Consider the following 60,948-nt stretch of genomic DNA (forward strand, 5'->3'; position numbering starts at 1 on the left):
CTTGAGGTACTGCTCAGGAAGAGGAAAGATTTTTCCAGAACTGCCAAAGAAACTTTTACAGAGTGGCAGCAAATTTTCCTCTTGCATAGTTTTTAACACACTTGGAACTGCTGTGAGCAGCGCTGAGTCTTCTGCATCTCATCTGAGCTCTCATTCACATCAGAAATCCCTGCAAAGAAATGCAAGCTCCCCTCTTCCCAAAGGAAGAAGTTCAAATCTAACAGCAGCACCTTAAGCTGAAGAGGAAGTTTTAAAAGGCCAAGGTCCTGTACAGACTATGCAAAGTTGACAGCCAGGGTCTGGGTTCTGGGACAGTGCTTGAGCTGTGCTCCTGAGCTCTGGTGCCAAAATGTAAGGTCTGAAGCAGCTCAGCCTGAGTAACAGCTCTCCCAACACTGTTCTGAGAATCAAATCCATATTGCTGTAAAGCCCTAAAGCCCTTAAGGCCGTCGTACAGAAATCTCTTTGAAACAGCAGATAATTATTAAAATAGTGCAAAAGGCAATCGTTACTTTTTTGCAGCTCACTTCTCCCTTTATAGATGATAGGCAAAAAAAAAAAAAAAAAAAAAGCAACTAAAATACCTGACTGATTAATTTCACGTATTTGCAAAGGTATGTGTGTCTGTGCACATACATGAGCACTGCTGCCTGCCTTGCCTTTCAATTCCCAGGCAATTCCACAAGTTGTTAAATCTCCTTTGGCTAATCAGTTCAGACTATATATGGGCAGCCCATTTCTGGAGTAACAGATGCTCCTAATTTAACCTTCAACATCACGCCTAGAAATTGTCCCATTTGGATGCCAGAGTCCCTAATTTGGAGCGGTGCCTGTCAGGACAGGGATGGTCACAGAGCGAGCTTCAGAGCTGCTCTGCCATTCAGAACAATGTGAACTATTAAAAAGGAAAAATAAAATAATCATGCCAGAATCAGTGCTCGGTAACACATGCTGCAGAGAGAGGGCAAAGCTGCAACAACTCAGCAAGAGTTCAAATTCAGGCAGGGGAGAAGAATCAAAAATAGTTTATTAGTGAATCAGACATAGTGAGCAATGGAACAGCACGTGGAGGAGGAGCTCTGCTGGAAAATAAATGCACACATTATCACAGACAGAAAATAGAAGAAGTCTGAAATAGACCTAGTCCAAAACAAATATTTCTGTAAATAGAAATGTTTTAAAATAATTTTCTTCCCACTGAGTCCACAGGGTTCTTTTGTATTTGCAATATGTGACAATTCTAGCAAATAATGTTGTAAGTAGGAATGTTGTAAACAAGAGCATATTAATCATATGTTGGCATATACGCAAAGAATTCACACACAAAAGCATTTTCACTGAAATCCGAGAGTTACTCTCATCCAATCCAAACAGAGAAATAAAATCACACATGTAAAGTGAAACAGCAGATTATTTGAATTTAAAATACAGCATTGGCAGCTCCAGCCATTCAGATGTCATCAATGAAAACCTCTTCTTCCTAGTTTTCTCATGGAAGCTGATATTGATGAATTGAAAGAGCAAACTCACTAAACAGTGAGGCACAGACAAACGTGGTAAAAAACTTGTGTGTCTTTTTCCAGCAATTATGCCAGTAAGTTTCTACCCAACAAAATCATCTGCCAACCCAGTGAGGTAGGTGGAGAAAAGAAGAATGAACTTGTCTAAAAATATATGCTAGAAATATAATTTACAAATCACAGATGAGTTTAGCAACAGCTGGAGCCCAGTAACTGGAAAGCAAATTAAGATCTTGGATGAGATATTCCTTGAGACAGTTTGAATCACTTTCCCAGTATCTGATCCCAGTGGTCTTCAGAAAATGTGGGATTGATATCACATTGTCTTTAATGTAAGTCAGTGGCAGCCAGGCAGTTAAAATTAGAGACATATTAATTAGAGACGTAAAATTAGAGATGTAGGGGACACCATGTGTCCCCTAATGAATATGAAGAAAACATTTTTTAAGCAATTTGCAGATTATTCTAGGTGGGAATTGAAATTAAAACATTGATTTGCTTTACGAGGAATCACTGAATCATGCACTAGTCTCAAGATATCAAGGTGCAGTAATTAAAGATTTTACACCTGCAGTAATTCCATCTTGGAAAGGCTCACTTTAACTGAGAGCAGGTGTGTTTCTCAGCGTATTCTAAAACAAAGAGTTGATCCAGAGGTAGGGAAAATACAGGCCTTTTTTGGAACAAAGTCTGTTTAAAAAAGAAATAAAAACCAGCAATGTTCAGTCTAAACCTTTACTCAGATCTGGCTCTTTTTGGAGTTCTCTGTCACTCGGGTCCAGTCCCAGCTGAGGCTCTTTGGACAGTCACTCTCATCTCTTTGGGGTACATAAGCTAACAGGAGCTGAATGCAGCTGAACTCCTCCTGTGCACTTTGCCAGTGAAACCCCTTGAAAAGGGGAAGAATGTGTTTATTAATTTGTTGATTAAGTTTGTTTTGATTTCCTCAGATTATTTCTTTCACATTTAATAGGAGTGGTGGAGACTTGAAAATATTAAGTGAGTCATATACTGCAGGTTTTATTTGCTTCTACATTTTTATATATAAATAGTAAAAAAAGCAATTTTTAGTATTTATTTCTCAACACAGATAAGGGGGTTACCATGGCTACCAGTCTCCAGTAACATGGTTTAAAAGGACAAAAAAAGGAAACCAGACTGGAGCTTGAAATAATCAGGTTGTTCTGCCCAAAACGTACACCATGCATGTTATGGTAGGAACAGGGGACTAAAATCAAACAGGCTGGAAAAATACAACACTGAAAACAAAAACAAGGAAAAGGAGTCAAAAAGGTATGTGAGCCATGCACGCAACTTCAGATTCAATATATTTTCAAGTACACAGAACACCTCAGCAGGACGTAAGCAACTCTGACTTTGAGGCAAACACAATAAAGTCCCTGAAAAAAAATTAGCGAAAACTGCTTCCTAAGGAGGTTAATGCAGCTCCACACACACAGGACAGCCCAGTCCCTGGGATGAAGGTCCATCTAATGAATGTCTATTTTAATGCCCAGCTATAGAGAGAAAACACTGCCCAGCTCCTGACCTGTCATGAGTGACATGGAAAATTCCTCATCATGCCCTTCTTCCTCCCACCTCGCAAGGAAAAACACAGATAAAACCCATTTCCCAATGCCCTAAACACAGGCTGGAAGTTCTTGGTACTGCTCTGCCCAGATACCCTGTCGAAGAAGACAACAAGCATGACTTGCTCCTTCCAGAGTTTTTTCAGCCTTCTGTTTTTATTACAGAGAAGAGCTTAATGGTCTTCAAATATGGAAATCTGATGCTTCAACACTTGCGTTTCTGATCTACTGAAGGCTTTATACAGATGTTTGAACTATTTTATTGATACAGTACAAAGGATTCTTTACATACCAGACTTTCACCAAGAACAGGCAGATATATTCTTATATTTCAAAAGCTGAGCAAAGGATGCATTAAATAAAGGCCTGAGAAGAATGTGTGAGGGTGATTCATTTTATATCGATACACACACTGTTCGCAAAACTGTAAACTCATCTAAACAGTGTAATATATTTAGAGGAGGAAAAAAATTCTTGGCTGCACAGGATGACGTACTTTCCAATTCATTCTCATATGAACAAGCTGAGTGTAGTGATAATTTATTGAGAAAAAGTAATTTATGCATATACAACTGTGACTTTAAATCATAAATATGGCTGTGGCACTCAGATTTTTTCAAAATTATCTTTTTTCCTCCCCCCCTCCCCAATAGTTCCATTAATATCATCCTTATATTCCCTTACTACTGATACCAAGTGTTTGGAACACATTGGCCCATCCAGCAACAGGCCCCTTTGTGTACACTTTGTCTGAACACTGCTCAGTGGCAGTGGGGAAGGCCTGGTCCTTTCACAAGATCTGTCTCCTAATTTGTCTCATTCTGAATTTTCTCATTACTTTAAATCACATGAACAAAAAACAAGATGCCCCCTAGGCAATGCCAGCAGCATCAGCAACTTTTAACAATAGTTTGTTTGTGAGTTTTTCAACCTCATCATGGCCTCTTGAGTGTTTAACTCAAGAGCTTCATATTCATTGGAAATTCTGTAGTGCCAGAAGCATATTCTTTGTTGAACGCTTTGTGGAAGAGTTAGAAGTACGAGTTGTTTGCAAAAGTAACACAAAAACATCTCTCCGAAGATGAGGGAACAGGGGTTTTTGTATATTTAAATTTTAAAAGGTCCTAATTATACAAGTAAAATATATTTTTCTGCCCCTCTTTAATTTATCCCCGCATGCCCCTCAGGCACAGCCCAATGAACTGCAGCAGCATTGAAGCAATTTTTCCTCCTGCTCCAGAAGCAGTGCATTGTGCAGAGATGTGACAGTTCGAAGTGTGCATGTTATTTTAATGAAATATCATGATAGCTCATTAAAGAGGATGGCAACAGAATTGTGGATTCTCTTCTGTTCCCAAGTTATATATACAAATGAGTGTTCACTTTCCTTCACAAGGTGCAGGCAGAGTTCAGCTGAGACAGACGTCTGCTGCATCAATTGTGCTAACAACCCCCTCTGACAGGCAGCCCCAGGATAAAGCTCTGATTACCACAGCTAGACTTAGCTTATGGGTCACTGAGGAATTATGATTAGACCATATACATTTTTCTTAGAAGGCAGAAAAACAGGATAGGATGAGTAAGTTCTGGCTCACTAGAAGCTTTTTTTTTCCTCAGGATGGAGATGCTCAAGCTTGTAATGAATAATACTTTGTGAATGGCTTAACATGGATGGAAGAAGGGGGAGGGACAAAAAACAGCAAACAAGAAAAGCAGGTAATGCAGACTTGTAGACTGCATTCTGCAAAGCTTTCAGGAAAACAACATGGGGATTTGCTTTAGAATGAGATGGACAGACAAAGCACCTGAACAACCCACAAGTCAACCTGAAAAGATGCAGAGATGTGCAAACACTCCACAGGAAAGTTTTCAGAATACAAGTCCTGGTAGTTGGCAACTCAGTTCTTGCAGTTCCTTGTGCTGCTCTGGAGAGCTTCTCCAGGAAGGGTGCTTGCAGGAACAAGAAGTTGGACTGCCAGGGCTGAAAGACTGAGCTCACAGGGAACTACCCTCCTGCACTGCTGTTCCTCTGCAGATTTGCAGCAAGGCTAATGCCAAATGCCCAGTGAGGACACAGTGCTCCTCTGCACTGTGTCACTGAGCCCCTGGGTGCTTTGGCCTCACTCCTGATGAGCCACCCAACCTCAGGATTAAAATCCAAAATCAGGAATGACAGATCAAGCCCTTCACTTCTTGAAGTGAAAAAAAAGGGGAAAACAATCTCTGCTGCAGCTCTGTGAGGCATTTCTCTGCCTAGAAAGGTCTATGAGACTTTCCTTAGCTGAAAAAACTGCAGATTTCAATAATTATTTTGTAAGCATCACAGTGGGCCAGAGAGGACAAACATGTGCATTGGTTTATTCTTTGCTATATTACTAACTTCATGTGGGATCTTAGCACCTCATCAGCCTCTCCTGGACCTCATTGCTCAACTCACATTTTAAAAGGTCTGTGATATCTATAGACAGGCAAAATCAAATGACAGAACTTTACCATTTTGAAGTTCCTCAACTCTCTTTCACATCAGCAATTAATTTGGTTCAGCATTTCTGCTGGAATAAATAGTTCACTGTTGTTTCAAACAAAATAGTGGTAAAAGAGAGAGAAGTTAAGAGACTAAGACCTTTAATTTAATGAGACCTTTAAATATGAGATGTTCAAATGCTAAGACATGGTTTAACTTTTTTGCTCAAGGAGGTACCTAGGAAAAGCCTCCACAACCTAAAGGAAATGGCCTGACAGGAGAAAATACCAGCAAAAGTGCCTAAGGTCAGTTGTGTCTTTTAGAAGTGCCTCGGTCATCTATTTTTCCATCCCCAACAGAGCAAAGGAAAAGCTTGAAGAGGAAAGATCACAGTTGTTCACCAGATTTACTGTAAGAGACGTAACCGAGCTGAAGATAAATCACCACTGTCCTTATCACACAGATCAAGACATTTGACAGCCTGCAGCAGGTTGATTCTGGAATACCTTGAAGCTCTCTGCCCTGCCAAAGAGAACCAGGAATGTCCTCCAGGTTTCCTGTGGAGATGCAGCATGTGCAGTTCTGCAGCAGAGGCTGGAGCAGTGGGGTGATCTCCTGCCAGCCTGGCACTGCCCTGTGGCTCCCCAAGGAAGCAGAGCAGAGACAAACACAGCTGGCACCACACACCTGCCCTGCTCTGCTGGAGCTTTGTCAGAGGTGCTGTCCTGCCCTCAGGGTCAATTTGAAGTGTCCCCTCTGTCTCCTCTGGGATTTAAGGGCTCTCCTCACCTGTAGCATGAGGAGCAAACCTGCCTGTACACCCATTCATTCCTTACAACTGGAGCCTTCCCATGTATGAATCCAGCACTTGGTGTGCTTGTTCACCATGGTGAGTTTGTGCTAACCTTGCCATTGATGCTGTAGGACTAAACACAGATTTAATACAGTGGCATTATTATTAAAAAAAAAAAAAAAAAAAAAGTAGAATAACATTTTATACCCATTCAGTTTTATACCCATTTCAGTTTTTGTAAAGTTTCTCTTTAAATCAACCAAATGAGTCAATTAAATTAATAATAAAGAGTAAAGGAGAGCTTGATATACAACACTACTCTGCAGGTTACATTTAGCTGCAAACAAAATAGAAACCATTATAGAAAATGCAGAGACCATGCAGGAAGGGAAAGAGCAAAGGAAGGGATGAGAGGAGTAAATTTTCAGGATTTTGGTTTTTGTAACCTGCCATTTTCCAGTCAGGCCAACTATGATGGAGAGTGCACCAATCACCCAATTGGGTGCAATCCAGTCATTTGTGGAACAATCTTTTTCTGGCTTTATTTGGACATATCCTTCCACTTTCCTGCTGAGTCTCTGCCCTCCTCTGAGTTTCTTCTTTGGCTAGTAGAAGCTAGTTGGCTTCTACAGCCTACATCAGAAAATAGAAAAAACCCCAAACTTTTCTACAATACTGGATGAATACTAGAAAAAGTGTTTGCTTCACTAAATTCTCAAAAGTTGTCAACATTTTGCTTAGAAATTACATGTTTTAAAATATAGCTAATTGTTTTTCTGGGGAAAAATAAAAATAAAAATTGGATTGCTAAAATAAAGCACTTTATTAATTTGTTTATTTCAGTAGAAAAAATAGGGAGGGGAGCTGAATCCCAGATTTCTTTGCTTGTTTGAGCACTAATACACATCAACCTCCACCAGTACATTATTGTGCTGGCTGAATAAAATTGGCCTTCAGATGAGTCTCAAGAAAAGCTCCTGCTCACCACTCTGCTAAAATATATCAAATTATTCCTCACTGCACCTGTGGCTCTCCAATTTCTTCAGCTTCTTTGCACTGCAGAGCTACAAAACCCAGATGTCTCTAGCCCATGTTACAGACGTGAGGCACAGAAAGATTCAGGACTCACCTACAGTCACATGAAAGTTGTGACACAGAACAAGAACCCAAACACAGATTCCCTGTGCCAAGGCTCATATTTAGAAAGGGGCTGAGCTCCAAATTTACACAGGCACTTAATAAAATACAGAAAGTGTTTTTGAGAGGAGTGCCTTGGAGATAACATGGTACTGGGGTTATTACCTAGGCCTGACAGACATTTTTATATTTACTCAGGTGATCAAATTAACAGCCCTGCCTAATTTCCCATGTACAGCATCTCTAATACAGCTCACCTTCCGAGCTGAATTTAAGGCTAAAAATAAATGGGTCTTTTGGAATATCCTGAATAAAGTTCTGGCAGTTACTTCTACAGTAGGAGTTTTCTGTATGAAATATGAATAACAATATGGATAACCAATTAAAAAAAAAAAAGAAAAGCCACTGAAAAGATTTTATTATTAGGATGTATGGCTCTCCCAATTATAATACTAATTATTGTAGAATCTCATATTCATATTGGGAGTTTATTACAAAATCTTATCAAATTCAGAAATATATTCCCAGTTAAAATCTGTACTTCAATACAGTCTCACAAAAAGCCACCAGCATAATGAGAAGAAACACTGCCAACATTAACAATCTTCTCTTCCAAATCATTAATTTCCAGTGTTACTGAGAATGAATTTCTGAGAGCATCCTTCTGGGTCAAGGTATACAGATCATTGATTTATATATAAACTAATTTAAAAGAAATTTAATCTACCTACATAAATAAAGGTTACAAAATAGCGATTCCCAAAGACTTTTTATTCTGTTAATCCAATAATGCATTTTCCTTTTATTTTTTTGCTTTACTTGATGTTTCTTCCACCCATATTTTAAGGCAATTTCATGACAAGCAAATCCAGGCAATAAATATTTTTGCTGGGTCTGATCTGCGAATTATCAAACTGGCACAGCGCGTTCTTCCTGCCATGAAAAATTTATCACATGCAACTCGAGCACCTCCAAGCAGGAAGAGTCCACCACTCCTGATTTATGCTGCCCGAAAGGAAACGGACACGTTTTAAAGTTGCAAAGCTGCAATCCCATTTTTTTCCTTCTGCTGGGTGTGTTTGATCAAATCAGAGCTTGCAAACCAAGCTCTCTGCTGCGGTCTACATCTGAGAAGGGAGAGAGTTGTTTTTGTGGGAATGATCTAGCTCAGGAAAAATGCCGAGGTTAGCACACCCTTGTGTAAAACACATTGCCGGCATTACTTGGCACTGCTATCTGCAGGTCAAGCTTCTGCTCATGTCAGCAGTCTTGGCTCTTTTGGAGGAAGCTTGGCAGGATGATGGAAAAAAAAAATCATACATCCCTCCTCAATGAATCCTCCCCTCTTTTCCTCACCCTTTGGACACCGGCAGCAGCACCAGTGAAGTTGGATGGTTCTACTCACCTCGGCTAGGACATCATCTAGTACTAATTTCAATCATGGTTTTCCTCCCAGGAATAAAAGATTTATTCCAAGTTTCCTTAACCTCTCTCAAAAAGTTGCAAGGAATGGGAGAGAAGTAAAGAAATAAAGCAAGTCCTACTCACCCCAGAAAAAGCAAGGGCAGAAGGAGACAGGTTAAAATTACTTGGTTAAGTGACTGATTAGAATTGAAAATAAATCCTATTAATATGCTGTGATCACACACAAGTGTACACTGGAAAACTGGTACATATCACTGCAAATTCAGCACACCTGAACAGTGACACATCCACAGGTTTCAACATCACCTCTTCTAAACAATGTTCAGTATCCCACCAGCTCTGAGAAATTGCTTCTCAGAAGGAAAGGCTGGCTAGGTGTGACCATGTCCCCCTTCAGGGGACATGGGAAAGGAAAAAAAAAAAGGAAATAGGACCAAGACTCAGGAAAGGAACAGGCTCCAGCAAACCACAGTGGTTGTCCTGAGTTTTCATGCTGCAGTGAAGAAGTGCTTAACATCAGAGAAAAACAGCATTCAGATTCTTCTGCCTCATAAAGCAGACTCTTGACTGAAAACATTCCTGGCATCATCAGAGCTGGGACTGTGCATGCAGCTGAGTTCTCCTTCTACCCACAGGAGGGCAGGGCTGCTCTCACACATATGACACAAGCACATTTTTACATAATATTAAGATGTCTGTAACTTCAGTACCAAATACCCCTTACACAGTTTCAGACAGCTCTGGTTAGAGGAAACAAAGCTTGTCTCTTTACATAGATGTCAGACAGCTGGAGAAACAAATACACAATGTGGTTCTTAGGGAAGAACTGTAAAAGAGAATTCAACTGAGCTCTATAAACTGCAGCTGCAGTCCCATAGCCAGGACTAGGAAATTCCAAAACCAGATGACTGAGGTGGCAATGAGATGGCAGGAAGAGCATTTACCCAGGAGGGGAAGAAAAAACTATTTAAACAATGGTGTTAGGATTCTTCTTAAGTACAATCATAAAGGTTTTAATAAAAAGAAAGGACAAGTACAGAGCTCCCCCAAATAGGATTTCAGAAAATGCAATTTATCATCTTTGCTTTAATAGAAATGGAGTGACTGATACTTGTCTGCATAACAATGGAACTAAGTATCAATCTGCAGCTTCAGAATAATGATCTAGCATAGCTGAAGTATTTATTTTAAGTCTTTACTAAAATTATTTATTCTAATTCTTTATTATCTGCTACTTTAAAGCAATCAGAGGCTAAATGGAGGTCTCAGTAACCACAGTGATTTCAGCTCGTATTACACCTGTCAGTGATGGAATGGAGAAGACTCAAACTACAAACCATATGTACACTGCTTCTCATCCTTACAAATAACATATCATATCTCTTTTGACTTAAAGATTTTACCATCTTTTACTCCATATGGAATAAAAATTTTAACCTATTTATTCACATTATCAAATCCAGCAATTCCAACTCAGACAAGAAAATAAAATGAAAGACATCACACAGGCCACTGCACAAATACAAAGCATGAATCTTCCTCCAGCCAAAAGAGAAGAATGTCCTTTTTATAGGGCCGTTACATTTGTTTATAGTATTTTCATAAAGCAGATCCAAGTTCTGCATTTGGCACACATTACTCAGCAGCCAACAGAAGAATTAAATCAATCAATATAGCTGGCAGTGTGCAGGCCCAAACAGCTGGCCAGAGCAGTTGTGTATGCAAACATGCACTGCATGCTCTGCTAATCCATGCACACATGCAAATGCACAGCAGAAAAGTTTAAATTAAGCCATGTCTGTTTAGAATACCTCAGGTATAAGAACCTAATACTCCAGCATGGAGCATTTCAAGGAGGCAAAGTATTTATTTGGCAGCTCCAGTTTTTGTTCTTTGGGACTTGACACCTGCCAGGCCATTTTATCTGAACTGAGATTTCTCTTCTACTTGAAAGGCAGCTGCCCAGGAATCAGCACCTCACAGAGCTAGGGTTGGCAAATGAGATGAGGTAAGCCTTCCCAGTCTTTGCTATAGAGAAAACAGAAGTAAAATACAGCACATGAAAGGATCTCCAGACTTCCTGAAGGTCCTTGTCCTGTGTCATGCAAGGACAGGTGGAAGAAGAGCCCTCCTTTGCTCACACACTCCCCTCAAAGGGCCAATGTCCACTGTGCTCCAAAGGCTCTTTGCCTTTCTTTAACATGCCCACATGATGGCCATTCACTGGTCCTCTCCCCATTGTGCCTTCATGACTGAGACCATCTGTGCTGAACACCTGTGATCCTGCATGCGCTGGTGAGATGTGGGTGCACAAAGTGGCAGTCTCCAGGCTGAACACATTCCTGTTCAGTGGCTGCAGGAATAGACGACTGAAGAGAGAGTGAAAGAGTGCACAGAATTCAAGTGACCACAGGGGAGTTACCCTATCACCTCCTGAAATACAGAAACTACAGCAGGAAAGCACCTGTAGCTCTGAGTGCTGCAGAGAAACCACCTACATGCTCTATGGGAATGGATGGGAAGTTGCTCACCTCACATCTCTGCCACTGTTTTGGAAAAGCAGACCAGACCTGCCAACTGTTATGCTGGGAATTAAAGAGAAATAGGGAAGGGTGGAGGAAATGAAGAACCAGTTTGCACTGACACTGAGGTACAGTGCTCTGGGATCAGTGTGATAATCCCAGACAGGTTTTCCTCAGGTCCCTGATGCTGCTGAGATGGTCACCGCTAACCTCAGGCCAACAGTCAGCATGATGGTTCAGGACACCATAAAAAAGAATTAACAATGTTTAAGCAAGCCCCTCTGTGGTGGTCTTTTATTCTACAGTTTGTTCTTCTGCAGCATGTTTTAATATTCCTTGTTATAAGTTGTAATGGCTCATTCTATGCACCCCATTTGGCTTCCCTAATGGTTCAGTCTTGAGTTGTTTACCACAGTTTTCCCCACCAAAATGTATGTCAATCCACTTGTCAGTCTCCCTGTATACCTCCCTTCTTTCCTTGTCTTACCCCTGTCTGTCAAAGATAGCACACTCCTTTGCTTCTGGAGTGCTCCCTGTCTTTCATCCCTTCCTGGTAGCAGCCACAGTGGGACAGGTGGCCAGTGAACCTCCATCCTGTGGCCACTGAGAACCACACTCACCCCTCTCCCCTCCAAGCCCACCATGTCCCAGCCAATGGACAAGCTACCACCCAGAGACAGATGAAGTCAAGTGACAGGCAATGCTAAACTACTCCTAAAAAAATCTGAGCTTGAGCCAATATCCACAGAAGACACTGTGAAACGTTCTTCTTCAGTAGGTGTTGGACAGGAGTTATCACTCATCACTCATTACTACATTAAATGGAGAGGAATAAAAATTCCAAAACTAGGACCCTTGGGGATACAACACTTTATGTGGAGACAGAAGGTTTAGCATTAGAGTCCTGATTTAACATTCACAGACAAGTGTTAACCAGGAGCAAAGCCATTGAAGTCAGTGGACTTATTCCAGTAAAACCTGCACAACTGAGAGAAGAGACAGAGTCAGCATCAAATGGGGATAGCAGAGGCAGAGATTTTGAGAACCGCCTGTGGAAAAATGTTCGCACATACTTTGCACACATCATTGCTATGATTAATTTCTTGTGCATGCATGAAGTACTCAAAATGTGGGCTTGAATTTGCTAACTCCAGCAGTAGAATAGACTCACAGAGCAGACCCTCAGCTGGAGTAAATCAACATAACCCTATCAAAACCAAGAGAACTACATTGATTTATAGTACCAAAAGATCTGGTCTAGAGGCATTAAAAAACTGTATATGGAAAATAAACCCATCAAAAAACAAAACCAAGAGGAAAAACACTGCTCCTCTGTCTTACAAGGCAACTTTGGTTTTCTTTCCCTTACTCATCACACTCCTCTGGGAGTTGCTCACAACGCTTTCTTACATTGCTATCCATGCAGTGTCAGGTTTCACTCTCACCAGCCTTTCAGTTTAGGGGCTCCCTTGCTGATTAAGTGACCTAGAGTGTCTTGGTTTGAAAAGACAGGTGTCTGCTAACGAAGGCAGGAGCTTCTCTTGAAATGGAAAATGTAAACTCCATGCCTCTGAATTATTATAATTTTGAAACTAAGGGGCTCTTAGGCAAAGGTACAGTAGTAGGAATAACAGCTTTTTATTAGGAATAATAAAAATAAAAATGCAGTAATAGAAAACAACACTGACAGAGTCAGACTACAACTTGACACCCTGTTGGCTGGGTGTTGGTAGCAGTCCCACCAAATGATGGCTGCAGTCCTTCTGCAGTGACAGCTCTGGTTCTGTTGAAAATATGATCCTGTAGAAGGATGTAGATGAGTTTGGTCTTCTTCTGGGAATCTAGTGGAAAAAAGGCTGATACTTTGGGAATGCAGTGGGAAAAGACTGCTGTGGTGCTCCAAATCTCAGATTATATCCAGGTAGGAATGCTTGGCTCCTCCCCTTGGGCAGAGTATTTCCCAATGGGATGATAGAATTTTATCAGCCATGCAGTGAGACCCAATGGCCCATTAACAGATCTCCCTGGAGGAAGAATGGGTTGTGGGAGAAATAAAGAAAATTTCCCCACCTGGTTTTAACAGATGGCAATAGAATATAAACCCCTGGCCACATCTTGCATTTGCAACCTAAGACATAGTGTAATTCAGTAATAGTCCAGATGCTAGACTCCACCTCTCTAGGTAGTTATTTGAAGCCTGGTAATTTTAAATCTTTTCTTTAAATCCCCATCATCTACCAAAACACAAGTTTTGAGATCTAACTTACTGTACTTTCAAAGTACCACAAGCAGCAGGTGGGCTCTAAGGAAGCAATTAATTATAAACATCATGCTGTTTAAATAATGGTAGCTGTTTAATCCTATGGTGGTTAATGGCCAGCATGCTGGAGAAGAGCACAGGACAATTTATAAATTCCAAATATGGTTTTTCAAACAGAATTCTAGCCTCCAAGAAGAGTAATGTGACATATGGAGCAGATGACCCTGATTACGCCTCAACTCTTCTTGTAGAGCCTGAAGGAAAGATTTGAGGCTATTCATAACCCAGGACTGTTTAGCAGCCTAATCTTCAGATTGGAAACACCTTGAATCCCTGGGGTCAGTTTAGCTTTTCATCCTTTCAATGTACAGTAAAGGCATTGAAACTGGGATGCATTGCTGAGGATGAAAGCTCTGCAAACAGCACAGGAAGCACATCTTGGACCAGGGGATACAAATCAAGAAACTTTATGTTGCTTACAGATACCACAGCCTGGGGACACATGTGGGTGCTGCCCCAAACCCAGACACAAGTCCTCCTAAAAAGCTCCGAGAACTGTTTCTGTTAACGTATTTGAACTTTCAGCTTCCTTCCTGCTGGGCAGTCTCTCTCTGTACTGCTCCTCTCCAAACTGAAGATGATTTTCAGATGACACTGGTGATTCTGAGAGTCCCTTGGAATACTCCCATCCTAGCAAGCACTCTGGGGGGACTGACTAGCAATCACTAAAAGGAAGAACTGTGACGCATTTGAGAAGTTTCAGGCCACAATGAACATTTCTAACTGCCTTCTTACATTATTATAATAATGCTAAATGCAACATGCAGTAGCCAAAAACTCACAAACACACTTCCATCCCTAACACCTTAGACAGGTATGAAAAGAAAACAGACCATGTCTTTGGGTCTCTGTGCTGCAACTGAAAATGGAAGAGCAACTAAACAAAGAGCAGTGGATGTTGACTCATACAGCAAATCCAACTGAAAAATAGCATTAGCAGCTGACACTGGGGGGTTTGTTCTGTTTTGGGGGGTTTCAGTAAACATCTGAGAAAGGAGTCTGAACTGTACTGATGGTGCCCAGGGGACAGCAGAGGCTCTGTTTAAGAATCCTGGATCCAGGACTAATCCAATATACTTCCTAGTGTGCATAGCAAAAAATCCAATGTGCACAAGAGGAAATAACCCCACAAAGAGAACAAGGGAAAGCTTGAAAGTGATGTCCCTTCTAAATGAACTGGAAATAAAATGCACTTACCACTTTGACAGCAAATCACCAGGTAATTGTTTCTTGCCACAGATATTATTGTAACATAGACAAAAATTGGTCACCATTAAACAAAGTTTACTCAGTGGCATTTTTACTGTTCTGCTGATGGGCCAGTTAAGAAAACACTGAATAAATTATGAAACAATAGAAGGAAGATAGCTCTTTATAAGCTGTGTTCAATATAACAATTTTAAAAGGCTATAACACAAGCTTATTTAATTTGGCAGGGCTTATAAATCCTAACTCCCATTACTGTGCTGCAACTTAAAAGAAGTATTCTTCACTTTGTCATTGGAAATTTCAGGTTTAAGTGGTCCCAGTGCAAAATGATAACTTACTCACGTGCTTGAATGTTTCCATGCACAGACCACAGGTCAAACATCTGGTTAAATGCAGCACTCAGTACTCAATCCTGTCCTGTTCATGCATATGTGAGTATTGGTTTCTACATACCTATCAGGCCAAATTTTTCTCTCATTTGAGATTTCATTGGCAGTGCTGTTTTGGTGGAGTTTTTTAATGGTTTGGGTCGGGTTTTTTTAGGAATTCTGACCCTCTTGAGCAGGTTTCTATGATTTGGTGATGCGAAAGCTCAAAGGAGTATCAGAGCATCTCAGTTAGGATGCCCATGGGCACACACAGTCAGTTTAGTGGCAAACAAGCCACAAGAGAGTGTTTGGAGAACCTTTGATGCTGTTGCAGGAACTGAAGCAGTTGCCTACAGAGCCTTTCTGGCATTGAATGATCTTGTTTTGTGGAGTAATGCTCCCAGTAAATAACCTGGCCTTGACAGATGTTCTCTTCCAAAGATCATGGGATCTTCAGAGCCCTGATCTGCAGCAGGCAACAGCTGAGACCCAAAATGCATTTGGCCACAAGGCCATATTGCAGAAATAAGCCTGTAGAATTTCAAAGGGAAGGAGGGTCTTTCCCCCTTGTCCTACAAAACACGCATGCTAATAGGAAGCTGCTCCAAACAGACAGCTCTTCTAGAATATTCTCTTACAGTTAGATACAAGTCGTTTAGAGCAGAACAGGACTGGATCATTTAACATTGATTTTGAAAGTAATACAATTTTTAAAAATGTTAGAGGCTTAACCAGTGGAAGCTGCTAGAAATGCAGCTGCTCCAAACCTGAAATGTAAAATTGTGACTAGAAATAAATTACTCCAAAATTTGCCAAAAAAAACCTGAAGATTTCTACTTTGCTTTCATTCTCTGGAAGATATACAGCTCTGCACAGACTTCAAATTAAAAGATACAAATATTTTGTAGTAAGAAATTCACATGATCCTACTGTATTTTTCAATTAATTTCTGCTTTGAATTTACAGCTGTGAAACTGAAACAAAAATCCATGTTGCAATGATTGTGAATAAGATCTTTCTATAGAACAATATTAACTTGAAAAGACTTAAACAGAAAAGGACATGAACAAAAGACCTACAGGATGTGATTTAAAAAAAGCTTTATATCTTTAACCATTTCTGAATCAAGTCAATATAACTTTTAATTGCTCCAGTTATGGATATCTATATACATATAGCTTTGTATAACTGCACAAAGGATAAACTGTGTTTTCACTGTGGCTGATAAATGTGGACTTTTACAGGGACTAGGATGAGGCATCTATTTTTAAATCTCAATAAAGCTTTCCAGAGTTCTGTATTCTAGATCTACCTTGAATAAAATGCAGCACCATTCAAAAAGAGGGATTAGAATATCCATAAAACAGTCAAATCTCTTTCTCCAGTGACACAAATAGTTAAACTGGAAACCAGAAGTTCAACACTAGTGCTTGTGTGAAAGCACACTAAGTCAACTGACATTCCAGGTTTACAGCAGAAGATCAGTGATACTGTGATGACTCCTGGGATGGACTGGCTTCTGAACACCAGCCTTCAGTTAAGAGCTTTCTTTCAATACACACAATAATATTTGGACAGCTCCAATAGAGCAGGATTTACTGCTCTGCTCCTACAGCCCCCTCCCTCTCTAGGATGAGTGCTTTCGAAATACTAATGATTTTATAAGCCTCCTTCTTTTGGTGAGGCACAGAGAGAGTAACAGCTTTGCTCAAAGTCAAGTGAAGTGAGAGAAAGTGATATTTTTCCAGGTCACACTGAAAAACCAAGACAGCGAAAGAGCTGCGTTCAGACCATGAATCTCAGCTCTGATCCAGGAGCTGCTGAAGTTGATGCAAGGCTCTCTGCTGACTTTAATGGGCAACAGACCAGGGTCCTCTGGCCTTAACCCATGGGTTAATCCTTGGCACAAGCCTGAAGATAAGTAATTGCAGAGCAGCCACACTTCTTACAAAGCAGCACATCACAACAACAGCCAAATTTGCTTCACATGAACTGCGAACGTGCGGTGCACTGAAAAACACAGTTCTCATTGTTATCACGTCCTTTTAACCCTTAGCAGTTTGACATTGCAGTCTGCTGCTTTGAAAAAACAACCTCCCTGTGGACATGCCCTGTCACACACCCTTTGTTGTTACAGGGTCAGATACTGCCCATGATCCATAAGCTCTGTTGTTGCTCAGGTTTAATAGACAAGTGAAGGACACTCAAGTCCCTGCCACCTTCTTACACAAATATACTGAAACTTTTTAAAATTCAGGTAGACTGACAAGGACTGCAAGTTTTTATATGAAACCAGACTAAATTAAGGTACAAACTTTAAAGAGGGAGATTTTGCTCTAAGCTTTCATTTTGTTTATTTCAAAACTAATATTACCTATAAAGAGTACTGAATTCCTATACATCTGAGAGTCCAGCTGTATTTTCGTTTAAGGTAATCACATTAGCCCAAACACTGACAAGATGCTAACAAAGCATTTTTTTGGAAATGTGCTCTAAATAACACATTTTGAGATGTTGTTAGACTAAATGCAAACAGAACTTGAGCCCTGATGCGCTCCACACATTAAAAAAAAGGATTCCTAGAAGTTGCACTTTATGGGACATATCACACACTGCTGACGTCCTTGGATGCTCTGCCAGAGCCAAGATTAACAGCCCTTTTGAAAGCCTGAAAATGTTTAAGAACTGAAAGGCTCGTGCTGATGGCTGAGCTCCCTCATGTTCCACTGAGATCAATGAATTTGAAAGCATTTGGCATCTTACATGATGGGTGAGCTCTGCTCCAGCTACCAAATCTTGATTAGTCCAAAATAGAAGAACTTTGAACAGTCTTGGAAGAACACAGAGGAAAATGTGAGCTGTCATGGAAGAGAAGTAAATCTCTTCCCTGTCAGCCACAGCAAATATTTCTCTCTCACATCAGCTTTCCCTTCCCCCCATGACCCCAAGGAGGAATAAAAAAAGTAAAAATAATTTTTTTAAAAATCTATTTTAATGGACAAGCTGGGACCACCTGATAGTGTATTTCTGACTAGCTATTCCCACCTCCTGGGAATTTCAACAAACATCATAAACAAAACCAGGTGGGAAACTGGTTTCATTTATTTTCATTTTACAAAGAAGTTCAGATTGAAATTGAATTGTTTACAAAACTACAGGACTTTGAGGGGCCAGAAGAAAAAACTATGTCAATCTGAGATCCACAGTCCACAGCTCACTAAAAGCAGGAGTATATTTATGTAACATGCCCAGAATTAGCAATAAATAAAGGAACTCTGTTAAGATGCAGAGGCAAAAATCCTAGTTTACACAGCTGCACCAAGCCAAAGCATTTTATAAAACTATGCAGTACCTGAAAAAGTTGAATTGCAGCCTCCTACAAAGTTGATTTTCACAGCAGCTTACAGCAGGATGTGAGGATGAACAATACACAGTTGTAAGTGCAAAATCATTTAGAAAGAGGTAGAAGTAAGAAGTAAGAAGTAAGAAGTTAGCCTGAATAGAGGGATAACTTGGAACATGAGTTCAGGTGATTTGAAATAAATGTTTCATCTCCCTGAGGAGATGGAGAGTACCATTTGCATTATGGGAAGCAGGCCTCAGACTGAAAACAGGAACATCAGCTCACTGGTCATCCTAAGTATTCCACAGAAATCTCTCTCCAAAGCCTGTCTCAAAGTATTGAAACTATAGGCAGGAAATACAGAATGAAAAAAACTCACCTCAGAGGTTAAGACCCATCTGTGACAGCTCTGTAGCAGCACCAGCTGGGTCACAGCACACTTGAGCACAAGCAGGAGCACGTGAAGCTCCACAACCTCCCCAAGATCTCTGCTTATGAATGGGTGAATCATAACTGCAGAGCCCTTAACCACAGGGCAGAGACTTCAGTGGGTTTCCATTTTCTTGACATGACAGTAAGTGCATGTCGAAGAGAAAATGGCAACAGTCCTTTAATCAAAGCAAGGAGCAAGTTTTCACCAGCTGAAAACACAGATTAAGACTTAACTCTGATGAAGCTGCTGTCAAACCAGTAAGATTGAAAAAAGATTCACATCCCTGCAGAAATAGCCTAGAAAATGTCATTTGAGAGGAAAAATAGTTTGCCAGCACAAGCTGATCTGTGTGCAGCTCCTCTGCCATTTTTCATGCAGATTCAGAAAATGCAATTTCATAAGAAAAGGAAAAATTACCACTTTGTAAGAGATGCAAAATTCAAAACAACCCCTTTGCATCATTTAGCTGAGCAAAGGAGCCTAAAAAATACATTAAATTTAAATTTACTTTAATATCCTGGCAGATTGCTGGGGTGGTACAGACGGTCTTCCACGCAATTCAGAATCAAATCACACTGCAAGTTGCAGGGTGTCCTGAATACTCTATTTTATTAGCACATAGAAAAGCAACACTCAGTACCAAATAGCTTTCCCTTGAGCTCTTCAGACAGCGATGTGCAGATCCCACCTATGCAGCTGCAAACATTCACCGTCTTTTTGTTATTTCATTTTCAGGAGAAAATGTGCAGACTGGGCAGAAAATGGACAGGCTTCCCACAGTCAAAAACTGACCACTGCCTAAAGAATACGGCTGTTGATGGATGAAGAGTAATGCTGGGCTTTGTGTTGCCCCATATCAGGCAATGCAGGAATGAAAGGGGCAATATTTGTCTGAACAGATCCACCATCACCCTCCCACCACTACTCCCTGCAGAACTCCGGTGTTATTTCTCCTTTTATGGCAATAAATTAATCCCCAAGTTTCAGTCACAGGAAAGGTTCTCCATAAAGACTGTATGAATGTATCAATTCCCAATGTTTGCAGGCATATAACAGAGACAAAAACAGAAAAGAAAGGAAGATTGGAATAAGAATCAAGAGAAAAGTGTAGTGAATGGCTTAAGGTGTCCCCAGCATGTGCCAGCACTCCAGGTCCTCCCCCAGCACTGCTGAGTTCTGGCTGCTTCCTCCAGGGTCAGCCTGGTGGCCATACAGCCAACAGAGCAGGAGGAATTTTAAATTTAAAAGCAGCACTGCATTAAGGAGTGACCTTGGCCAGCTGCCACGGCCCCAGCTTTGCCAGAAGCTGCCTTCCTCAGTCATGCAGCACCTCCCAGCTAGATTACCTAAAGGCAGCTGTGAACAGACACAAGATACAGGAAGCTGACAGAAAATAATAATATGAAAACCTAACCCATTTACACCAATATCACAAGGAACACGTAGCACTGAAAGCACCAGGTAAATTCTTGCATTTCTTAGGCTTTGCAAGATGAGAATGTACAAGATGAGGAGAGGACCAACAGCACTAGATTGAAGGCTGTGTTGGAAGAAAGGCAGATGGACTGTTCTGTCCCAATATGCAAAATATTTCTGATTGATCTGTGCTTTGGTGTGAATATGCTGAAATGAGACATAAAATAAACTTCACAAAGATTACCTGGTTTCCCTGTGCCTCAGTTCTTTGCCTACAGTTCCCTAAGAGCAGCAGGGTATGAGACACATGCTAAATGTAATGGTGCAGTTATATTCAAAAGTATGATCCACACAGGGACTTCATAACCCCCAGAGAAACTATATTCAGCATCTCCTTTCTCTGATATTTTTAAATAGATATGCCAAGGGTTCATGCAGATCCCAGGAAATACTGTAATTTTCAGCAATGAAGATTAGCCAATTATTTCTTGTGAAGTATTCTGGGTATGTGCTCAGATTTTAACTTGAACAGATTTTTCAGCACAATGGGTTGTAACAATTTATGCCAGCTGAAGTTCTAATCCTGGACAGAACTAATCCTGGAGATATTACTTTAAAAAAAAAAAATCAAACAAAATAAAACCCAAATCCTTCCCAACCCCCATAATCTCAAGACAAACAAGTTTAAAGAAGAAACCAGGCAACACCCCAGGTGTGTGTTTAAGGCCTCTGTCTGCAAGTCTTCAATAAATCTGTCCTCAAAGTTCTGGCAGTAAGTTATCTCACACCAGAGGTGTTATAAGGGAAGGAGGGGAAGGAGCATAGCTTCAAAAATAAATAATTAATGAGTTGGGGTGCATTGCTATGCAAATTAAGAGCATATGGTGTACCTGGCATCCACCTTAGAATGAGATGGCAGAGATGTTACTGCACCAAACAAAGCCTCCCTCTGCCATCTTTTCCAATTTCTGGCCTTTTATTTTTTAATATGCTTTGAGTGGGGCATTTCCATGTAGCTATGGTCCAGATGTCACCCATGCAAGCTCCCAGGCAGGTGCAGCACTGACCAACACCTGAGCAGTGCATTCCCTGGAGAGGCAGTGCAGCTGCACTGCTGCTATGCTGCAGCTCCTGCCAGCTCCCCCAGCCTGTCCTGCTCCCTTGACTTCTGCAGGGCAATAAAGAAAAGAAAAATCACATCTTCACAGTGAACATCATCCACACAGGCTGAGGCAACTGTGTCCTATGGATCTCACTTCAGAAGAAGGCAGGGATTCAGGACCAGGAGCTACAGCAAATGTGTTGCCATCACTCCAACACTCCTATTTGATCCTTGGTGTTCATTTATGTCTTCAGAGAACAAGAAGTTAATTCAAAAGCCATTTCAAAGCAACATCTCCTAAGCGCTGCTTATCTTTGTCTGAAGTTTTGACAGTGATCTGAGGATCACTGTCATCAAGCTGGACAATCCCATTAACAGGAACAATCAGTGATTCAAGATCCAAGGATCTCAACGTACTTTACAGAAAATAATAAAATTGAAAACATCCATAGGAGGTTAAGTATCAATATTATAGCATATTTTACAGCAGGGTAGAAATTAACATAGGATAACAGAATTACCAAGAACATCACCAGAGCAAGGCAGGAATAAATCGAAAATTTGATCTTCATTTTCCAGCAGTGTTTGAGCAATGCTGCTTTCCCTGCTGTGCAATTACTGCAGAATCCTCCCCATCTTCACTGTTGCAGAAACTGAGGAGAGCTGCTTAGAAGCACAGCTCATAAGAGATAAACAGGAAGGCATTTCTGGTGAAAATTCAAAATGCCAACAAACAAAAAAATCCCATTTGGCAGAAGAGTTATTTTCATTTGGAAACATTGTGGATCTTAAGGGAGTTGTAGGCTGGGCCCATGGAAGCTGAGCATCTGCTATTGAATGGCTGCATTCTTACCCTGCCACAGCTTTTATTGCTTAAGATTGCAGGACCAGAATCTTCAGAAATGGGAGACAGGACAAAAATAGGCATTCTGGGGAGTCCAGGCACAGAGAATATAACATCTAATATCTCAGAAGCAATTTGACATTTCACAAAGGAAGCACACTCTGTTTCTGAAAGTACTTCAGACCTCAGAAATAAGGATTTTATTTTTAAAAATCTGACAAAATTTTTGCAGAAAGCAAATTTTTGTACCCCCAAAAAATATGATTGCAAGGAAATATAACTTTATTTCCCTGAGAGTATTGTTTTGACCTTTTAAGCATCACTCTGAGCATTTAAGCTAATGCTTAGGAACAAAAATGGAAGTTCAACACCTTTAAAAAGCCATAATTTTTATATAACATGAAAGGATAACAGAGTTCATTGTTTTTCTCATGAATTCTATTCTTTTTTTGTCCCCCAGCCCTTCCAGTAGCCCGAGTCTCTTTGACTGTTGTGTCCATGTCCTGCAGTTTCATGTCTAAACTAAACCCTGGGCACAATGACAGCACAATGAAGCCTTGATCAAGCACTCTGAGCTCTACTGTAAATACAGGAGATGGGAAGATCTCATCCTATGTGCCCTCTATAAGCTCTGGATCAAGTCCAGGACAAAGAGCAGTTTATTAATGCACACACATTCCTACTGGCCTTTAAGCTCTCTGGTAAAAATTGTTTTAAACAGGCCCCTGTAGAGACCAAATGAGCAGTATTCAAATATTTACATCGAACAACAGAGTTAATTACACTTCAAGACATCAGTAAGATTCACTCTGCTGCAACCTCAGCAACATACTCCAGTAAAGCAGCAACATAAACCATTTTCTGCAATCGAGGCGGGCAGCTTTCCATCTGGGTTTCAGCTAAGGCAGGAATGTTTCTGTCGACAATAGAACCTCACTAATCAGCACTTCACTAATCCACACATTTTATTAACTTCGCCAAAAAACTCACACAGCCTCTCCCTGCCCCTCAGCACAGACTTAATAGCAGAGACCTCAAGCAAAGTCTTTCATTCCCCTAACACATTTTTCAGGCAAATGTTACGTGCATTTGAGTCAGACATTACAAAGCAGTTTGATAAATAATTTGAGCAAAACTAGTTATCACAGACAGAGCCAAATCTTACGCATATCTGGAGAAGTAAACCCAAGGCAACTTGAAGTTGAATCTACAAAAGAATATATTATCAAAAAAAATTTAATCCTTAGTATCTCTCAGAATTTGGCCCTCTGTGAACAAAACAATATGCTCAAATGAAATTTACTTCCTTCCAAGTTAACACTGCATTTGCCCACTTACTTACTGGCTCACAAATTCAGTAACTTTCAAAGAAGTCTCCCTCCAGCCACTTTTGACACTTCATTCTTCCTTTCACAGAGCAGTCTGCATCCTATAGATGTAAGCCAACAGGAACAGCAAAGCCAAAACAAACATTAGGCTATGCTCTGGAATGAAAAGCTCTGTCCATGCCAGTGTCTTACCTCTGTGTTTAGAACTTTTCGCACCTCTCTGCCCCAGCCATTAGCACTGAATGTCTGCAGCTATGGCAGCTTCATTTTTCAAGCCCACCAAGATTATCCACATGCTGCCACCTTAAAAATCAAACTAACAGACAGCACAACATTCATTATCCTTCCACTTCCAAGGGCATTTTTAAACAAGTGTGGAGATAACCAAACAGACTAACTTGCTGGGTTTTTTTTCTTCCTCATCAATTATCCTTGCAATTGATAGAGAATATTAATTATACTATGTATAAATTATGCACAGACATTTGTAGAGGAAAATAAGAGAAACTCATCTACGGAAAAACAGTAAATTGGATGGCATTTATACTGATCTATTTCTACATTTTTGTGTGGAATATCTAACAACACATAGATAAGAATATAATTTAAATTCCACAAATGTTATTTCCTTAGTTGTGATTTCTGTTAAGACAAAAGGGAAGATGATGGAGTACTCAGAGGAGCGAAGGAAGCTGTAGTCTCACATGCTCAGTCCAAAAGCTACAGGCATCCCTGCTCCATGGAACAGCCTCTGCATTGCCCCAGCACAGAGGAGCACAGACCTGGCCACTCCTACACAGGCTCACTTAGGGAGCACATCCTTTATTAGCACCTGGTGCTCAAAGAGAACATGCAGGTAGATACAGCCAGAGAATGAACCCTTAGTTTGACCATCCCCATCTGGCTCTGGGCTCCTCAAAATCTTATTTCCTCAGCCTAGCAAAGTTCAGATGGACACATCAAAAGCACGGTTCCTCCAGAGCCCTCAGGCCTGGCAGCACTCCTAGCTGAAGATGCATAGTGCTGAATTTACAGTGAATAGTGCTGCAAACCTCAGGAATATAACAGTTTATGTCTATTAATGACCTAATGAATTTAATACATAGATCTGGACATTTTAAATTAAATCACACTCTTAGAGTAAGGGAGCATAGAAGAAACTCGGATGAATCATAACTCTGAGACCAACAGAAGTAACTCTTGTACCAAGCAGTAACACTGACTGCACATTCCCTCACTATCATCATCTCTACTCCAAGTCAGGATTTCTGTTCAGTCCTTGCAATTAGCTCAGTAGGTCAAAACTAGAAAATACCATGTTGTAGTTGAAGAGCTGAATGTCCTTGAGATTTAAAGTGATGTTAGGATGTTTACAGTTTCTGCCTATACTTGAATAACACTGGAAAGACAGGCTCTGTGCATCACTAGAGGCAAGATCCACACACCCACGTGTATGTGATTCTCAGCTTCCCACTGATGTTTACAGAAGGATATTTTGATTTATTGAAAAAGATGCCCTGCAAAACACCCACCTTACCAGAAGAGACATGATACTGTGGCAGGCACTGACTCTGCATATCTTTATCACTTACCCCCAAACCGTGTGTTGTCTTAATTTTGGAAAACTTCTCTGCTCCTTGACTCTTCATTTGAACTGTATTTAATAATAACCTCCATTTTTACTTTCTGTAGCATATACTGCCTATGAGTGAAAAATCAGAGGTACACAACTCTTCCATACAAGAGGGAGATTTTGTCAGGATTTCAGTGAAATTAATTGTCCCATACACAGAAAGCTACTTGGCATAATAAGGAAGTGAACAGACAACAATTCATTCATCAATTAATCCCATGTATTCCTTTTCAGATGACAAACCTTCTCTCCTCAGTGGTGGACAAGGAACAGAGGTACTTGATAACAGCCCTTCCCAAATTTTTTGACACAGCAAAAAATCCCTTCTTTAAGGTTTGCCTGAATGCCTCCTAAGTTCAGGTATCAGATCTTCTCCTGACATGTTGGGTCCTCTCTTCTCTTCTATCCTCCTTACTGGATAAAACTCCACTTTTCATTACTGAATCTACGATGTCACAAACACACCTCACTAGGTGAACTCTGTTCTAAGAAGCACAGAAACTTTGATCAGACCAGTCTGAGATCAATGAAAGAGGGACTTGTACCATGATCTGCTGGAATCACAGGGCTTTGTCATATTGCAGTCTTAGCTGAGCATAAGAACAGATTTGACAAAACCATCTCTCCTAAGGTAACCTGCTTGGCATCCAAAATAATGGGAAACTTACCCTGAACTGTCATACTATCGGTAATCCTTCTCTAGCATGACTATTTCTGTCAACTTCAGTACACACAGCATGATGCATATGGCAGAGACTTCCTCAATTATAGAGGATCAACAGCCTAGTGTAACTGATATTAGAGAGAAGATTAAAATAAAAATCTATCTGCAGGTGACTTGAAATAGTCAACTAATGGATTTGAGAAATTTGCAAACTCCATCTTGCCTCTGAAAAGTGAATAAAACCACCTCTTCTACTTTATGTATTACACCCCATTTGTTCACACTACTTCAAATTATATTGTAAGTTTTCAGGTAAATTGAGGCAGAGGCAGGATGCCAAGGCCATATTCTGTGTGCAGCCACACATGCTGTGAGCATGTAAACACCCACCTATAAACAGGCACTGGATTTATATAAACATACACATATAAATTCACTTTATAAACAGAGGCAGACCACACCTCAATCTTCCAGTCTGCATAGAACTCCAACTCCCACACCACTGGGAATTTCAAGATACGTTCAAACTTGAAGTCTGTCCTGGGCGTGCTTTGACCTCTGAATTTTTGGGCCTAAAAGAGGTCTGAACTTGAACAGAAAGGTTTCACAGATCAATCTCCAAATCGCCCCTCATATTTGAAAGAGCCAATATATCAACAATAGCCAGAAAAATAATTACAGAATTAATATGAATACAAATTAACAACCTTTAGAAAAAAATTGTTTGATAGTTGTTATTTTTCTAAGAAATTTAATAAACCAAAAATCAGGAAAGCCCAAGCATAGCTAATAAAATCAGTGCATGGAGACATGATAAAATTCATGAGGTCTTTGTCTCCACCTACTGTATGGAGGAATTATAATTGTAACTCCCAGAAGGATACAGAGGAAATTAATTTATACCTTTCTCAATAAAAGAATCCCAGCATCTGCTCCACACAGGACTTCAGCCTTTACCAGTTACAACAGTTGCTGTTACAAACTTGAGAGACGATCACAATGGCTTCCTTTACTGAGAACTGAGGTGCCCATAATTACTGCAAAGTGGCAACTCTTATGGTTTTATGGTTCAATCTTCCTTTACAACAAGAAGTTTTGAAATACAAGAAACTGTTTTAAATAGCTTATGTAAGCATAAGAGGGGATCTGGGAACTTCCTGAGCAGGAATGAAAATTAAAAGCCTTCATAACATTTAGTTCAATCTTTTTAATGACCAACAATTATATTAAAAAAAAAAAAAAACAAAACCTGCAGAATTGCAGTCCAAACCTGCACAGGCCTGTGTACACTCTCAGGTGTAAAGGCAAAACAAATTATACAAAACACTCTTAATTAAAGCTGTCAATCTGTCAAAATCTGGAAAAGATTACAGAGAGTTTGATCTATGGTTGCCCTATACTTTGCACTTCCTAATTTGACAAAATAAAATGTAGGTTATGAATTCTTTCTAAAGACAGCTCTTTCCTGCTATTCTGGCACTCATCCAACCAGTTTATTTCTTTCCTACTGTCACTAAATTTCTGTACAATCAAAAGCTAAAATAAAGCTTTTCATTGCTATGGTCTTGGGGAGACTGGTGACAAATTCTGCTTGAACAGAAACTGGGGGAGCCCCAGGAGTCCATTAAAAACTTGATTGAAAATGTCAGGCTGATGGCAGAGAACCAGCCAGCCTGCACAGCAAGGGGCACAGATGCACCCCAGGCAATTTGGTGTTTTTATTTATACAAACCACATGATGTTTCCAACCCTCAGAATGTGTTCAGGGAGCAGATTCAAAAGTGCCAGAAAATTGAACTTTTGAACACACTGGTATTGGTGAAAAAGCTCTTTCAGAAATATGTCCTGAATGGATGCAAGTATGTTCTTGTAAAGGTGCGTATTATGGGGAGCATTTTGTTTTCACAACAATCTATGTAGAGTGCATGTTGCAGATCTGGGAGGGCTTTTGGCTATTTACAAAATTGTTTGTAGAATTTAAATAAGCGGTTCCCGATTCATTTAATGTGAAAAAGAGGATATGGCTACTGAGTAATTTGAAAATTTGATCCCTTTCCTCTCTTTGTACAAAATTATATGGGTTTTTCTTACTTCAACTCAAAAACACACAACTCCAACTCTTACAGAGCAGATGGACCTAAGGATAGCAAATAACTATCCTTCAGCTTGTAAAAGTATCTTACATTCAACTAATAAACCTTGGGAAGACTGGTACAGTAACCACCCTGAAATAACCAAGTTTGATATAAGGACTAGAAGATTTTATGCACGTGTCAGAGCTGCACCAGCAGTCACAGTTGGTGTTACTTTATCTCTTGGTTCTCACCTTCACTTCAGGCACTCCTCGAGCTTGCTGAAGTCAACAATTAATCAGGCATTAGAGACCCTTACCCTCCTCCTCACCTCTGTGGATGCAGCAGGGTGAAAGGCACTCTCCTCCAGCTGCATCAGCCACATCTGAGAGGGCAGCAAGGAAGGGAATAAGAAACGGTGTCACCAGAAATGCCTTGCCTTGGCCAGATGTGCACGCTCACAGCAGACAGCTGAATGCTTTCATGTCTCCTGACAGATTGTTTTCCTGAGGGACAAAGCCTTGCAGCTCTAAAGCAAAGAGACTTAATTCAGCATGTTGTTCTCCTCTGTTATTTATTTACACAGACACTAATGTACATGTTAAAACCATAAGCAGAAGCTCCACATGGGATAAAAACTGTTTGACAATATATGGCCACAAGAAGAGAGTGAACTTTACATTATAACCATAGAGGGCACAATGGGAAACGCCTCAACACAGGCTCTTTTGTGCTCCAAAAAAGGGAACAATCCCTGACAGAAGTAAGCAGTGTCAGAAGCACTTGGACTTTGACCTTTGCTGGGCAGATGTGCTGGTGGTGAGGGGCAGATTCCAGGACAACAGAGCAAAAATTCCTTGATTTTATTTTCTCTGCTTCACTCTGTATTGTTTTTGCAACCTAGCTAATATTATTTAATAATACCATTTACTGAGTTCTGCAAGGAAAGCTGCACAGGTATTGTCTAACAGGATCTCACCACAGGGCTTATGATCATCTCTCCACATTACAAGTAACAGGTTGTATTTTCCAAAAACTCATGAATTGGCCACAATGACATGGCGGCAGCACCTGCAGCTTCAGAGAAAACAAGCCTTAGTGGAACAAAAATGGCAGAGATTGACCATAAAAGTCATTCCTCTTCAGCCTTTCTCATTTACTACCCAAAGGAGTATGTTACAACAAAAATATTCAAAACTGAAAAACCAATTTGAAGAATAACAGGACATCAGCCACTCATACAAACACACACAGGACACTCAAAATAGCATTTGTTAAGAGTTTTACGCACACTCTTTTTTTTTTATGCTTGCTGAGAGTCTCAGTGTCCTCCTAGCCAAAGGATGGTCACTTCCTCTCTACAGTTCAGAACCAGAGAATACAATTTGATGAGATTTAATTCAAAGATGCTGTGGAATAGAAGTATATGTTTTGGAAACAGCTGTATTTCTGGGGGTTTGATTCTCTGTGGCAACAAGTTTCACTAATTAATGCATGCAAATTGAAAGCACTTCTGAAAGTTCTATTTGATTATACTTAAAGAAGTGGGGTGAAAGGGATTCTTCTTTGAAGTGAAATGCACTGCAGTCTTGGAACCAGGAAAGCTTTGGTAACCATAGCAGCACTGTAGTTTTCAATATACATTTTCATTTAATTTGTCAAATTGCAGACTGGCATTCAAACCATTTTTTCCAGCAGACCCATGCTTTTCAATACATGAAGTTATTCACATTTACTAGCAGTAGACTCTCAGGTGCTTTACAACATCGTTCTCTTCCAAATATAATTATTGTATCAGCCTTGACAAAAAGACTTGCTACATGGTTTCTATTTCTGCTGTCACTGTCCTTGACAATTTCATTTTTTAATAAACCAAGTGAAATGTTTGCCAATGTTCAATTTTTTAGAAGACAGAGCAGGCAATGTTCTGTAGTGACTAAATCATAAGTTGTTAAGAGTAGCTGAAATACTTTGTCTTCCAAATCCTGTTAAATGTCCAAGTTACTTTAAAAGTATGCAACTCTATGGATAGAAAGTTAATGAATAAACCTGGCATTGAACTATGGTTGAATGTTACATCAGAATGAGATCCACCTGCAAAAGGCTTTCTTAAATTCACTGCTGAAGATAAGACTGCTGAGCAAGAAAAACATGCTATGCATTACAAGTTAATTTGATGAAGCATTTAGGTAGTAGAGTAAGTTTCCAGGCCTAAGAATAAACTGCATTCCTCTGTTGTATACTGCTGACTGTGAAAAGCTTGAAAGCAAGCAACTATTTCACAAATCCAGAACTTTTTTAGGATGATTATGATAACTCTTAAACATGACAGACTCCACTGAAAACTGTATCTCTGACAGATCTTAAAATCAGCCCAGAAAACAAGAAGTCATAAGGAATTTGGGATAGGTGCCATTATCACAGTTCTGGTCTCTCAAGATATTCCAACACTGCCATAATTCATAGGATTTTGTCTTCATTTTCTAGTAGAATTCTAGTTCAGGCTACTCTGCTTTGGGAGGGACCATGGAGTTGAGAGGACACTATTGCCAGTAATGCAGGTCCCACATTTTGGCAGATAATATCACTGAGAGACCGCCTGTAAAAGTAGACAGTTGCTATATAGTATCAATTTTGTAATAGGAAACAGGCAACAAAAAGGATGAGAAAAAATATGTAGGAAAAAAAATTCCAAAATAAGAATCAGTAAACAGTACCATTAAAACACAGTTAATAGAAGTGTTAATGAAAAGAGAAATTAGTCTAATTAAATAATCCCTACAGCATCTGATAGCAAAGCAGATTGGTATACTCATTATTTTACCAAAGCAACAAGGCAACAGTTAAAACTACTGAGCTGTTAAAAATATTAGCCCTGCCATCCTAAGTGTAACAACAGAATCTATATAAAATGGATATTAAATCCTTGATCATACTTACTTGTTTAAAGCAGAACCTGCCTATCCAACCACAAGTACCTATTCCTAGACTGCAATCCCCATGAAAAGGTAAAATGAGATCCCTTGGATGGAAATTCAGACTAGCCAAAAATAAAGAAACTTCTTTGTTATTATGTTATGTTAGAACATGGAGGATATTTGATAAGACACGGAGAAAACAGCTGTTGCCTACATCATTAAAATAGCATTGAACCGTCAAGCAGAACCTGCACGGATTAATCATGGGAAGAAGTGCTAAAAATAAATATTCCTCTCACATCAGTGTCATGTCTAAGGTAAAACAGCAAATAGAGAAAAAAGGACACAGAGCACTCTGAACTAGAGAAGGGAAAGCTCTCAGCTCAATTAGGCAAGGCTTCAATTAAAGAGGAAGCAATCAAATGAAACTTGAAGCACACTCCCATTGTACAAATGAGCACAGTAACTGCACCCTCTGTGTTCTCCCGTATTTGCCTCTTTGCTGCCTCCTCCCACACTCACTGCTGATATGGTCCTCGAGTTGTTGCAACATAACAGAAAATATTTTTCTTTCCTTTACCTGGCACCAGTTGCTGGGTCTTTGTACTTCAGGCAGGAACAAAACCTAAAGTTAACCCCAGGCAGAAGCAGACAATAGGTACAAAATTGTGTAAAAAATTTGAAAGAACCCTTCCAAAATGGAAAATTCAAGCAGAAAGTGAAACGTAAACTATAGAGATAAGCCCTGAAACCAGAGAAATCCTATTGGCAAGCCTGGAAGACTGAACTGTGGTGGAAGCTGGCATTAAAGCCTTAGCAATATCCAATACCTAGGTAAGCTGAATGGGAATAAACCAAACTTGTCAGGATATGTAGCAAAAGAGGCCATTTCCCAAATACCTGGAGTCTCAATCATGGAACAGTTAAGTCCATTAGCAGGCACTGAACTTTGCCCTTTTGTTTGGAGGCAGTCAGGATCACAAAGGCTGGGTGTTACCAACTTCCCTGGTCTCTAACACTCATCAGTCATCCAGTTACAGGCTGGACAAATGCTCACATCTACCCCCTTGTTGGAGAGGGGAGAAAAATTACATTAAAGGTACATGACAATAATGTAACCCATGACAAAGACACGGCTCATTTAAGAAGCTAAGACATCCTTTAATCAGAGTTGCATGCTGTGGAGGGATGGAAGGTGCAGCCTAAGAAACCCTTCCTGACAAAAACTTCGCCTTGCTGCAACCACCAGGTGCCAGTTTCAGGCATTTAGTCCCCTACACAACAGAAACCCTGCTGCATTTAATGGGACAGATGATGAAATTCCCCATTCTCTCGTCTGAGAATTCACCTCTGTACATAATTAGAAGCACAATCATTAGAGTTCCAAATTGCTGTCAGGAACTGGCCACACAAAGTATTCCTACAGGGCTACAAGGCACCTTACAGACCACATCACAGAGCCTGTCCTTACACCAAACCCCAGATCTGTCTGGAGAACAGTTTGCCTGCTTCTCTCCAAAGGACCAAATTCAACCTAATCCACTTACTCACACAAGTGCAGATAATAGAACTGAATGTAGTTCTTATCTAGCAGACAGGCAGTCTCAGCCTGAGAAATATTTATCTGTCTTGATATTGTCTGACCAATCCCACTAAAAGGACCAGACGTCTGGCAAGCTGCAGAGCTGGAGGCCCAATCAAACAAATCAAGCCTGAATGATACAGATAAGCTTCAATTAAACAAAACAGAAGGTAAAAGGTGTTTTAGACTGGGAAAATAATGACCTGTTTGAAGAACATGGAACTGAAGGTCCTGATAAAAATAACACTGAGAAAGGGGGGGCAGGGGGGGTCTGGTATTCCAGCAAATCCAGCAGGGACAGTAGACAATTACGATTGCTGACTCAGCATGTACTATTTGCACACTCCACCTTGGTGCATGCATTTCAGATTACTTGTCCTGCTTCAGTTTGTGATTTAAGGAGTTAAATACAGTTGAAACAGAATTTGCAAACTTCCCTTATGTGTTCTTCTCTAAGGATAATGCAGCAATTGAGATTCCTGTACTGAATTATTTTGATTAGTTGCCCATACTTCTGGTGGAACTATCAGTTTCTCCTCTGGCCTTGTTATTCTAATTCTACCATATTATTGTCAGAAACACTGTGAAGACCTGCTCAGCTAGAAGACTTTCCTTGCTATCTGGATCTCCAGTTGCATAGTAAGAGGTACTGTCTGCTGTGGGGTATAAGTCCTGTTTTTAATCTCACTCACAGATATTTACTTCCTCAGAAACATTTGGGCATGTAACATGGGACAGGGAGTTACACAATTCCCAACCAACTGTAGCCAGCCAGAACTATATTACAATATGGCATATTTACTCTGGTGTCTGGATGAAGAATACAAATGAAATTATATTACTTTATCTGAGGTAAAATAATTTTCCTATTTCCCAGAACGTGTGAAGCAAATGAAGAAATTCCACAATGAGAACAGGAATGTTTTGGAGTAGTTCCATAGGTAGACGTAGAAATACTAAATAACTTGTTTAATGTTGGAATAGGAGTCCACAGTAGCTGCACTGATTAAAATTGCAAAGCAGCACAACAAGAACTTGGCATCCTCTGCTACCCCAGATGTCACAGAAAATGTGTTGCTCAATATAAGTCTTACTACGGACCAGTAGCTCAAAGAGGACTGAGCACTATTTCCCTTTGAGGGAAATAAAACAATACACTGAGATCTCAGAATCACAAATACATAAAATTTAAGTATACAGCTCACTCTTAAACCCCTGCATCATACATTGAAAAGCCTTTCAAGGTCCTAAATGCAGAAGTTGCAGGCTGATCAGAAAACATTTGATTAAAATAATTCAGGCCAAACAATCAAGACTTGCTGAATCACAGAAGTAAACTTTCCAAGGCTGATTTCATCTACACGTCCTGAAATTAGCTATTGTCAGTGTGGAAAAAACCCCACCTGATACAACCTGCTAAGAAATAAATGCAGCCATTGAACCACATTCACAGGTTTTGCTCAGTAAAGGTCAATAGAGCTAAAAGTAACATAAAGAAAGCCCACTGTATTAAGAACACAGCAATAGTGAAACACAGCAGTAATGAAACACTGAACATGAGCTTTCTGTGGGAGATGATACAGGCATTGCATAGGGGCACATACAGGTACAGAGGTTCTGCCTGGGTAACGAGCTGCCAAAGTTTGTACCAGCTGAAGAGCTACACTAAATGTTTAAAGAAAGTGGTTTCATCACTAAACCAAATTACTGGGATTGTGTGCTTTGCTGCTTTTTTTAGCAGGTTCCAGTTTCTCCTGCCAAGCTAGGAAGCTATGCTATGAGCAGCTGGTACTCCAGGACTAACAACTCCACCACTAATTTATCCTCTAATACTCAAGCTTCCGATGTCTCTGTAACACAGACCCATAGAGGGTAAAGTATCACAAGTTCCTTCCCCATGCCTACAGATACTTACCCAGCTTCACAAAATGACCTTTGTTACAAAAGGATTTACACTGGTGTCCTTGGAAGCAACAGATGGCCAGGATGAACTGCTGCCATCAGCATTTTTCCTTTCGTCTGAGAAATTATTCATAGTCCCCCCCAAAAGTAGAGGCGTTTTCTCAGTTTAAAAGTGAAAGCAGACCAGTTAAAAGATGGGACAAAACAACAAGTCAAGCAGCAGTGTCTTTAAAAGACACTGAAATGGGCTGGATTTTGTGGTTATATAAAAGCAAGAAGCACTGTCTCAATCTGATGTATGAATTAAGTGCTCAACCTTATCAACAGGAAATATGAACACATTTCCTACAATTATTTCCCCTTGCAAATCATTCCCTGTACGTCTCAAAGGAAACAACAGATGCACCCAAAACAAGTTTTCATTTCTTTGCTGGCTGTTCAAAGAAAATGCAAAACTCTGTTTTGTTTTCATTTCTTAGCACCTCACTGTTTAGACTAAATCACTTCCTCAGCATATTTGAAGTGCTTTACTGGCTGGTGTCATTACCTTTACCTACAAAGTGAGGTAATGAGAAGAAAAGCAAGGGCAGCTTCAAAATTGTCCCCTATTCTCATGAGCCAACATATTATGCCACACTCCTAAGCCACCCCCACAACATAAACCCAGCAAACCTATTAACCTGTAGCAGGGACTCTGTTATTTAAATGGTACCTTACACTGTTGGTATAGAAAGGGGAACTCTTGTTACAGATGTATGAGCATTTAACCGAGTGATCTTTAACAGTTCTAAGTTTTCCAACTGATGTACTGCCAATGTGTTTCTTGTGTTCATCCAAGATTTATGATTTGATCCTGTGACAGGCACTCTGTTCCCTCTAATAATTTGAGCAAGCTGAAGGGTTGACTGTTAATGTGAACTGCTGGCTCATGTGTTACCTTACGTTGTTTTTAATTGCAAGTATTCCTGCCTAGAATGACACGCTTGTGTCAACACAAAACAGGCTTGGTGCAAGACTCACAATGGAATTTGAAACACTCTGCAGTGCAGAAACATTGGAATCCGTGAGCTTGGTTTCAAATCCTTCCAGGCAGATGCTTTCTGAGAAACCTGCATCTGGTTTTCTAATCCCCCGGAAGCCCTGAAGTTTGAGAGCGTTCAGATCAAGCTTTATTTCAAGCCCCTGCCCTAACAAGCAGGGCTAGATTGAACAAAGCTGTATTTGCCAATATATCCCTGAAGAGAACAGTGCACCTCTGCTGCAAAGTCCCGTTTTTCCAAAGCTGGAGGGGGTGGTGTCAGTTTTAACCTTAAATGGAATCGGAAAACAAATCTTTAAAGTTACAGCCATTTAAAATACAAGCAGCTTAGCAAGGCAGCCATTCAGCACAATTTCTCCTCAAATAGAAAGACCTTTGAGACAACAAGACTAATTGCAATTAAAGATAGAGGGTAAAAAACCACCATGATTTATAAAGTGCTTAGAAAATGCCTTGAAGATTCAGGAATGATGGAATTTCAGAACTGTAAAGGAAGAAAAATCATCCTCATCAATGCTATAAAGACTTTTTGGTTATCCTTATAAAACAATTCTACAGAAGATGGGTTTGCTTCCACGGAATTCTATTAGTTTCATCTTTATTGAATACAGTGGGATATCTCCCACAAGCATAGTAAAAAAAAAATATATTAAGCCTGAAGTCAAGCGATGTTCTTCACTCAGCCATGGGAGAAATTTTTCAGTCCAGTAAGTATAACTTCAGAGTGAAATAAAAAAAAATGAGAAACTAATCAGGGCCATGAATCAGTCTCACTGGGGAACAACAGGGCTATGCAGAACTCTGATCTAAATTGCTATCAGCATTAGAAATCCAGCCCGGAGAGCTCACACTGCTGAGCACACACCGAGCAGGGCAGACAATTTTTTGCTGCCCTCTGCAGGGAAACCTTGGGCTTGTCATCCACAGCCGGGCCTGCACAGAATAAACAGGCTCACGAAAGAACCAGGGAGTTTTCAGAGGAATTTTTACAATTTACTGGTGTATAGTTACTTCAACAGTAATCTGCACTCAATTTATCGTTATGAATACTGGACTTATAACTGCAAATAAACTTTTTTCACCTAAAATGATGAGACAGTTATTGGCATAACTGAGGAAGTTTTGATGGAAATATTAATCCCTAGATCACTCCATCATTTGGGAATAAAAGACCAGGCCCTCTTTTTTTGCAATCTCAACAGTATGCTTCCACTCTGCTTTGACTGCTAGGTACCAAAACATAACCAGGAATGGAAAGGTACCCAAAGAAAAGCTCTTGTTCTCCTGTACTCTCTAGGAAGATATTAAGGAAATATCACTGTGTTGTTTACTTCTTCCTCCTAAACTAGTGCATGAATTGTATTGGTCTCATACACTGGATGATTTAAAGAAAAAACAAAGAAACAACAAAAACAAAACAAACAAAAAAAAAACTCACACTGTACAGTGCTTCAGTTCAGTGAGTGTCTAAACACACAGCCATGAAAATGTTTTTGCGATAAAAGTGTTGAATGAAACATGAGCATGTCAAAAGTTATTGTTACTCAGGTGCCCAGCCACTCAATCCACTTATATACTTCATTTGAGAACACTTCCTTTAACTCCAGAGCAAAGGTGACAAGGATATGGCTCTAGTTCCATCTATTTTCTTAGGGACTCTGTGGAGGTATTTTGTGGTCGCATCTCCTCATTTGCCACAACACAAACAGCAGAACAACATCAGGAAGCTTAATTCACTACTGTCTGCAGGACACTGAGTTGATATACTGAAATATATATATATATAGGCAGAGATATTTTCTTTGTCATTGCACATCTGATGTTGCATGAGAATATAATAAAGACAACTGTGGGACTCTAGGGGAATGTGCCCATACACAAGAAGATCTGATGTGGAGAAATCTTTGTTGGGAGGCAGCCTTAAGCACCCAGCATTCCTAGTGGATGGAGTATGCCCCCCTATATACCGGCACATGTATGTGCAAAACATGTATCATGTATTTGTAATTCCTTTCTGATGAAATACATAAACACAAAACAACTTGTTCCGTATTCGCCACAGGCGATTTTGTTAAACACCAGTATAAGAATCACAAATGGACTTTAGAACCATATGGAAATACAACAGATAAGCTTGAAGGAGGGAGAGTTTTTACAGCTATCTAAACCAGTCTGACAGCATCAAATTAAAAGGAAAGAAAACTAAAAGTTGCACAAAACACAGGGATCAGCATGTCAAAACTGACAGAAGCCTGGCAAACAAGCTGAAGTTTAGAAATTAAATACTTCTCCTCAAGCAATTAATTAGCAACATAGATCTACATATATAAACAAAACCTCCAGAAATGCACTGACTCCTTACACCCAGCACCTGCATTCTTGTCTCCAGAGCAAGGGTGGGCAGTTTATGAACAGCTCAGAAACAGCCTAAGCAAAACTCTGGAGATAGTGCTGCATTTCTGGCCTCAGCCAAACTCTGCAAAAAAGTCAAGGGACTTGGCACAGCTCAGTCACTGAAGAACATAATCCAGCACAGAAGCCAAACTTATTTCTGACCAGACTCAGCCTCATTCATCAGCATCATCAAACTGGCCCTTCTCAACTGCTCTAACTCGCGGTGGAAAAACAAAGCACGGTGCGTGGTGACAGCCTGGGTTGTAAAACCAATCCTCCTTCCATACATATGAGCCGAAAAGATTATTTTCCTCAAAGCTTCCACAGGAGAGATCGTCAGCATCTAAAGAAGATAAAATAAAAGGTTTAAACCATGGGAGATACTCAGGAAAGTAGTGGAAATAGTGTAGCAGGTTATTATGGAGGTCTATGGCATCTTCCAGTTCACTATTTTTATTTGATCTGACAGCACTTATGAATTAGACCTTTAAAAAAGCCAAACAGAAAACTGACTTTGGCAATGTCTTCATTTTAAGGAAGGTTCATGCCACACAAAACAGTTTTCCAGAAAGCTCACTGATATTCCTGGGACTTAGAATGTCTGGCACCAGCTCTTACAAGACATACAATTTTTTCCCATCTTCCCTGGGAATAAAAGACTCATGAAACTATCAATTTTATTTGCCTTCCCCCTTCCTGCTGCTTTCATAACACCATCCCAATGAGGAGTCCTCCAAACCCTCTAAGAGCTGGGTTGCTGGACAGAATGGGAGGGTGGGGTCCTGTAAAAGCTGTCTTAGAACAGTATTTCCACTAGGCTAGAATTAAGCCTAATGGGCCTGTATTTAACCAATCTAGCAAAAAATAGGTCGAAGTATTTTAACAGAAGCATAAAGATTTGCCAGCAGACACTGAGCAAAGAAAAAGCCCAGAGCATGGAGGACCCAACACAATATCCCACATGTCAGCCTTCCAGCAGCACTGCCAAACAAGTCATCACAGCAAGAGCTTAAGACACTTAAAAAGCCATGAAGTGACCAACCAAGTACATTTTCCTATTTGTAGCAGTTAACAACTCAGATGCTCGCTCGTATTTAGTATCCTTCAGAAGGACCCGAATCCAATAAACACAGCTGCCTTAGTTTGTGAGGATTTAAAGAGCTACAGGTGGGATGAGCAAGTTAAATAAAGGGGGAAAAAGAGGAACAGTTCCAGTACAAAATTCAAAACATTCCATAAATTTGACCATATAAGTGATTAAAATGAAAGCTCCGAATGGAAGAGAGGGAAAACCTCCAAAAAGGGAACAATCTTTTCCTCAAATTACCCACTGTGCAAAACCAATACTATATTTCCATTTTAAAATCAAGAGTGGTTTCACAGAAAGCATGAAAATCTTTCTCACTTTCTTCCATTACCAAACAATGGTAATGGAAATAGATGGAATTTAAATGGAAATAAATGGAATTAAAATACAAAAGTTTATTCTAATTATGAGATTAAAATGAACATATTTCCTAAGCAAAGAAAATTATCTTAATTACAAAAAGATACACATTAATGAGAAGAAAAAATGGAAATGGTGCTATTCTGCATCAAGAAAGACACAGCAGGTTATCAGCCACTGCTGGCTAAACCCCATCCCACCCGTTCTGTGCTAAGAACCAGCCTGGCCAATGGAGACTTTTTCATATGTGAGTCACCATAAAAACAAGTTACAAACTGGAGGAATAATTCAACTCTAAATGTTTGAGCGACACTCTTATTTGTTGCCACTTTTGTCCATGGGACTGGTCATGTGCACAACCACTTAGGAGGATCAAGCTTCAACAAAACCAAAGTCAAACAAACAAACAAACCAAAAAAACCACCAAAAAATAATAAAAAAAAAAACTACAGTAAACATAAGCCATACTCAGAGACTGAGCACTGTTCCAAACACCTCCATGCTCTAGAAAGACATTATAATTAACAATCTTGAATTTTCTTGAATAACTTTTACACAAAAAAGTTAGTTCCTGCATGCCATGTACCTTTCTCTTCTGCTTCAAAATAACAAAGATACACCACTGAAAACTTGCTTCACCAGAAAAACTCAGCACAAGCATGGAATTCACCTCCTTACCATGCCACTCCCTAGGAATTCAATTGCTCAAGCAAGAGTTCCATGTGAAATGCACAACACCACCTTTAAATCCTGTATTTGACAACAAAATTGTTCATTACACATCCAGGAGGTCAACATAACGAGAAATTGCTTCCCAAAATAAAACTTGGAGTTACTTAAACACATTCTCCTGCAAAGCACCTGCCTCCAACTATCCAAAACTCAAATGAAGCACAAGTAAACGTGTACTCACCGTAAGGACCACATGTAGACTCCTCCAATTCTTTATCCCAGTCCTCCACCTCATGCTCAGATGCATCCTGCTGCCCTGAAGACTCAGGCACATTAGAAACTTCACTATCCCACACATCCAGGTCAGCATATATATTGTACCAGCCCTCATTAGTAGAGCCACTGACATCATCTTCATTGGGGGAGGTAGAAGCAGATTCACTTTCTTCAGACTTGCCATCAGGAACATTTGGAATATTCTGCAGAAAACATTCTAAAACCAGTAGAAAGCACCAACAGATACATTCAGAAATTAAACAACAATTAAGAGTTCAGAGAGGTACAAAAATGCACTTTGTGACTACTACTCTTATTGTAATACATGCAGTTTCCCAGATATGTAATATCACTACAGAGGTGCTTCACATTTCAGATGATTGGAAAGAGTGGACATAGCCTTGCACCACAACACCAGCACAAATCAGGATTTTCCACAGACTCTTGTTGGAAAATAACTCTGTAAACTAGGGCAAAGGACACAACAGTCTTGTTTCATCACATTCACCTGTAGGTATTTTAAAAAAAGTTCTGTTTTTTTAAAAAAAAGTCATATTGATTAATTACTCATGTACCAAATAGCTACATGGAAATAATTTAGTGCAGTAAGTAAAGAGCATTTCCCAAGAATCACCAAAAGGTTTTCGGTAGATTTCTCAAGTAGTGCACAAGTTTCAATATTCACGACCTCCTTTGTTTTGTCCTACCTTTTCTGGGCTTCCCGATCATGGTTTCTGTCTTATTAGGAAGCTGTTCCCCCTCAGAGTTTGCAGCCCCAGAGGCGGCAGCCATCACCTACGAGACATTTTTAAAGAATGCAGTAGCAGCTCTGATTGCTCACCAAACTGCTACCCCGTGTGCTCCCGAGCGTCTCCATTTGTTCCCTTGATGAATCACAGGTTTAACAACAAACTGGCTTTCACTTCAGAAGGTGAGCCTGCAGAGCTACAGCTAATTCTGCTGCTGCCATCGCTCACCCTCAGAACAGCCCGTCTCCTCACGCACAGCCCCGGCCCACACCGTGCCCCTCCGGGAGGGCAGCACCGCGGGCAGCACAGGGGTAATCGCCACACGAGGAGTGGAGGAAGCGCCAACACTGAGCCAGCCGCCCTGCGGGACCCTCCGACAGCCCTGAGGGGCTGGACGCGATGCGTGGCGAGCAGGAGACCCTCAGCGCCTGTGCGGGAAGGGCACAGCGAGCTGCCCTCACTCCCAGCGCGACAAGGAGGCGGTGCGGGCAGGGCGCGGACCCCGGACGAGCCCTCACGGCGGCCCCGCCGCCCCCTCGCTCTCCCCGGGACCCCCGAACCTTGGGAGCGGGGCCCGCGGCCCGGCCCCGGGGCTCCATCGGCAGCGCCGGCGGGCGGGATCGCTGCGGCACCGGGCGGAGGCTGCAGGCACGGCGCGGCCGCTCCCGGCCCGGCCTCGGTGCCCGCAACGCCGCCCGCAGCGCCCCGGCTGCGGAGCCCACCGCGCCCAGCTTCGGAATCACAGACACGATTCCGACGGAAAGTCCTCCGAGATCGTCTAGTGCAACCATGGCCCAACACCGCCATCCAACCGAGGCAAATACAGGCGTAAGAGCTCTGAGAAAGCACTTTTTTACTTGTGAAGTTGTAAATAAAGTATCGATGTCTCTCATGGCTGGGCGGACTTTCCCCCTTGTCGAAAAATAACAATTTCCTTCCGGCCTCGTGGTAGCAGCATGCTCAGAACACGAAGAGACGGGAAGCACCTTGGCTGGACAGCTGTGGCAGGTTTCAAGCACGTGTGCTTGCAGGGCATGTTGCCCTGGGGAGAATGGCAAAGTTCTGTGAGGAACCAGAACAGCTGACAGAAAAGGGCCCACTTTCTGAAATGATGGAGTTACCAGCTTTGTTGGACTTTAAAACTCCAGACTTTGCACTTAAAAACTTTTAGTTGAGCAACTGACGAAGCAAGAAGTGGTTCAGAGAGGGAGTAAGAGCATAAGGGGCAGGGAGGGTGTAAGAGATTCTCAATAAGGAAATCTCAATGTCAGACAATGAGGTGGAAGCGAACTAGCAGGGATATAGGAGATGGCCTGGCTAAAAGTGTGGGAAACACAAAAGCAGAATGTACTTCAGATCTGGTAACAGAAGAATCTTACCAAACTGCTGCTCCAAACTTTATTTCCAGCTAGTTAAGTTACTGGGATTCATTGCTTGAGAGGAGCTGCAATTTCTACTTGAGTGTAAAATCAATAAATATTTCCCTGTCTTATAATTATGTCACCCTTCAGTCACTGGGAAATTGCACAAAGGAACACTTGTTTAATATTTTTGTACTTTCCCTACATTTCTCAGTTGATCATTTATGGTGATTTCTCAGGTTTGTGGCTCTGTAAACAGCCAAGGACAGCACCCTTTTAAAAAACATTACACGTTTTTTAGGCATGGTGGACAGAAAATTGGAAGTGTAGATCAGAGCTTTCCCCTCTCACCTCAAGGACATGGCTAACAGATCTCAGCTCCCCTCTACCCTTCATCACTCTCAAGATGCAAACACCAATGCAAGGGAGCTGCAGAGGCTGTTTCTTTTTGTCATGAGGATTACAGATTAGTTCTACGCTAAGAAGCAATAAACATTGTAATTTTACTGATTTCTGATTACCTAATGAAAAGTGTTCCACTTTTTATGATTCAGCTTCCTACAATAAAAATATGACCCACAGGTGTAGTTTCCATGGGGTTTGGTTTGGGTTTTTTGCATTTGGGTGCTGTAATATTAGCTTTCCAAAGTGTAAAAACTGATGCACTACAACTATCTGAATGTTTAAGCAGGATCAAAAGTTTGCTCTTTAGAAGTCTTGATGAAAACACCCTCAGGGGTTTGCTTCCTCTGACTGTGCACTTGAACCTGCCCCTGGCAGAATCAACACTAGAAAGAAATTACTGCAACAGAGAAGATGAGTCTTTTTTGTCACATAAAATGTAAAGGTAAACTTTAATAAAGTCCAGGAACGTATTTACCTTTGTACAAAGAAGTTAAAAAATGCAGTCATGTTATAACTATGTATAGTTTTTCATAAATGTCCAGTTTGTAATAAAGTGTATTTAGAAACAAAATCTTCCACCAGATCTCCCTGCAACATCTTCATAGCTCGCCAGTGAATGCTCCCACAGTTTTCTGGTTTGCCTTGGGGATGACTTAGCTCCTCCTTGATATAATCCAGCCAGAGGTCTTTAAAAGGAAAATGAAAGTTCTGTTTAGATTTTGACCAGATATTACTTAACAAGCATATCAAGACTCACTAGAAACTCTTTTTCTAAGTGTCTCTAATATTAATGCAGTACAGTTTACTTTGTAAGACTAAAATCTCTGGCACCTTGAGGAGCAAAAATCCTGGGTTCTATATTCCAACTGGAACAGTAATGTCTGAAGAAATAATGCAACAATAATTGTGCTGCGTACCTTCTTCAAATTAATACTGCAGAAATCTTGATTATAAATATATAGCTCCATACTGTTCATAAATCCAAATTTAAAATGATACACATCTCTTATGCCAGCCAGTGTCTGAATGTGATTTGCTCCTAATTGTGCTGAAGCCATCCCAGTGTCAGTGATCCTGGGATGACAGGGGAGAGGGTCCCTGCAGTGTCCTACTCTTAATGGCACAGAAGAAATAAGCTCCAATCTGCATGACAGCAAGCACAAGAGCAGAACAAACAGGTACATTTTAAAATGGGTGGGAATAAAAGAGGCAGCAGTGAATGAATGAATAAATAATAAAAACCAGAATCTCCCTCACCAGTATTTGTTGAGCCAAACTCCCTCAAGGCACGTTCATAATATTCTCTCAGATGAAGCATTCTGCAGGATTCCTAAAAAAGGAAGGTATTAAAAGGCCACTTATTTTGTACAGAAGTGAATCTGCAGCATGATTCGACTGTGACAAAGAAAGAGAGTAATGGCAATTACATGCACACACTGCTGAAGATTAGTTACTATGGAACTTGGGTTTGTATCACATCCTGTGAATCAAGTGCAGAGGACAAACATGAACTGATCACAGACTAACACCACCACTCTGCTTCCTATTTAAATCCCAGGTTAGAACTGTACTTTACAAATACAAAGCATTAATTGGATAGTCAAGAACTTACTTGCTCCTTTTCTATTTGGATCATCTTCCTGAAGAAGTCAAGTGAAAATGGACGATCTTCACACAGGCTGAAATAAAATAAGTTACTTTAGATTTAAGGACTTCTAACATATACCCTAGAATAATCAGGTTTGAAGGTATTTTTTTTACCTGGTAAAGAGTCTTTTAACTTTCTTATAACCACTATTTCTGTAAGTCCAGTCAAGGTACCTTTCTTTCATAGTCACAGATTCAGCAGGTGTTGTGGCACGTAAGGATCTCTGCAAGTTTAAAAGGAAAAAAAAAACAAAATAAACAAAAAGTAAACCTATCACATAACCTACAATTAAATAGCTCAATTAGTGCTTCTCCCTAGTTAGGCATCTGACACAAAGGAGATCTCCTAAATCTAAAACACATTTCTCCTCCAGTATTCTATATGGCTGGAACTGACATTTCCTTAAACCCCTTATTGCAAAGGGTTTCACAGTACTCTACAAACAACTGAATTCAAGCTTCCACCTGAAGTACATGTTTTATGTGGCAACTGGGAGGAAGAAACACAACCCAATAAGCCAGGCAAAGAGAAAATGTTTTGTCCTACACTACTGACGAAATCCATAGAGAGATTAAAGTCCTCATTCTGATCTTGACTTTTCTGTAACAAGACTGATGTTTTCACAAAAACTGGAAAATTCTCTTTTCTGTGCTCAGATAGGTATCTGAAAACAGAGCAAATATTCTAGACCACAAAGTAGGAGTCCATCATTGGCTGTGCTTACAAACATCCATATTCCTTAGGACATGGGAATGACACTTGTGCCTGTAAGTCTATGACCAACTGGTTTTTTTAATGCACGTAGTTTTGCTTTAAATTCTTTGACATCAATACACACATGAACAAACTTCAGGAGAAAGCATTTGTTGCATGTTCCATCCACACACATTGTTTCACGTTATTGACAAAGACATAAAAGTAGATTTCGATTAGCTAAGTACCTGGTAGAGAGCTTCAGTGTCTTCCTTGCTGTTTGTGCTCTCACTCCACTCCACCCAGAGGGTCCACAATGGCAAAGTGCCCTACAAGGTCAGCAAACAATCATAGCAGAAATACAGTGACTGACTTACAGAAACAGACAGCAACACAGCCATCAGGTTCTGTACTACCTGCCATAAAAAACAGCCTTTGGACACAGCTCTTGGAAAGACAACTTTGAACTGCACACTGAAATCACTTCTCATTTCCTTCCTCACTTACAGGATAAATCATCCTTAGCTGGACAGCTGTGTTGCCAGGGACAAGAACCAAGTTCTGCACCTCTGAGCACTGCAGTACACAGAGGTGACTTCCAAGAACAAAAAAGGGAAGAAACCTTCTTATTTCCTCGCTCATTGTGTTCAGTGTTTAAAATGGAACAGAGCAGGAGAGTACACAACTAATTCAAGGCTTGAAATACCACACAGGTGTATCAACAGTGAAGAAAGGGAAACACATTTTTCCATTAAGACACAAACACCAGCTCACTGCTAGGAGATCAAAATATCAACTGTAAGCATTCAGACTTTAGACATGTGAATTTTAAGTGAATTGACAATTCCCTAATACTCAGGAATACAATTTGCATGTGAAACATCCAAGTTCTTATTTCTGACCTTAAAAATGGTTAGGAACTTAAAATGCCTTGTAAACAAAACAAAACCAACAATAAACAAAAACAGAAATCAACAACAACAAAAAAAACAAACCCACACAAAAAAGCCAAAACAACAACAACAAAGAAAAAAATGAAGAAAAAGGCAGAAAAACCCCACAAAACAACCAATCATCAGGGGTTTCTGGCCCAAGACCAGCACAGACCTTAGATTTCACATGTTTAATGGCTTCTTCAAAGCACTGGGTCACATCATCACTCTTCAGCTGGATCAGCACGCGCAGCCTCATCTGCCACGTTTCCACGGACTGGCTGAATTGCCTGGTTGCAGCTTCTGCCACCTCCACAGCCTTCTCAGAGAGGCTGGAGTCCAGTAAGAGCTGAAGCTAAAACCCAGCAGAAACAGCTTTGTTAAAAAGCAGAGCTTTGAACCAGTATCATTCATCTTTGTGTCTACTCAAAATGGCAAAGGCAGGCACACGAATAATGCAGGAAAACCTCAGCTTCTATTTGTTCTGTCAGTTCTTACCCACTGCTTGTAGAGAGCTTCTGACAGCAAATTGGACTCATGGGCTTTGCTGAACACACTCAGTGTCCTCTCCAGCCTCTAGAACCAATAGAGAAGAATAAAAAAAACCCAAGCATTATTCCTATATATACCAGATGACAGTATTCCAAGAAGTCCACTGGATTGTGTATCATGTCAATGAATATCTAATTACACATTATGTGTCTAATGCCCTAGGTACCTGCAAACATTCCAAAATAAAGTGGAAATCTGAGCATTTACTTATCTTCCTTAAGGAGCAAAGAACAACACTGCATTTTTCTTTTAGTGTAATACTAGGGAACCAAGTTGCACAGAATAATTAATTAATTCACTGGCTCATACCTAAAAGGAGATGCATAATTAAATTGCCCATGTGCAAGCACCAAACTTTGCTCAGATTTATTTGCAAGAGTAATTTTAATTCACACAGAGGTTTGAAGGACCTGAATTTTTAGGATCCCCTTCAACCCAAATGATTCCATGATTCCATGATTAACAAGTCTGCAATCTTAGCTTTTATCCAAAGAGGTCACTGTACTTTACTGACAAGGCTGGTTAATCAAGTCCAGGTTAATCACGTCCAGGCAGGCCACCTGTAGCCTAGGCAGTAAAAGTGATCTCCCCAGAAGGAGATAAAGTTATTTTTAATGATGGCCACAGGCAAGTATTTTTGATAAAACATCAAAATACATTTGCTTCTTGTCTGAATAGGGATGATTTGTTAGATTGATTCCTAATAAATTTTACCTTTTGCTTTAATTCTTCACTGTTGGTTTTTCTGTTGTATCTCTCTAAGCAAAAAGTGATGTAGCATTTCCACATGTCCTCTGTAGAAGCAAAGGCATAATATCACACTTCACAGAATCACAAGAATAAGCACAAATATTTTGTCTTTAAGAAATACAAAGATACAAAATGTGATACAAACCGTTAATGCCAACTTTGTTTTAAAATGTTGTATTGCAAGAGGCCCTAGATTTATAACATTACACTTTAAAATGACTCCCCAGTCCAAGCTGCAGGCAGTAACTCTTTGTAAAGAGCATCAAGCTCTTAGTTCAGCTGAGACTTTTAAAGATCCCTTCCAACCCAAACTATTCTATGGCTTTAAAGGCTGTACAGGAGCAAGTTTGAGACCACTCCACAAACAGTACCTTGACAAGCTCCTTTACAAGTAAGAACAATACCAGAGGCTGAAACTGGATATGCACTCACCTGACAACTCAAAACCATTTCTTACTCACAGCTGACCAGCAAAAGATTCACATTTTCAGTTAAGCAGCTCCTCCAAGAGCACAAATACATTGGAAAATAACCCAAGCAATACATAGAATAGATCCCAAGAGGTAGCATCTAAGAACTGCTTGCCTTCTCTTAGGTATGGTAGACCCTGCCATCACCTTCAAGGCTTTTACAGGCTGCTCGAGTACCAGAAACAAATGTTAAAATGCAGGCAGAACATTTCACCTGTTGGGACTGTTCCCACAGCTTCATCAAAGACTGCACAGCACCGTTCCTCTCTCTGGGCCATTTCTGAGACTTTTTTCTGCTTTGTGGTGTGCTCTGTGGGCTGCAGGGACCCCAGCTCCAGCTCCCGGCGGGCCATGTAGTCCCATGTCAGGGGATCATCAGCATATCTGGCCTGCAAACTGAACACAACATGCTTGTAACAGCCCACAGCCACCAGTCCTTACCTGTAGGTATGTTTAACAGGGTTGTTATATTGCTATAGAAATGTAGTTAATTGCTAAGTAACCAAATGCCAGAAAAAAATTACTTTCCTTTCTACAAGAGAAAAACAAAATATTAGCTTTTTAAAATATTATTTAACGTGGATATTCTTCAGAAATAACATGAAATAGACAGGGAGCTGTCAAGAGAGACCTTTCTTTTGAGAGAAACAACTGGAGAACCAAAAGCTGCAAAAACCCCACCAAAGTACACTAGGAAAATCCACAGTTCCTGCAATGAATTTACGGAAAATAAGTGCACTAATTATTCAGTGACAAATGTATTTTGCCTGAACTTTCCTAGCAGCTTTTTAGAGGCCTTTCTGAAATTAGATACAAGTATCCTCTTATAAAGATCATGCTTTTGTTTTTTTTTTAAGGGACTTCACATAAGCCTTAACACTATTTGCCTAGAGGAACAGCCTTTAGTTCTGAAAGTCCAGTCAAAGCATTATATGTTAGTGTTATAACTTATGAGAATATGTTTCTTAAAAACCAAACCAAAATAAAATAAAAATGCAACACAAAGCCACAACTCACCTTTCAAGGATTTCTTTTTGCAAATCTTGGGTAAAATCGAAGAGCTTTGCAATAGAGAGCACAGCCAGCTGGAACTCAACACCTACATTTCAAAAGAAGATAAAACTATCAAGCAGTGTATTTGCTGAAAAATTCCTCAAGATATTACATCAATTGCACACTGTACCGCTGTAGCTTGGTTCCACATGTAAATTTAATCAGGATATCCTCTACTCCCTCACTTGACTCTGCCATGAAAACACAAAATGCTCCACACTCAGGACAGATCTCTCCAAAGCTGTACAAAGTAGATGTTCATGAATTGTGTCCATCTTCCGTCTCCACAACTTACCTTTTAAAATGCCAAGTGACATGACTGAAGAAAATCAGATGAACTCCCACTAGCCATTACTCACCTTATTATTTCCAGGTGCTTACAAATCATTTGTACGCCTGTTTTTTCCATTATTTCTCCAGAAAATTAAATTAAACCATCTCTTTCTGAAATTTCCTCTAATATCCTTTTCCCCCATTACTTTTCAGTGTTCGCTATTGTATTTTGCCCAGTCTTCCAAAATACCCCCATCTATTATGAACAGTCAAAGAAACCTACTACTAGTTTGCACTTATTTTACCCAACTCACTCAATAAAATGGCTTATTTTTACCAAGCCTGCTTAATTTAAAATAATTTAGCCTGGTTTATTATTAGTCTGAATTCTTACTTTTTTGCCACTCACGGTAGCTGATTAGTTGTGACCTAATGTTCAGCAAAGTAAAAAAAAATGTGTAACTCTGAACAGCCCTTCAATTTTCTTTTTTAAACAATCAGGTTTTGAGGCTGTCACCCAGCACTAGGCCTCTTCAGCCTGAAAGCTGCTGTGCTGGAAGAGATGTCAGCCTGCAGGAAAGACATACAATCAGAAGCACTATTAATTTATACTCTGGCATTTAATAGGTTCTACTGAACAAATGGCGTATTTGAAAAAAGGATCTCAGTGGAGCCAAGTCTATCAGCATTACCTACTGCAGAACTGGGGTAAAGATTACAATTTTCTTAATGAGAAGTACAAGAAATGTTCATTCACCTTTAATTTTCTGAGAAGCATCCCTGTAGACTATGCGAGCCATCTCCCCATTAAGAATTTCTTCAGAGTAATTGAATTCCCCCTGAAATATCAAGCATATCATTGAAGATATTATTGTCCTTTCTCAACTAACATTTTTGCAAATAGGGAAAGAAAAATCAGAAGATATAAATGTTTTTCTTCATGCAAGTCTGCTTTTATGTAATTTGCACAAACCAATTATAAAAAAATTAGGTAGGAAGTTTGACTATTACTTTCCAGAAATTACTGTTAATTTTCAGTTTGGGGAATATAATAAAAGATTCTACAAATGCAAAGAAAAAATAAATGTATGAAATATTAGAGCTGAGCATCAGAAATACTTGAAAAAGCTCCACACAGGTGCAGGACATGAAAAAAAAACTTTCACTAAACCATTGTCAAATAAACTACTGATCCAAAACTGTGAATTTCTACATGTAATACACAAGCAAACAATATCTCTTAAGTAAGTTTAGCTGACCTACCAGGTCCATCTTTGCTTGTTCAAATTCTTTCTTCTCCTTCCTCTGTTTTTCAGCATGCATAAGCTCCATTCTGAAATACTGCAAGAGTGACAACAAAATGAAATTACTCCAGGGATAAATCATAAAAATCTAAGTCCACAAACAGGGTAAAACAAGCTCTGCAGAGAAACAAATCAGGACTTCGCCACATCCCACACATGTCCTAGAGCCTTGGTTTTTGAAGGCTATCTGTCCTGTGTATTTGCCCAGAAATTTCCAACACGTAGCAATGATCATTTTTTAGTCCTTCTTTAAACCTTAACTTGCCCCCAAAGAAAACCAAGCTCCTCAGCAAAGATTGGGGATGCCAGACTGAGCCTGACAACTATGTCCTAGCAGAGCTTAACAGTACCTTAGAAAGGAATTTTGAGGTTCATTTTTAAAATATTTTGGACATTTTCCTGCTGATGGAGAACCAAGAATTCTTCCAGTTGTCTGAGACAGATCTGGGAAATATGCTGAATTGATTTGCTCTGATTGAACAAGCAAGTGGTCATAGAAGAAAACAGGAACTCACTTCTTGATAAAGTTTGGGGCACTCTGGATGGAAGCGCAAAGCACGAAGGAACAAGTGCCTGGCACTTTCTGATGACAGTCGTGTCTCCATTTCCCACTTTGCTGCCATAATCCACAGTGCTGCAACAGGTGACACAAGTAAATTTATTTAACCTCTCAACATGAGCTCAGCTCCAGAGTAAGACTGATTATCTCCCATACAAAACTGTAAAGCAGATAGGCAGATCCAGGAAGTTTAATCTGGTTTAGCTACGGATCTAATGATGCCTTCAAAAGCCAAAAGGCTTAACATAACATGAGCACTTAACATCACACCGAGTCCCCAGTCCACCTGGGATTGGTCATTCTGACCTACTTCACATCCCTTTATGACTGCTCAGCACAAGCCCTGTCAGAGCCCTTCTCTGAAGCAGCAGCAAGGCAAAGAGCAGAGAGTAGAAACTTTAGCCCAACAGCTTGAACTGAGATCTACAAAAACTTAAACCAACACCAGACAATGTATGCTGAGGCATTTATGCAGCACTCACCATTGTGCTATTTACCTGGTTTATTGGAATGAATGGCCAACATGGTAGAAAACACCTTACTGAGTTGATGTTTTGCATTCTGTAAAAGAAGCAGTTTTGTTTCACCCACTCTGGCACTGAATTGAACCCCCACCACCAAACTTTCAGTAGGAAAGGTTACAAGCTGTTGTACAATTGTTGAGAAAAAGATACTTCTCCGCTACTTTACCTACAGCAGAAAGTTTCTCATGTTTACTCACTAGTGACCAGCATTTAAATGTCACCACATTAGAGTAGTATGGCTAACTCAAATTTTCTGAACCACACAGCCAACACAACGTTGCCAAGTCCCAAACCCATGATTTCACTGCCCTCTTCTGAGATAGAGATTGTATTTTCCTTTGGCCACCTTCACCACCATGCAAAGTCACCTTCTTCAGTAGAGAAAGGACAACACTTGAATGCTGGTAATAATGTGAAGCCTTGCACAAGTAAGTTTATGAAGTACAAAATTGATAGAATTAGGCTTTTCAGCATAGTCACTACAATAAATATTTGGAACAAAATCACAATTCATAGACAAGTGAATCACTCACTCCAGAGAACGTATAACCAATATTATGTTTCTCACAAACAAACTGGTACTCCAGATTTAATGGAGTCAGCCTCATTTTTGCCCCTGTAAGCATCGAATTCCATACTAATTCACTCTCAGCCAAACTCTAGAGTTATATACATCAGTGAAAATCCCAAGCAGCTCCAACAATACTATAAAAATTACTTCAGTATTACAGCATGCAGCAGTGAAGTTTGTACCCCTATCTTTAAATCAAGTTTCAGATGCATGAATAAGCACCAGTCTCAACCTAGCTAAGATCAGGATTTGAAAACTCACCCACTGCTTGCAAAATGCAACATGGGAAAGCCAGAGTTGGACATCATCCTGTTGGAAATCAAAATAAGAAAATAATCAACCTCACAGTGTACAAAATCGCTTGTACACTGACAAGCAAACAACACACCCTTGGTACAATGACTTGGCATACAGAATAAAAAAGAATTCCAAATATCAGTACAAATAAACTTACTTTCCATTTCCCAGTAGCTCGGTTGAATAGGCTGTGGACTCTATGCAGAATAGAGTGCTCAATTTCATCCTTCTTAAAGGAATATCCAATGCGCTAGGAGGAAAAAAAATACTAATTTTATTCAATAGAAAATTTGGCATAAAGTATTTTGCACTCTTTAACAGCTGACAAACTTACTGCTCTTCTTTTCTTGATCAGTTCCAGCAGATTAACTTCATACTAGAATGGAGAGAAAAAAACATTTAATAGCAAACATGGAGGCCCATAACAGCAAGACAAGAAAAAACTACACCAAGTTTGTTATAGATGATCAGGTGGACAAAAAAATATTGCAGTCAGGAAATCATAAGCAGTAATTTTTGGCTGGGTCACTACATTTCTAAGACTTCTGGCCCTTCACAGGGCAGCCCAACATATGCCTTAAAGCATTGTCCAAACATTCCTTGAACTCTGTCAGGCTCCTGGTCATGACCATTCCCTGTGAAGCCTGTTCAGTGCCCGACCACCCTTTCAGGAACCGTTTCCTATCACTGAACTTATTAATTCCCCTTAACCACACACATCAGGGAACAAATTCCCCCTCTACACAGCACATCAGGGAACTGGGCGCTCTGCACCCTTGGAGAGACAAGTAACTACAGGAAAAGGTGACAACACTAGAGAAGCTTGACCCAAACTCGCGCACCAGCTCCTGGCTACACTTCATACTCCGGTGCCAAGAGCCGCTCGCAGATGAACACCTGGGACCAGGTGAGGAGGGGATCTCCGTTTTCTGACCTCTTTCCAACATGAATCACCACAAAATTACCCGGGTCTGACTGAGCTGGGTCTGCACCGAGAACTGCCCCGCTCGGTGCAGCCTACCTGGATGTAATTAATGAAATCCTCCTTCCGCAGCGCTCTCCGCTGGATTTTGTACTCCAGAGCCGAAGCTTTCCTCAGGACAGCCCTGCGGGAACGGGAGATCAGCGCCCGGAGCGCTCCCGGCCGCGCCACGTGCGCTCACCCGCCCGCCCGCGCCCCGGCCCCGCTCACCGGATCTCCTTGTGCGTGAAGAGCCCGACCCGCTCCAGCTGCTCGAGCTCCGGGATGCGATCCTCCAGCCGCTGCTCGACGCGCTCTGCCATGGCCGCGGGGCCCGGTGTGTCCGGCCCGGCCCGGCCCGGCACGGCCGCCGCCGCTTCCGCCGCCGCCCGCGCCGCTTCCGCGGCCGCTGCGCGCTCTGCCGCCCCCTGCCCGGCCGGCGGGAACGCGGCTCCGGGATCGCCCAGCCCAGCCTCCGGCAGCAGCGGACACGCAGGTGAGTTTGCAATGTTTCCAGGGTGGGAGACGCCACGATCTCCCCGAGCAGCTGCTCGATGCTCTGCTACGCTCCACGGGAAGAAATTCTTCCTCATGTTGAGCTGGAACTTCTTGTGTTTTAGTTTATGGACGTTGCTCCTTGTCCTGTCGCTGAGCATCACTGAAAAGAGTGTGGCACCATCCTCTTGGCACCAGCCTTGCAGCAAAACACGATGGCATTGACCAGGCTCAGTGATGGGACATCAGCCTGGAACTGCTCCAGCACTTTGCTTCTTGGTAGGATTCCTCCAGGACAAATGACTCTGTCTCTCACATGGCACCTTCGTTCTTTCTATCTTCCAAATTTTTAAGAAAAAATCCTCAACTGTGAGGGTGGTGGGATACTGGTACCAGTTGCCCAGAGAACATGTGGATTCCCCGTTCCTGGAAGTGTTCAAGGTCAGGTAAGACAGGGCTTGCAGTAACCTGGTTAGAACTAGATTATATTTAAGGCCCCTTCCAACCCAAAGCATTCCATGGGTCTATGATTCTGAGAAAATTAACAATAAAACCAGGTAACAGTAAATTTTTGTTTCTGAAATTAATGAAGTTCCAGAAAATAAAAATTGATATGAGAGATAATTTATTGAGAAAATGGCTTAAATGCATATTATCCACAGCAGTATCTGCTGCTTATGCTTGAGTTGTCACTGCTGTCACAGAGCTGGTCAGACACAGAACCAACCCCACCTCCAAACCCCACCCTGTCACAGCCATCGCTCCCTCCTGGGGGAAAAGGCAGGTATTTGTCTCTGAAAAAACAAGTACAAGGGGAAGAGGCAGCAGACTAAAAGAGGTCTTCTAGCAGAAAATTCTTACATAACAGCCAAAAAAATTAGTGAGTGATTTTTCCCTTTACAGTCAAAGGTTTTAACAGGTGTTGCCAAGTACAGAGTGAGTACCCAAGCAATCACCTTTTGTTAAAAACACAGGTAAGACAAAACACTTTAGAAGAACTGTCAAGAACAGCAGTACTTTTTTTCACCTGCTGTGACTTGGATTTGTGGTGGCTTTTTCCAGTTTTGGAACCAATCAGAAAAAAAACTAAACTAATTCTTAGTGGGACAGGTTTAGCAACTTTTCACCCTGACAGGAAATAGTGACATGATTTTCCAAGAAGTACCCAAATAGGAAAGCTACCAGGAAATGAAGAGGCACCATCCAGTCACAAGACCAAGACGTACAGACTGGTGATGCATTCAGAAGTTGGTGGCCTAGACAGCTCTGGATTGCAGCTGCCTTGTGCCAAGGGACCCCTTACCCACCCCACAAGGACAAGGGCAATTCCTAATGGAGACTGTCCTCCCTGGAGACTCCCTTGTCCTACAATGAATGTTCCCCACAGGTTGGAGGGGGATCAGCACAGCCATCCCAGCATATTGCCACTGGTGAGCCAAAGCCTTCAGTCCCTTGGGACCTGAAGCTGAGTGAGTTCACCTTCCACTGGGTTCAGCTTTCAGCAAAGCAGCACAGCAGTCTGCTGTGGTGGTGGAAGAGTGTTACTCATAATCACCAGTAACTTGTTAATTATAATGGGTTTGACATTTTGAGATGCACCAGCTCAAGCTGATTCTTGTGCAAGTCCACAGGTTTTACTAAAATAGCCCTTAAGGAGAACAGCACTGGGCATTAAAAGTGGCATTAGCACACTGAATTGCTGAGCAAGAGTGTGATTAGAATTACTACTGGATTACTTCACTTCAGTTGAGTATTTTTGCATCTGAGTGCATGATTTTGTACTAAAAAACATTCTGTACTTATAGGTAATCTGTCATGGTGCATGTAGATCCCAACATGTATATGACAGTACTACATGCAGCGTAGGAATTATGAATTGTAAAGGGAAATGCCAGCCATTACCTGAAAATTTCTGGAAATTTTTTTTCTATCTTCTCGCTCTCCTCTCTCTTCAACCATCCAGCTCTTCTTTGGCTGAAAATCAGCAATAACTGATTTTGGTGAGAGACACCCACATAAAGAACAGAGTCTTCTAAAACTTTGATTATTCTGGCAGTCTAAAAATACTGTTCTGTGATCAACCTACAGTGTTCTGCCACCTGAAGTCAGTCAGGAACTTTGAAACTCACCATCCATCACTGTTTTAATGTATGTGATGGAGAAGCGTGTGTACCCTCAGGGGCCACAGCAACCTCCACCTTGAACGTGCCTCCAGGGGAATTCAGTCCTGTGCACAGATCTACCAACAGGTCTGAGAGTTCCCCACACACTGATAACAATGGGTGTCCAACAAGGCCTCAGAGGGCATTAAATTTCTTGCTAGCACTTGTCAAAGCACCACAATATCATCCCAAAGAAGCACATAGGCACAGCACAAACCACTCTGCAGGACCCATCACTGTGGAACTCAAAGGATCAAAGAATGGTGTGCACCAAAACAATAGACTCCCCAAGTTTCTAGTTTAGGGGCCTGGTACTTCCCACTCAAAATCACAGAGTGAGTAACAATAAGATTTAAAATACTGAACTTCGTTGTTTACCTCGCAGGATTATGTACAAAAAAATAGATCAAAACCCAATTGAAAACACTTTTTGTTCCCTCAGATATCCCTCCTTTCCTGTAGATGGAACAAGTACAAAAATAAAAATGCCTTTCCTTTTCTTCTCCCAGCAAAACAATCCTTAGAACAATTAACATAACGGACTGTCAAAAGTGCTCATACCAAAGTGACAAACGCTGTGAGTGGCAGGCAAGCCCAGCCCGACCCACCAGAACACTGCATGCTGGATTTGTCATGCAAATCAAAATGGAACCTGACATGCTCTTTGTTCATTTCCCTTTCATAAAATCTACTTTAAATGCCTCCCATGTGCCTTGTTTTGGAAGCTGACATTCCAAATGCATCAGTGCAAATTAAGGAGGGATCCATTACCAATAAAGACGTTGCAATACAGAGAGTTTCAACAAATCTTATTGGGAAAACTGGAGAAACAACTGCTGCAGCTGCCATCTGCAGGGTCCCACAGTTTGCTGCTTTTATGAAGCCTCTTTAGAAAAACTCCATCAGTAGGTCCTTGTGGAGAAGTTGTGGCAAGCTGTCACAACTTAATATTTATAGTTATGTCTGCAAGCAATGGATACGTTGTGAATTAGGAGTAATCACAGTGGTTTTCCTTTAAGTTTTGTCTATATTAAAACATTTAATGGTTAATGTGCCTAAGTCAAATATTTAAATTACAAATTTGTTTATATCGATCTCATTAATTTCTGCTATTTTACCACCTGAGTGCAGAAACAATTATAGCTTTTTAGAAGATGCTCCCAGATGTACAGTATTTTACAATTAACATGTACCTTATGAAAATGCCTTTTAAACAATGAGAGTAATGTTATGACCTCATGAAAATAATTGAGAAGCTTCCACTGACTTCAGCTGAGCCAGTGGTTCATCCCTTCAGGACATATTTTTAACAAAGCCCTCAAAGCATTTACTGAGCATGAGGGATTTTGATTTAAAAATATATGAGCACATCTGTTAATAAAACAGTTCGGAATTTACTCTCAAAAATAGACTAACCCAAACTTTTTACTTACTTAACTTTGTAATTAAAATAATTTACATGATGATTTGGTTTCACCCCTGCCATAACCAGCAGTCAATCTGAATAAATAGTGGTTTCATCACTGCAATTCCATTCTGAACATCCAAAAATTTAGATTTAAAACTTTGCAGTTGGTCAGTTGGACTGTTCCATACCAGCATTAATCCTGGTACATGTCCTAGACAGATGTTATTTTTTCCATTCTAATAGAAAAATGTTAGTCTTTGTCAATGCATTGCTTTACTCTTGCAGCTTGCTGGCACTGACCCTGACTTTAGATCTGAATCCCTCCAGGAATTTCATTCACTCACTCTTCTCTTTTTTCAGCTCTAAGTGGTAAAAAAACCCCAAAACCAACAAATGTAAATATTTTCGTTTAATGCCTTAACAGAACTATTATCTGATACTTTACATATCATCTCTTTTAAAAGGCAAAACCTTTACTTTCTTCTCTGCATTGGCTCTGAACTTGAATTTTTATGAGTGAGTTTTCCTCCTACTCATTTTGAGGCGTTCTGTTTTGCCCCGAGATCTGAACATCTATACACAGGGAATTTCCAGTGAAGGGGAATGATGCCTCTGGAATTGTTTCCTTGCCAATTCACATCTGGCACTCAGTATAAGATCCATCTGCTTATTCAGGGTCTCCAGGGGCTTGCACAGTGGTGGCTCTGAGTGTGCCTTTTAATTTGATTTTGTCATTTGGCTGGTTGGTGAGTAGCTGACAGTCTGTCTAAATGCAGCAGGGCAGTTACAACTAGTCAGTCACATCCTAGTTGCCAGTTCATAACCCAGTGAAATGCCAGTCACATTTCAACAATTTGAAACTATATCAGTCATCTCCCCTACATACTACCAAAATGTCAACACCACAAAATATATTGCTATGTGGCAACCACATTTCTCTCTCTCTCTCAGGATTTTTCATAGAGGTGCACAGAGAGAAATGTGGTTGCCACATTGCTTAATTATCTTTAATTTATTTCTTGTCTGTTGCCAAAGGTCTGGAGAGCAGAGTCATGCTAAGCTTAATTTACCTCACTAACCTGTTAAGTTTCAAAGGGTGGATGAAACTGTGGCATGGCCTTGGGTGACCTATGTCATAAGTATCAATTTTGGGAAAGATAGAACTTCCTCAGAGCGAAGTCTCATGTCTTTTAAATACAAGCATGTTGGTGCCAGCATCAATTGCACTGGTACAACAAAAAGCATACACTTTACCACATACAGATTTATTTCTTCTTCCAAAAACTGGAATTAGGATTGGTCACAATTTGCCTCCTACTGTGTTTCTCACACCCTTCTATAGAGGTGGTTTTAGCATGGTAAAAGTACTTTGAGCACAGTCATGACAACAACAGTTCTGTTGTTTTACAGAAGTAAAACTGTAGTTTTTGTAGTTTCTGGAGTATGAATAATTCAGATTATCATGTGAAGAATCATATCCTTTCAAGCAGCATTCCAAAAACAAGATAAACTCTTGTAAAAGTGTTGTGAAGCAACCTCTGGCATATGAAACCCCAGATAACATGAAACCCCAGATAATTCTCTCATTAAACATTTAGATAAGTTTTCCCATGTGTGAAATTAGTGTCTCTGTGCTAACTGGTAAACACTGGGAACACAGTTTCTGCCCTGATCTTATCCTTTAAGTAACTGATGGTGATAAAATTCCAAATTCTCACTTTATTAATCTGTATTTGGTTTAGCCACAAAAGAAAGAATTGGTCCCTGTTAAAACTTATCCCTTACTTAAAGCTGAAATTAATTAGCTAGCTAATTCAGTTGAGGTTTTATTTTACTGTCTATTGACATGTTCTTTGATCCTCCAATATTTTTCTTTTTGAGTGATTGAAGATTTCATTCTTGCACTGTCAACAGACCTTTTGTTCAGAAACTTCTATTTACATCTGTAACTGACTTCATTCTCAGATCTTCCCAGCAGTTTCTCTTTGATCTCTGCATTTCTGAGTTTAATCATTAAGTTTGCATCTGAAATGTTTCAGTTGCCGTATCTTTCAGTTTCCGGGACTCAATTAAGAGAACACAAATCCTGAAAGTTCACTTAGAATCATTTTTTGACAGTTTTGTGTATTACACATACTGCATCCCTGAAATTACAGCATGAACTAGAATTATTCCTAGTCCATTTCCATGTATTAAGTATTTAAATTTCAAGATTTGGCATGGACTTTTTCTGTGCAGTTAGTATATTTCTCGTTTTGCATTTTAACCATCTTAAGAGATGTCCTACCTTTCTAGAGCAAATCATTCTGTTGGGCCCAGGCTTTTTACAATGCTTTTGAAACAAGTAGTTTTAGTTCCCTACCTCAATTCCAATGACAAACACTACTGCTAAAAAGCCACCAAGCAAAAAGAAATAATTAACTGAAAATCAGGAAAAAAAATTTCACTGTAGAAGAGTCATGAAAAATACAGTAAAACATCCCTAAGAGAACTCTAAGAAACAAGTCCTAAGCAATACTGATTACTAATTATCACTGATTGTTTACCGTGTGAAAGCAGAAGACAGGTGACTCCCTGGTGCAAAACATCCTGTGCATTCACTTTTCACTCCCTGCAGTAACTCAAGACAATGAGCAACCTGCTGGCTGAAAGCTGGGCATTGTGGGTGCATTAAGATTCCCTGAGGGCCAAGTTCCTGGAGTGCTGTGCTCCTGGAATACATTTGAGCAGCTCTGTACAAAAGCAGTCCCCAGCCAAACACGTGAATGAGAATCACAAGTGGCTGCTCTGTCAACCTCTCATACACACAAGGACATTCGTGGCTACACTTGGGTTCCCGTGTGGGATCCTGACTCTTCCCTTTTGCCATGCTCCACAGTGCTTCCCTTACAGCAAAGTTTATTTTCTTTTTGCTGACTTCCCTGCTTATTAAAGCAGGGCAGTACCGTACACTAATATGCAGAAAAACCAGAGTGAAACTGAGAACTTCCACCCCAACAGCAGTACAATCCTGCCATCCCAAATGCACCCAGTACTGCACCCCCTCCCGTGCTGTTACTCAGGGAGCTGGAACTGATCCTGTGCTGTTACTCAGGAAGCTGGAACTGCTCTCATGCTGTTTCCCAGAACGCTGGAATTGCTCCCTTTCCCCAGGTGCAATATTATGTAGCCTCTGTTTACAAGAGTCTGGGAAAATACTTAGTGGATGTTGACTTTTGTCTTCCAAGTAGGTAGGGAGGAGTAGCTTATCTAACAAGCTCCATGGCCAGTTACTGTTAGTCTACATCAAATCAGACTGAAAATAAAAAATATGAACTGAAAAATGAATTAATAACTAGTGCAGGTGAAGTTAACTCAGCACCTAGTGAA

General features: G+C 40.5%; 2 protein-coding genes across 2 annotated transcripts; both read right to left on the reverse strand.

Annotated features, from left to right (window-relative positions):
- Positions 1-38,190: 38,190 nt before the first annotated feature.
- COPRS (coordinator of PRMT5 and differentiation stimulator) lies at positions 38,191-41,204 on the reverse strand. Its single transcript, XM_077787443.1, has 3 exons — positions 41,120-41,204; positions 40,378-40,629; positions 38,191-38,360 (listed from the first exon to the last, which is right to left on the reverse strand). Exons 1-3 carry the CDS (start codon positions 41,202-41,204, stop codon positions 38,191-38,193), a joined length of 507 nt encoding a protein of 168 aa, XP_077643569.1.
- A 2,139-nt stretch (positions 41,205-43,343) lies between these two features.
- UTP6 (UTP6 small subunit processome component) lies at positions 43,344-53,877 on the reverse strand. The gene is made up of 19 exons (XM_021537999.2): positions 53,746-53,877; positions 53,575-53,659; positions 52,888-52,929; positions 52,711-52,803; positions 52,518-52,565; positions 51,659-51,722; positions 51,118-51,236; positions 50,562-50,639; positions 50,056-50,137; positions 48,990-49,071; positions 48,187-48,368; positions 47,467-47,546; positions 46,699-46,776; positions 46,376-46,555; positions 45,517-45,597; positions 44,689-44,798; positions 44,540-44,606; positions 44,185-44,257; positions 43,344-43,613 (listed from the first exon to the last, which is right to left on the reverse strand). Exons 1-19 carry the CDS (start codon positions 53,835-53,837, stop codon positions 43,456-43,458), a joined length of 1,794 nt encoding a protein of 597 aa, XP_021393674.1. The 5' UTR covers positions 53,838-53,877; the 3' UTR covers positions 43,344-43,455.
- Positions 53,878-60,948: the final 7,071 nt, after the last annotated feature.

Source organism: Lonchura striata, chromosome 19 (genome assembly GCF_046129695.1).
Source record: "Lonchura striata isolate bLonStr1 chromosome 19, bLonStr1.mat, whole genome shotgun sequence".
Taxonomy (NCBI): domain Eukaryota; kingdom Metazoa; phylum Chordata; class Aves; order Passeriformes; family Estrildidae; genus Lonchura; species Lonchura striata.

Coding starts and splice junctions, on each gene's coding strand:
- COPRS (XM_077787443.1), bottom strand. CDS start 41,204: ATGGCTGCCGCCTCTGGGGCTGCAAACTCTGAGGGGGAACAGCTTCCT. Junction 40,630..41,119: donor GATCGGGAAGCCCAGAAAAG/GTAGGACAAAAC, acceptor TACTGGTTTTAG/AATGTTTTCTGCAGAATATT. Junction 38,361..40,377: donor GTCTACATGTGGTCCTTACG/GTGAGTACACGT, acceptor TATCTTCTTTAG/ATGCTGACGATCTCTCCTGT.
- UTP6 (XM_021537999.2), bottom strand. CDS start 53,837: ATGGCAGAGCGCGTCGAGCAGCGGCTGGAGGATCGCATCCCGGAGCTC. Junction 49,072..50,055: donor TGCTTCTCAGAAAATTAAAG/GTGAATGAACAT, acceptor TTTGAAATGTAG/GTGTTGAGTTCCAGCTGGCT. Junction 48,369..48,989: donor CAAAAAGAAATCCTTGAAAG/GTGAGTTGTGGC, acceptor TGTTGTGTTCAG/TTTGCAGGCCAGATATGCTG.